The 72,089-nt window shown below is 37.1% G+C and overlaps 1 protein-coding gene and 1 non-coding gene across 4 annotated transcripts; both read left to right on the top strand.

Annotated features, from left to right (window-relative positions):
* The first annotated feature begins 10,952 nt into the window (after positions 1-10,952).
* Positions 10,953-17,954, top strand: LOC130936055 (phosphatidylinositol 4-phosphate 5-kinase 9-like). Of its 3 annotated transcripts, none has more exons than XM_057866030.1 (9): positions 10,953-11,160; positions 11,611-12,927; positions 13,620-13,787; positions 14,074-14,239; positions 14,726-14,836; positions 15,087-15,274; positions 15,621-15,778; positions 16,326-16,491; positions 16,715-17,954. In XM_057866030.1, exons 2-9 carry the CDS (start codon positions 11,711-11,713, stop codon positions 16,989-16,991), a joined length of 2,451 nt encoding a protein of 816 aa, XP_057722013.1. In that variant the 5' UTR covers positions 10,953-11,160; positions 11,611-11,710; the 3' UTR covers positions 16,992-17,954. The 3 variants fall into 3 exon arrangements, with proteins under 3 accessions (XP_057722013.1, XP_057722015.1, XP_057722014.1); XM_057866032.1 differs by having other exon boundaries at positions 11,067-11,084; XM_057866031.1 differs by lacking the exon at positions 10,953-11,160 and adding an exon at positions 11,185-11,272.
* A 33,491-nt stretch (positions 17,955-51,445) lies between these two features.
* Positions 51,446-51,553, top strand: LOC130937070 (small nucleolar RNA R71). Its single transcript, XR_009068305.1, has one exon. It is a non-coding gene; the product is annotated as a small nucleolar RNA R71 (small nucleolar RNA).
* The last annotated feature ends 20,536 nt before the right edge of the window (positions 51,554-72,089 follow it).

Below are 72,089 nucleotides of genomic sequence, written 5' to 3'. Positions count from 1 at the left end.
CACATGTACAGATTAAGATTTTGAGTCCTGTAAGTGGAGATCTACATGCAACAATTTCAAGTTCTAGTGATTTGGATCTTCAGTCTGATGTTGTTAGTTTGCATTTATTTGCAAAAGCAAATCTGAAGCTATCTACAAGGTATATAAATCACTGCTTTTTGACAATTTAAGTTTGTCTTTCATTCTTGCATGTATTGTATTTTGGTTGTGCTCAATATAAGGGTAATAGTCTCATTGATTTTTTCCCCCTACTGAATAATTAATTGATATTGGCCTTGTTTTATGAAACTGTGAACGGAGAAGACCCTACACGAGACTTAAGTCACATATTTAGGTTGCTTTGTGGATTTATATCCCTCTTCCATGTAATCCTGCTTGCTGGTCGTTAGATTATAAATTATTATTAGTGGGCTATTAGCCCAAATAATTTATAAAAGGTTAGGGTTGGGTTTTGTATCACATCTTTCTTTTAAAAGTATATTCAGGGGTTATTTCTTTATTAAATCAAAACCAGACACTTGAAATGAGTCTAACCTGTTGTCCTGCACTGGTGTGGTTATTCTGTATATTTCCTTGTAACTCACATCCTTTTTTACATGGTCACATTTGCATAATTTAGTGTTTGCTGCAATGGTGTCCTATTGATGTTGATGGGATTTTGCAAGCTAATAGTTAGTTATCTCTCATGCACACAATTCATTCTCTAATTTTCAAGTTGCATTAAGCTCTAGAATTGTGTGCGTACATGTGTATTTATGTATGTGTGCCAATTTGTTTTTTTTCTTTCTTTATCTTTTCTCTCTTTGCGCACGCCATTTTACTTTTCTCTGTAATAATTATCTATATTTTATTTTTATGAACACAGGGTCAACAACCTAGCCTTGCCAATTCAGTTAGATGGCTTCAAATTTAGACATCCACTGCCACTGTATGCTCTCCCTCACTTCCTGTTTATATTTGGTGTTGTATGAAATGTATACAATAAGCCTTTATCATGTGTATTTTTTTTCTCTATGAATGGAATTACTGCTATATTTCCTAGCATTGTTATATTGGTACAGTTGGTCTTTGGGGGGAATTTTGATATTAATCGTGATATTTTCTAGCATGGTCCCATGTGAGACACTATTGGTTCCTATGTATAAATAATATATTATATATGTATATATACAAAGTCTTCTTTTTCATCATATAATAAACAAATTTAAGGCAAAAATAATTGATATGGAGAACATGGAGTAGTTTTCCTTTCATCAGGTACGTATCATGTAAATTTTGATGTACTTGCATTGCTACTTGCATAAATAAATTAAGGGAGGAGCCAAGATAATTAATACTAAAAAATTTAGATTACTTTAATTTATCTAAAGAGAGGTCGATATAATATATAGAAAAAAATTATTTATCATAGTTATAAGTCCTAATAAAATATATAAAAGATTAATTAATTCACTAACAAAATATAGTAATCCATGAAGATACACGCATGAACTAATAAAAAGCACTAGCCCTTAGCATAAGTTTAATATAGAAATAGAAACTTGGAATATTACTTCATCAGTGTGTGGCATAACGGTGAATCTTTTCATGAATGAAGTGAATTATATATATAGTTAGAGGGATACTGCTTTTACAAGATGCTATTCCGGGACTTTCAACTGTAGATAACTTACCCTTCCTAATATCTAGTTTATGAACTTTCAACTGTAGTGACATATACCCTAGTAGGGAAACTAGGGAAAAAAATATTTGGATGAATATAAACATGATGAGGTTAATCATGTTTGTGCAGAGTGAGCTCCATGGTTTAGCTGCTTTGCAGTGGTCAATTTGTCAAGACTCTCTTAATAGGTATGTTCAGAAATTCTGAAATATGTAAATATTTGAAACTGAAATTACTGCTATATTCCATGTCAAGACTCTCTATGAATGGAATTACTGCTATATTTCCTAGCATTCTTAATTTAGTTATCTTATTATTCTAGTTGACCACATGCATACTGATTATTTTAAATTTTGATAACAGAGGATTTATTGTGCAAAAGTGCAGTTTTCTTTTTTGATTGAATAAATTTATATTAATAGTTTCAGATTCAATTTTATATCTTTTTTTATTGTACTCATAATTATATTTTTGTTGTAGGGATTGGATCAAGAGAGTGAGATTCCATCACCAAGAGAGTTAGGAAGTAGGTCTTCTAGAGCGAGCAACAAAGAAGCATGATCTTGTATGATAAAGATTTTATGTATTAAGTATTATAGATATATGTTAAGACAAATTATTGAAAAATGTTATCTTTGATACTTTGTTTTTGGATTATGATTTTTTATTTTCGGAGATTGTGTATGAATTAAAAATCTTGTTATGATGTTTGATTTAAGGTTATGCTTTTTGGTTATGAGATTTTAAAGTTTGAGTTCTAAAAATGTCACTTTAAATATATAGTTTCAATCTCATTTTAAAAAGTATAAAATTGTAATTAGGTAAAAACGACGGCTAACAACGCCATTTTAAACAAAAATGGTGCCATTATATCCTGGTAAAAACGGCGTTTAAAAAATGCCATTTTAATCGAAAAGGATGCCATTAAACCCTGGTAAAAATGGCGATTATAAACGCCATTTTAATCGAAAAGGATGCCATTAAACCCTGGTAAAAACGGCGGTTATAAACGCCATTTTAAACGAAAAGGATGCCATTAAATACAGGTAAAAACGGCGGTTATAAACGCCATTTTAAATGAAGAGAATGCCATTAAACCCAGGTAAAAACAGCGGTTATAAACGCCATTTTAAACGAGGAAGATGCCATTAAACCCAGGTAAAAACGGCGGTTACAAACCGCCATTTTAAACAACAACAAAACTGCCGTTTTATCTGGTTAAAATGGCGGTTAAAAACCGCCATTTTAACCGCCAAAAAACCGCCGTATTATCCACTGGTTATTATGGCGGTTTTCAAAAAACCGCCGTAATAACCAGATTGGCGCCCAGAATTCCGGCGTTTCTTGGAAGCGCCGTTTTCAGTAATAATGGCGGTTACAACCGCCGTAATTACCTTAAAAAACCGCTATTTTAACCCTTTTTTTTGTAGTGGGCCCCCACCAGCGTCAGCCACCACCAACAGTGTTCAAAGACTACGTTGATTCCTTGACAATACAACTGATGAGCGGATAATTTATACGCTTTTTGGCATTGTTTTTAGTATGTTTTAGTTAGTTTTTATTATATTTTTATTAATTTTTAGTTAAAATTCACTTTTCTGGACTTTACTATGAGTTTGTGTGTTTTTCTATGATTTCAGGTATTTTCTGGCTGAAATTGGGAGACCTGAGCAAAAATCTGATTCAGAGGCTGAAAAGGACTGCAGATGCTGTTGGATTCTGACCTCACTGCACTCGAAGTAGATTTTATGGAGCTACAGAAGCTCAATTGGCGCGCTCTTAATTGCGTTGGAAATTAGACATCCTGGGCTTTCCAGCAATGTATAATAGTCCATACTTTGCCCGAGATTTGATGGCCCAAACCGGCGTTCTAAATCAGCTCAAAACTGCCCGGCGTTAAACGCCGGAACTGGCACAAGAATGGGAGTTAAATGCCCAAACTGGCACAAAAGCTGGCGTTTAACTCCAAGAAAAGTCTCTACACATGAAAGCTTCAATGCTCAGCCCAAGCACACACCAAGTGGGCCCGGAAGTGGATTTTTATGTCATTTACTCATTTCTGTAAACCCTAGGCTACCAGTTCTCTATAAGTAGGACCTTTTCCTATTGTATTTTCATCTTTAGATCTTTTGATCATGTTTTTATGATTGAACCCTCTTTGGGAGGCTGGCCATTCGGCCATGCCTTGACCTTGTTCTTATGTATTTTCAACGGTGGAGTTTCTACACACCATAGATTAAGGTGTGGAGCTCTGCTGTACCTCGAGTATTAATGCAATTACTATTGTTCTTCTATTCAATTCAGCTTATTCTTGTTCTAAGATATTCATTCGCACCCAAGAACTTGATGAATGTGATGATTATGTGACGCTCATCATCATTCCCACTTATGAACGCGTGCCTGACAACCACTTCTGTTCTACAAGCAAACAAGGCTTGAATGTTTGTCTCTTGGATTCCTTAATCAGAATCTTCGTGGTATAAGCTAGAATTGATGGCGGCATTCAAGAGAATCCGGAAGGTCTAAACCTTGTCTGTGGTATTCTGAGTAGGATTCAATGATTGAATGACTGTGACGAGCTTCAAACTCCTGAAGGCTAGGCGTTAGTGACAGACGCAAAAGAATCACTGGATTCTATTCCAACGTGATTGAGAACCGACAGATGATTAGCCGTGCTGTGACAGAGCGCGTTGAACATTTTCACTGAGAGGACGGGATTGTAGCCACTGACAACGGTGATGCCCAACATACAGCTTGCCATGGAAAGGAGTAAGAAGGATTGGATGAAGATAGTAGGAAAGCAGAGAGACAGAAGGGACAAGGCATCTCTATACGCTTATCTGAAATTCTCACCAACGAATTACATAAGTATCCCTATCTTTATCTTTATGTTTTATTCATATATCATCCATAACCATTTGAATCTGCCTGACTGAGATTTACAAGGTGACCATAGCTTGCTTCATACCAACAATCTCCGTGGGATCGACTCTTACTCGCGTAAGGTTTATTACTTGGACGACCCAGTGCACTTGCTGGTTAGTTGTGCGAAGTTGTGAAATTATGTTTAGACCATGGTATTGAGCACCAAGTTTTTGGAGCCATTACCGGGGACTGTTTGAGTTGTGAAAAGAATGAATCACAATTTCGTGCACCAACAACCCGAGGTTTAAATACTTTGATTACTTAATATTAGGGTTGGACTTGTGACAACCAAAACTACTTTTAAACTTTGATCGAGAGTTATTAGTTGGTTTGGAACTATGCTTACAGCGAAATTCTTATTTCTATTGAGAAAATTCTAGACCGATAATAATTCTCTCTTTCAAGGTGCCACGAGCTTATTTGTGGCAGTTTTGTAGAACCCCCACGATAAAATTTTGTGGCGGTTCTTTGTCTACTTTGTGGGGGGAGTTTTGAGTTGAATTTTTTGGTTGTTTTTTTTTTTAAATTTCGGTGGCGGTTTAAAACCCCCCACAAAAACTGAATTTTCAAAAAAAAAAAGTTTGCATCAAACTAAACAGTTACAAACAATTTAAAATTGAAACTAAACATATTTGAAAGCTATAAACTACTATTATTGATTGAAAAAATTACATCAATCAAACTAAAGATTATTTAACTTTAAAAAAATTAGTAATTAGTATGAAATGACAGAAATTTAAACAAATTACATCAATCAAATTCGTATGAAATGAACAACTTAGATCAATCCAATTTTCATATTTAAATGAAAATTTTCACTATTTAATGAAAACAATGGCAGAAAACATATACCAAGCTGAAGCTGAAGTAATGATTGGCAAACAATTTTTTCTCAAATTCATTCTCGGTAACCGCATCCTGTCACAGGAAAACAATTATAATAGAGAATAATTATAGGCAATGTCATATTTTGAAAAAGTGACAATGCAAAACAAGTTGCACATGGTAATGTGGTAAAATGTATAAATTTGCAGCAGCTTGTCTTAAATTACCTTCAATGATTTCTTTAAGCTCTTGTTTTTATTTTAAATGCTGTGTAGAAAGTTCAGCCTGTAGTTAATATTGCAGCAATGAAGTGTAAAAAATGGGTTAAAAATTGAAGGAATTTGATATATTTCTCAATACTCTAAATTTTAGGGACGGCAGGATCAAAATGGAAAGAAGTCATGACACCTTTCTGCAGACAGCATAAGCTTAGAATCTTTGGTTGATGATTCAGACGAGTGCATAAGCTGGTAACTTATAGCCCAACAAATGATCTTTTTCACACCTAGTGAAAAGGAACAGTGGCATAAAATCAGTATTATGGCAGCAAATCTGAAATGAAAATTTAGATGCTACATTTGCTTCAAATAAAAATGGGGAGGAAAGGTTAAAAAGAATGCATACTTTCAGTTGTTAGGGCTTGATCTTTGATGCAAAGAATCTCCAGGTTAGGACATTCCAATCCAAATCTGCTGAGAACCAGAAATAAAAAAAATTCACATCTTAAGTATAAAAATTGTAACACATGAAATTATTTCTTGGGATTTAAAACAAGTCAAAGTATATAGACCTTAGTACACATTTTAAATATTGATTATTAACTCTGATCAATTGATGATCTAAATAATTTGAGTGCACCATAAGATTAGTTCGCTGATAAAATTGTCCCTCAACACTGTTTAATTTTATTGAAATGTTGTATGAGGCAAACCTTTGCAGTATTAAACACGATATTCTTGCAGTCTGGTAAGATGCTCACTGACCACCATGCTGGCAACCGATACGAGTTGCCGCTAAAATTCACAATCACATCAATTGTGGTATTGATGTTAGCAAGGAAAGCAGCACACACATTATCTGTTTTGTAAATAGCAACTTGAGAGCTCAAAGAGCAAAAACCATAAAGCATATAAAGATGATTTAATAAGACATTAGAAACATAATAAGCTTGAGGAAATTTAAGAAAATCTGATATAATTTTTAAAAAGTGCTATTCATATATACCTCTATAATTGATCAAGAGATGTAACTGCTAGATCAGTAGCAATCAATGCTTCTTCACAAAGCTTTATGGAATTATGAAAATCTTTAAGGTATCCCCACTTAGGCTGTCTAATGATTCCTGCATAAAATATATTGATTAAATTTGAGATTCTCTTTTGAACCAAAATAAGATAGATAAATAAATAAATATCATAGTATATTCGTCATTTGGTGCATCATAGTCATAACTAGTAGGAACAAAAGGTCCACCTGTGGTTCTACCAAAATTGGTTCCTCCATGATACTGTTTCACATAAAAGCTTTGTACTATCAACTCAATTCCTTTCTCATATACATATAATAACAAACTTAAAAGATATCATAGGTTTCAATACCATATAGTAGTTCATAAAAGTTCCACCAAGTTGAAGATTGTTTGAACTCAAATTTTCATCAGACAAATAATGGGATTTTAATTCCTAATGAATAAGATCGTTGGGATGGCACACAGCAATAAAAGCTTCTCTTAGGTCTCTAAACTAACCTTCCCATTCATATTACAACTCCATGGGAACTCGAAATTGATGAGCAATGAGTCGCTCCCATTAGGTATATTCACATAAAAATACGGATGAGACCTTGCTACCTACCAGCCTCAAGGAGAAGCGTTTTATGCATCCTTTCAGAGACATTCACTTTAGAGGATTAGCATCTTTCTTGCAAACCAATAAGGTCACAATTCATAACCAATGTAATTACATGTCTATTCCTATATGTACCATGAAAAATGTTGTGCCTCCACAGACAAGTACATATCGATTCAGTGTATGAAACCAAAGTAAGTACAAATAACACTTCTCATGTAACATGGCAAAAACAAACACAACTAAAGTATAATGTGCTCAAATTTCTATACAATATGTACTCTATATACTATATTAAACACAAACACTTTGCTGGTGTATCCTTCAAGAGAATTACACGAGTGGGAGCACATTTAGCTGGTTCACATGCATAGGAGCAGAATCTCTCAAATTACTTTCAAGAGCGTCAGATTGATGATGACCTGCTGAAGATGATTCATCAGGTGCCACTGCCCTCCTCTTGATTCAATTGAGCAAGACTTGTTCTCCTCCAATTTGATATCTCAGCAGAACAGAAGCTACAAACATCACAGCCCTAAAGCCAGTAAATGTGGCAAGAAAATTTGCTAGAACTCAAATTCATATAAATTCCATCAAAATAGAGAACTCAAACTCAATTTACCTTTCACACAAACACGAAGATTGTCTGAACAAATTTTGAACGGAAGTGAGTGAGAAAGTTTAAGTCCCGAACTAAACAAGAATAAATTAGGAAGAAATTCTCACCGCAATGACTTGGAACGACATGAGAATTAGTTCTACGAGATCCAATAGCTTCGAACACAGCTTTAATCGAAGCTTCCAGAGACTCCCGCTCGCTTGCCTTCCAGATATCCCCACCCAGTGCCACCGCGTCTGCGCTGAAACCTCGCTCTGAGTGCTTCAAGCCACTGTAGCAAAAGCAAAACCAAAACCAGCGATAGAACCCGCCATAGAAGACAATGCATAAGCAGAGGATCTAAGCATTACCTCAACAAAGGAGACAATGACGGCAATAGCGGCAAAGATATGAATGGCGGTGGCGGTGGTTATGACATTGAAATTTTAGGGTTTCAGAAAGATTTCACTCTCCGTCGTCCTCTCTCTCGAAGCCTTGTTATGATAATTTTTTTTGTATGGGTTGAGTAAATATTTGTTTGGGTTCAATTGTTTTATAATTGATTGGATTAAGAGTAGTGAGAGTTTTTGTTAATTATTTAAGGAGTTTTATAATTTATCACAAATAAAATATATTATGAAAGTTTTTAGTAACTCCCATTAAAAAAGTATCACAAACAAATAAAAATTATATATTAAATTTAAAACAAATTTTCAAAAAATTTAAAATTTAAGTTTACCGTTCGATTTATCGGGAGAAAACCGACGGAAAAAATTACCAATGAAAAATTTTCGACAGTAATTAGCGGCGACGAAAAAATCTGCCGGTAAATAATTACTGGCAAAATTTATTCCATCGGACTTATTTCGATGGTAAATATATTATTAGCTATTTTTTAGTAAATCCATCGATAAATTCGACGATAATTAGCATTTTTCTTATAGTGTATGCTACTTTAAAAAACTAATTAACATAAAAAATCTTGGAAATAATTTAATGAATTTTGATGATTTTAATAAATTTTAGAAAATTATTAATTGTTCCGTTTTAAATTTATATGTTTATAAACTCATATTTTTTTAAAAATTTTAACTAAAATATAAATTTTGAATTTCTATTGTTGTTGATATTGTTTAAATCTAATTGAGAGCTTTTTTACTACCGATTCCCTATATGTCCGTAGGCCAAGTTGATAAGTATTGTATTTTTGGGTAAGAATACATTTACCGATGACATGTGGAATATATGTTTCTTAGGATGTCATCTCTCAACAAAAATAAACAGGAGCGAATAGTCTAAGTGAAAATTTTTAGTTCGCGCAACGTTAGTAAAAATAGTCTCCTTTAAATATGCAACAAGAGATCAAACGACTTTTTTACTGGGTCTTTTTTTAAAAAAAAAAAAGACCCTTTAACTTTGTACAATTATAAAAATAAGTACAATTTATAACCAAAGGCAAACACTATCCTAAATTTTTTTATTTTAAACTAAAATGAAAGATACCCAATCAATTTTAAAACCTAATATTTCTACTATTAATTCCATAATAAAAGATTTGTAAACAAAACCTAAAATCAAATTGATCTAATTTTAATTTTAAAATAAAAATAAAAGATTAGTCAGGAGAACCTAAAACCTAATTTTTTAATTTAAATTTAAATAAAGTATTAATTCTAAACTCTAAATTCTAATTTTATTATATATTCCTTATCTATATTCAAATAATACAACATATTTATGATTAAAAATATATTTATTAACCAAGTTAGGTTGATCTAGTGGATAACTCACTAATTGATCACTTAGATAAAGACATTTAAAACATCTATTTTTTAAAGATGTTTTATAGTAATTAAAATTCAATATATATAATTGATTAAATCGTGTTATTTTTGTCAAAATTAGATCAGACAAATTGATTTGACCAAAAATAAATGAACTAAATCTTACACCGGTCTAAATTACGATTTTTTTTAATAAAAAATAACTATAATATCCTTATTATAAAAAATGACAAAATACTCTTATTATATATATTAATTTTAAGAACCTAAATCCTAACCCTTCTCTTTTCTCTAAGCCATCAAGGGGTTAAGATTTAGGGTTTTCAATATATATATATATATATATATATATATATATATATATATATATATATATATAATACAGTTTAATTAATTACATAGGTTAAATTTTAATTATTAAAAAATATCTTTAAAAAAATATTTTAAACGTCTTTATCTTAGTAGCTCCTTTTGTATAAATAAGTATGGAAAATTCGAATTTAACCTTATACTTACAATAATTTATTGGCCAATAACAAATTTTTAAATGAAATTCCAATTCACAATAAACTATCATCATTCAAATGTTCTGGTTATATATTTGTTCTTATTCAATTAATTAATGTTAATACTGTGCATTATTAGTTCATTCTTACTCCTTTTCTTTCCTTTTCTTTTCTTTTCTTTTCTTTGTCTTTTTACTTTTTTATCCTTTCAGCTACTTTCACTTTCTACTCAAGTAAAATATTTACCAAACATAAAAATAACAATACTGTTAAATAGCTTTTGAGACTTTCTTCCACTATTTCTCATGCAGCACATGCAAAATTGCTTTCTTCTTTGATTTCGCAGTCAAGAACAACGAATTTGTTACGTACTAGGCAAAAATGTAAATACTAATACATTTATTTAAATAATTTAATTTTGATGTACTATCACATGATAAAATAATTTTATACAAATATCTAATTATATAATATCACCTCATCAAAAGTAATTACTATTTTTATTGAATGGTCATCTAAAAGAACAGATGTGATTGTATCACTGTATAAAATATTTTACACGTATCAAATATTTAAAATGAAACTCTATTCAAAATAGTCTCCCTTCTTCACCTAAAACCCTCAAGAGTTCGAGTCTCACTCCTTAACTTTGAAAAAATAAATTTATTTATTTATTTATTTAAGAAAGCCCAAAAAATTTAGTTTGGAGTATATATTTAAGAAAGAAAATTTAAATTTTGTCATTTCTTTTTATTGTACAAAAGCTTAATAACAACAATAATGTTGTCGCCATAAAAATGTTGGTGTTGGTGTAATAATCTTCCTTCTTAATAAACAAAGATATAAATGAAAAGAAAGAGGAGATAGATTAAGATTAGTAATTAAGCTCTTAATCTTTGGGTGTTTATGGTTGTGAACAAAGGCCACAATTTCACGGTTGAAAGTTGAAACTTTTTCGCAATCTTCAACATCAATTTTAACGTTTTTCATTCTCATTCATTCAAGTTTCAGGGTTCTCTTCTCTCTTCTCTCTTGCTTCCTCCACTGTGTTGAACTTTTTCTTTTCCATTTATGGCTACCATTTCCGTTCACGAATCATGTTTGACTATGTTATGATCAATTATGTAACCGCCTTTTTCTTATTTCAACTTTCTAAATATTCCAATACAAAATCTGTCTTTTCTGATATATACTGCTTTATTTGTCCTTTCCATTTTCTGAATGAACAAAATGCAGACCTTCCATTATGAGAAAATCCGTTCTAACTTTCTTTCTTATATAATATGTTATGTATTCTTTGGAGTTGTGGTCTGTCCTTTATTTTTCTTTTAAAACTTTGTTTTTATAAAATCTAACAAGCTATTGGATTTCTAGGCAATCTCTGTGTCTTCTTAGTTGAGTAGTAAAATATTTTTAATTACTTGATGTAATTTTTTTTCTGGCTCCTCTTCTTCTGTTTCAGACTTTCAAGGCAAGTTATGCAACTATTCTTATATTTTAGCTGTTGAGGTATTGGGATACTTTTAATTTCTGCAAGGAAATCTTCCTTTCGGTCATTATGCATGTCTGGCCCTGTGGCCATAGTTGCTGATCATTTGGATGGAGGAGCAGTTTCTTCTGCTGACAGAACCAAATCTCTTGATGCCATTTCCGAATCGGATCACTTATCTATATGGACGAATGGTGAAGCTGATCATTCCTCTGAAATCGTTGGGTTTCGAGTTGGAGAACTCTTGCTTCCTAATGGAGAAACATATTGTGGTTCACTTCTTGGCAATATGCCCGAGGGCCATGGTGTGTATGTCTGGTCCGATGGATGCGTCTACGAGGGCGAATGGAGACGGGGTATGAGAAATGGTATTGGGAAAATTAGATGGCCTTCTGGAGCAGTGTATGAGGGTGAATTCTCTGGTGGATATGTCCATGGTACCGGAACATATATTGGTTCGGATAAGTTGACCTATAAAGGGCGGTGGAGATTGAATCTTAAGCACGGTCTTGGTTACCAAGTTTATCCGGATGGAGATATCTTTGAAGGCTCTTGGATAAGAGGAACACCAGAGGGGCCTGGGAAGTATACATGGGCAAATGGGAATGTATATTTGGGGAATATGAAAGGCGGGACGATGTTGGGGAAAGGTACTCTAACTTGGATAACCGGGGATTCATTTGAAGGAAATTGGTTGAATGGCATGATGCATGGGTTTGGAGTATACACCTGGAGTGATGGAGGCTGCTATGTTGGGACTTGGTCACTCGGTCTAAAAGATGGTAAAGGAACTTTTTATCCTAAAGGCAGCGGTCTTCCATCCGTACAAGAAATCTACCTCAAAGCTTTGCGGAAAAGAGGGCTTTTGCCGGATTTGAGAAAGCAGAGCCAGGTTGGAGATGTCAAGCTTCGTGAGAATCAGAGATCCAGTCGTGTTTCGTCTCATAAACTTGCAAAGGGAAACCTGTTAAATCTGGACCAGTCTAGTAGAACAAATGTTTCTCTTGAAAGGCGTTGGAGTCTTGAGGTATCAATTGAGAAAGTGATTGGACATGATTCTGCATTCGATATAAACAAAGAGGTTAATTCGAAGATCCCAATCTTGGAACGAGAGTACATGCAAGGCGTATTAATAAGTGAAGTAGTGTTGAATGATATGTTTACATCCATGTCTAGAAGGGCTAGGCGTCGACAAAGAAAGCTTGCAAGAGAGATAAAAAGACCTGGTGAAGCAATCATCAAAGGTCACAGGAGTTATGATCTGATGCTCAGTCTGCAACTTGGAATAAGGTATAACTAACCATTTTAACTTTTAGCAAACTCAATCTTCTTTATTAGTTATCATTTGTTGCAAGTGATAATTCTATTGGATCAAGCTCCTCTAAAATTTGGAGATTGGTAAAGTGAGAAAATAAGTGTCTAATCAAATTAAGATAGTAAGTCTCACAAATGATTGAAGTTATAAATTCAATACTGATTAACCCCCCTTACTTTACCACTTTATCAATTTCTTCACTTTACAAGATCTTTTTCCAATTCTATTGTTCTTTCTTTTCTCCGCTCGGATCTGTGTGCTTTTATTTCTATATTGTAATGGACATGGTAACATTTTCTAGAGGAAACCACCTTCAAAGGCCATAATAAAGTTATAGAGTTAGGATTATGACATGATTGATGGTTCTAATAATTAAGGACATTTATGTTCCTTGTTCCCTTATTTGAAATTCCTTTTGTTCTTCTTTGGATCACATATTAGAGCATAGAGGTCTAACGTGTATGGCACCAATAGTCATATGAGAGGAATTACATGACTGCTATAAGATGTTTCATCTTCAATGAACAAATGCCTCGTGATTTTATTTCATAAATTTTACAGTGGGACTAAGATAACTTGTTTCTTAATGCACCTGAAGTTTGAAGTTAAATATACTTCTGCATATATTTTCCTTAATATTTTTAAGCAAATTTTTCAATATGGCTAGGTATACTGTGGGCAAGATTACGCCTGTAAAGAGTAGAGAAGTGCGAGCATCGGATTTTGGTAGCAAAGCAAGCTTTTGGATGAATTTCCCAAAAGAAGGTTCTCAATTAACCCCTCCGCATCAGTCAGATGATTTTAGATGGAAAGATTACTGCCCAATGGTGTTTAGGTTAGTGATTTATGCTCATTTTGGTATCAATTTCTTTCATATGGTCTGTGTTCATATGTTGACTTGTGATGCATGTAAATGTATCCTAGTTGTTTCAAGTTTCTCTGGCTCTATAATTAAGTAGTTGTTTCTGGTTTCTTGTATATCCAGAAAACTATAAGATATAGTATTCATTGCTTGAGTAAATCGTCCCTTGTTATGGATAATTGAGTACATCAATCATTTATGTACCGTAGTCCTTCCATTTTCATTTGGCATTCCTCTATCTTGTTTCCAATTTTCACAGAAATTTAAGAGAGTTGTTCAAGATTGATGCTGCTGATTACATGATGTCCATCTGTGGAAATGATGCTCTGAGGGAACTATCTTCTCCGGGGAAAAGTGGTAGTGTCTTTTTCCTATCTCAGGATGATCGTTTCATGATCAAGACGCTGCGGAGATCTGAAGTCAAGGTGCGTTCGTATACTTGTTTCGATTTTGACGTAGAGTCGCTGACTGATGCTTATGTATGCGTCTAATTGTAGATTCAGTGGAATTGCATAAAAATGAAGCCAACAACTCCTTTATAGATAGATATTCAGGATGCAATTTTACTACAATAATAATAATAAAGATAACTAATTTTAATTAACTTTTCTTCTCTCTGATAATGGTTTTACACCAGAGACTTTATTTCCTTCAATATTGGTCAAAGGATGTTTTTTATTTCATCATATAAGACTTAGAAGCGCATTAGAAGCAAGGATTTTGAAAGCAATTGCTAGTTAGTATAGCCACGGACTCTAAAAGCGAAATATCTATTGGTATGCCGAACCTTACAATAACAGAGATTAACAAAATAAATAAATAGAATTCTCTCTATTCACAAAATATTAGGAAATTCTGGTATTTTTCTTATACTTGAACAACTTGATGTATAAATGTTTATTGACATGTAGGTTCTTCTAAGAATGCTTCCAGACTATCATCATCATGTGAAGTCATATGAAAATACACTCATTACAAAATTTTTTGGCCTGCACAGAATTAAACCTTCAAGTGGTCAAAAGGTAATGCGCATATTATATTACTACATGTTTCTGTGATTTAATATTTTTCTGTTTCAATCAAGGAAGGCTTGGATTGCACCTTAATTCTCAATTCGAAATATCAAGTGCGAGAAACTAAGAATTTTCACTAAGCAAATTTATAAAATATTTGAGTCTTTTCATAGCTTAGATCTTTCATACAGAATGACTTAATAGCATTGCTTTCTCTAAAGTGGCGGCTAATGTTAGCATATAATTTGGTGTCTTGCAGTTTCGCTTTGTTGTAATGGGAAATATGTTCTGCACAGAATTAAGGATTCATAGGAGATTTGATTTGAAAGGTTCTTCCCTTGGACGGTCATCAGACAAGATAGAAATTGATGAGAATACCACTCTTAAAGATTTAGATTTGAACTACTGCTTCTACTTGGAACCATCTTGGAGGGAGTCTTTACTAAAGTAAGTGATAGTAATGTTTTGATGAGCTTTGTGGGAGACCCGATATTTTATAATTCATAGTTCTGTATGCTAACAGAATCGGCATGATATTCCTGCTTATTAAGTACCCTTTTTCTCGGGTAATGCTATAGTAAAAAGTGAAATCTTGTGAAGAGTAAAGATTTCTTTTTTTAGTAAAAAAGACAACCAAAAATAATTGTCATATACAATGTATATGTTTTTTCTAAATTTAGTAAAAATCTTCACTTTTCACCCAATTCTACTACTGTTCACCAAAGAAATTTCCCCTTTTTCTCTAAAGCACTGCAAATATTGAATTTTTCCTTTTACTTGTACATTTGTGCAGGCAGATTGAAATAGACAGCAGGTTTTTGGAAGCACAGCACATTATGGATTACAGCCTCCTTCTAGGGGTTCATTATCGAGCTCCCGAGCAGCTGCGCCCACTCACGTCATACAGCCACCGGATGAGTGTGGACGGATTGGCAATGCTTGCGGAGGAAGGTAGGCAGTGGATTTTGCTTGGTAAAGCTATTATTGGTTTGTAGTTGGGCGAGATATGTGATTGATGCTTTTTTCTGCCAACCTTGTGTGCATGCATGCAACTCATTACTCGGACTATATAGACAAGAAGATACTATTCATACACCAAACATTCTTGATACCCATATAAAAATACAGTTGTTCAGATTAATTGTGTATTTAAACTATTTTTTAATTAACAAAACAATGAACACGGTTTGGTTGTTAAGAAAATACCGGTGTCCAGGGTGTAGACGTAGCGGGATTGGATAGATAATATCACCCCCCCTGCTCAAACCAGATCAGCAAATTATATAGGTCCTGCAATTTAGGTTGTCAACTAGTCAAGAAACTTGAGTCTGAGAAATAAGACAGTGAACCTTTACCTCAAGTAGTGATACAAGTATACAGTTTTTATACATTGAATTACTTATATATTTCTCCTATCTTACTTATGTTATCCCCTTTTCTAGTAGAACTATAAAAATGGAACTGATTAATTTAAAACTTGGCGACAATCCTCTGTCAGACGCTTTGGAGGACGAAGTATATAACTATCCACAAGGCCTTGTTCTTGTTCCTCGAGGATCAGATCATGACAGCGTCGTTGTAGGCTCGCACATTAGAGGTAGCAGGTTAAGAGCTTCATCTGCTAATGATGAGGAGGTAGATCTTCTTCTACCTGGTACAGCAAGGTACACATTTTCTTAACGATTTTTATTATCGGATCAATTATTTATAAGCTAAAGTCGATCAAAGTGCCCATGATGATGCATGAAATAATTGCATGTATGAACTTGACTGAATTCTTGTAATTCTCTTCCAAATCCAGTCTTATGAGTTATTACTGTTACTCCCTTTACACCATAATCCCGCATACTGAGGCTTTTTACTTTGTTATAACTTCTTGTTAAGCAGGCTCCAAATCCAGCTTGGTGTGAACATGCCCTCGAGGGCAGAGCAGATTCCAGGAAAACAGGACAAACAAATGTTCCATGAGGTATATGACGTTGTACTGTACCTCGGTATCATCGACATACTGCAAGACTACAACATGACTAAGAAGATTGAACATGCCTATAAATCTCTTCAGTTTGATTCATTATCTATCTCGGCCGTCGACCCTACATTCTACTCGCGTCGCTTCCTGGAATTTATTCAGAAAGTGTTCCCGCAAAACTCGGTTTCAGGTTAAAAGCTTTTGAGATTAAACTCAAATTCAGAAGTCTGAACATTATCACCCTTTATTCAGTAGGTGGCAAGTAAGTGTCATCATAATCTGGTATTGTAATCTGTATATGATCTAAGGTAGACTACGTCAAATCATTGCTTTTGGATGTTTAATCATTAAAGGTGGGTGATATAAAGTTAGAGAAATGTTAGAGGACCATTAAAATATGGAAAAGTATAAGGAACCAAAAGTTTATCAGCCAAAAACTAAATGAAATTACATTAATTTATATTAATAATTAATTAATTTTAAATCTTTTAAATTCAAAATTTAAAAAATTTTAAATTGATTAAGAAAACCTAATTAAAACCTATAAAAACTTTCATCTTTTTCCTCACATTAACCTACCCACCTCCAACAATCACACACATAGACCCCTCTCTCTCGCCGTCAGACCCTCTCCGTCTCTCCACCGTGATCCACTCCTCTTCTATCACCGACATCTGGCTCGTCGAATTCGCCACCGTAAGGAGATGTTGTGGAACGTAAGGAATGGATAATCATGGTAGAAGAGTGTGATTTTCAAATATATCATATGACGTGGCATGGATACTATTGATGGTTATTGCTGAAGGGAGACTGTGGTGTTCAAGGTTTTATGTGAAGCATTACATGTTTGGTGATAAGTAGAATGCAATGCGACTTCAAGTGAGAAGGGGCTGGAATCCATGTGTACTGGGTTTTATTTTTATTAGGGTCTAGGGATAGTTATTATATTAGTAGTTAAAGGATATGGATGTTGACAATGATGTGGGAGGTTGTATTCATATTTCTTTTGGTTCTTTATGTTCTTCTAGGAGTTTCTTGACTGTTATGATCTAGTTCTCTTCATTGAATGCGTCCCTTTTGTGTTTGGACACACTCTTTTCTGGGATTTCATCACATTGTATGAAGAGATTCTACCTTGTACACAATTGTTTTGGGATATTAGGTGTCGTTTTGATAAACTACATACTTGATCTTAGCTAAAAGAAGTCATTGAACAATTACAGAAATATTAAAAAAACATTCATTTAATATGAAAAAAACATCATAATACTTAACAAAAGAAACATCTAATTATACTTTAACAAAAATAATTAAATATCTATAAAATTTAAAAAAAAATATAAAATTCTTAAAGAAATAGAGACATTCATATTTGCAATACAAAAAAAAATTCGAAAAATATATAAAAGAATATCCATTTAATATGAAAAAGAAACATTTTGATACTTAGTAGAAGAAACATTCATATATATTAACTCGTAGAGATTTTGAATTCATCCAAAGATATTTGGCTGGGTTTTGGCTGATATGCTTTTGGTTCCCTAGCTTTACTCTTAAAATATATAGTTTTTGGTCATCAGTTATTCATTAATATTTAAAAGTGTGAACTAAAAATATATTGAATTACTAGACTAAAAAAATTGAATTCATAATTAAAAATGATGGCAAAAATTAATAAATTATGATGGTTCTTGAGCATTTTTCATAAAGATATTCATCTCTTGCTGAGGTCGCATGGTTTTATGCCATATGGTCTCAAAAGTGAAATACAACTGCAGCTATAGACAGCATTAATTACATTATCATTATGTATGTAATATGGTAGAAACATTAGCAATGGCAATGCTCACCGTAAACACAAAACAAAACAAAGATATGGAAAGGGAAATGTCTAAACTAATTCTGATTTTCAAAGTTAATTAGCTTGTTTGCCTTGATGCTCAAAGCTATCTATAGTTGCTACGGTACCTAATAAACTTTAACTAAAATTCAGTCCCATTTTTTTAAATTTTGATAATATTTTTTATTTTTATATTTCAAATTAAAAAGTATTGTTACATAATTAAAAAAAAAATTATTTAAGTGTTGTTAAAATTCTATATTTATCATATCTATTTTAAGTATTGACATTATAATACATCCACATATACAGATATACAGTGTCAAAACTTATTTAATAAAATTTTATATTTTATCCAATAATTAAAAGATGAGTAAAATACCAATTTAGTGATGTCTTTTTTTTTTTAGAATGATAATGCAATTTCGGACTAAAATAAATATTCATTTCAATTTCTGATCCTGATTTTTATGAGACAATGTGGTCTTTCTTTCTATCAGTACTACTGTCAATCTATCATATATTAGCGAAAGTTATTAACATATCACATTAACATATTGAATTGGACATTAAGTACCAATATAGAATAAATAGGGACTAATTTGTTTCTCAACCCATATTAGTCACAGGTTTATTTGTCCCTATTTATTCAAACAAAACCACGACAATTTGAATTCAGAGTCAGGACCTATTTGTTAAAGACCATTTTATCCTAAAAGAAATTCATACAATTTTTTTCCAAATTAAATTTTTATTGTTATAATGTTTATTATATTAATATTTTTTTTCAATCAATTCTTAAATTTATGGGTACAACAAATATAAACTAATTAATAATTAATTTAATAGTATTAGTAATTCTACATGACTAAAAAATATTATTAGTTTAGACTAGTATTTAGCCGGCCGTAATTTACACTCACATTTACAAGAGTTTACATACATGAAACACATAGTTTGCATATATATTTACTAAAGTTTACACACATAAGTTAATAGAGCTTGCACTTATATTTATAAAATTTTGTACACATAAATTAATAAAATTTATTTGTTGAAGATAATTTGATGTTTGTGCTAGCCAAATGCGGGCCAAAATTGTTAAAAACTGCTGGCCTCCAAAATTTTCTATACTAGTATTATGGAATTGTAATTAGAATTTAGAGTCTCTTATAATCGTTTGCAATAATTACATAATAATAACTGATACATTGTTAGACATTAAACAAGTATATTCTTAATTAATCTTTATCTATTTTTTATTACTATCCGTTCTGAGGGTTACTTGAAACGTTAATTCGGGCCTGAACATGAGGTCCAGATCCCTTTATATGGCAGCGTCTGACTTGTTGATGCTGAGGTGTCACCTGTTCGAGTTCCTCGTGAGATGGTGGAGGGTGGTACCTACAAGAGACTCCGATGCTTAAGTTAGCAAGGACTTTGGACAGGTTTTTAGTAGATCAGAACGCAAATTTTACCTGAAGGGTGATAAACCACAATTTTATGGTAAATTTTGGATTGAAAAGAGTAGATTTTATCAACTTATCTTGTATATTCGCTGAAATATCATAGATTTGTCAATTTCTCCTAATTGTGCTTAATAATTAAAAAACATGCTTTTTAGGATCATAAATTACTAAATTTAATTCACTTCTATTCCATTCAATGCCTTGATGTGTTTGTTAAGTGATTGCAGGTTTAGAAGGTAAGGATGGCTTGGAAGGATGAAGAAAAAGTATGCAAAAAAGTGGAGAATTCATGAACAAGGGAAGGATTTATAGAGATGTCAGTCCTGACCTCTTCGTACGAAAGTGATCATAACTTGAGATATAGAGCTCCGAATGAGGTTTCAGGGGCATTAGAAAGCTAATATTCGGGGCTTTAAAATGATATGCAATTGTGTATAGTGAACGATGAGTTAAGACGTCCGCATACGCAGCCAAAGTATCGCATACGTAGAACACAAAAAATGTGACTCACTTAAGGCAACATGTGATCAGCGATTTCTGGAGCATTTGGGGCTCAATACAACCCATTTCTGATGCTATTGAGCCAAGGATTAAAGGAGAATGAACTAAGTAGTCATAATTGTGTTTTAGCCATGTTTTAGGTTAGATTTCTAGAGAGAGAAGCTCTAACTTCTCTCTAAAATTTAGGATAGTTTAGGTCAAATTTTCTTAGATTTAACTTTTAATTCTCATTTTTAGTTCAACTCTCTTTATATTTCCTTGCTCTATTGTCTTAATTCTCTTAGTTTTACATGTTAATCTCTTTTTTTTTTGTTAATTTTAGTTTTTTGAACAATATTGTTAATTTTCTTTTCTTTATTACAATTTAATGTTTTTGTTTTCTTCTAGTTTAATTTAGTTGTTGTTATTGATTTCTTGCAATTAGTAGTCTTAGAGTTTATTATTCTTGTAATTTACCATGCTCTTACTTTATGCACACCAAGTATTTGATAAAATTCTTTGCTTAGTTTTATGGTAGATTTTTAGCACTCTTGGTTTGATATTGAGGACTTAGGTACCTTGATGTCATTGATGTCCAATGTGATTGGCAATTTAGGGTTGTTAGTTGGTTTTTGGATCAATTATGTCCATTTGATTTCTCCCTCCAGCGTTAGAAGAAAGCTAAGTGGAATTAACTCTTAATAATTTCCATGTTGTGATTAATAATCTTGATAGGAAACCTTAACTCTTAATCCTTGCCAGGAGTGTCTTTTATTATTTATATTATCTTAGTTGTTAGCTTTACTTTCTTACAATTTATATTTTCCGTTCATCATTCCAAAACCCCAAAAATATCTCATAACCAATAATATGCACACCTCCCTGTAATTCCTTTGAGAGATGACTCGAGATCTAATACTCTCGGTATTTTTATTGGTTTGACTTAAGTGACAAACAAATTAAACTTTGATTGAGAGTTATCTGTTGGTTTGGAACTATACTTGCAACGTGATTATTTCGTGAAAATTCCAAACCGATGATTTCACTTCGTTAAGTTTTTGGTGCCGTTGCTGGAGAATTGCAAATGTGCCCTTGTTATTGGTTATTGTTAATATGTTGATATTGTGAATATCTTGTTTTTTGGTTTGTTTGCTAGTTCTTACTAGTTATAGTCTTTTGTTCTCTTTGTTCTTATTAGCTTTTGCTTTTGTTTTCTCTTGTTATCATGAATTCTCACCATTTTGGCTGAGTTTGGTTCTAACTATGTTGTACGAAGTGAGAATTTCAATGAGAATATGCATTAAGGATGGAAAAATTAAAGGTGAGAGGAACCTTAAGCATATGAACAATCTTTATGGCAACTACCTCCTCCCGTATACTATGAGCATGATCCAACCCATGATGCACACTAATCCAATGGTTATGGTGAGTCATATGAACCATATGAACCATACTTAGAAAGACCACAATTCTAACATTAATACTCTCAATAACCACTACCTCTATATACACCACTGATGAGCGGATATTTTATACGCTTTTTGGCATCATTTTCATATAGTTTTTAGTATGTTTTGTTTAGTTTTTATTAAGTTTTTATAGGTTTTAGTGTTAAATTCACATTTTTAGATTATACTATAAGTTTTTGTGTTTTTGTACAATTTCAGGTAATTTCTGGCTGAAATTGAGGAGCTGGAGCAAAAGTCTGATTCAGAGACAGAGAAAGCACTGCAGATGCTGTTCGGATCTGACCTTCTTGCACTCGAAAGAGCTTTTCTGGAGCTACAAAAGTCCAAATGGAGCGTTATCAACGGTTATGAAAAATCTGACTTCCAGAGCTTTTCATCAATATATAATATTTCATACTTTTCTTTGGATTAGAAGGCCCAAAACTCACGTCGAACGCCAGCTTCCTACCCCATCCCAGGTGTCCAGTGCCCACAGAGCAGAGACCAATGTCCAAACGCCTAGAGAGGACCAGCGTTCAACACCCTAGGGGTCTCATAGCACGTGGATCTCATCAAAGCTCAGTCCAAACACTCACTAAGAGGGCCCCAAAAGTGGCTTTTAGCACTAGAAAGACTATTTTACCCTTACTAGTCATCTGTTTAGTATTTAAAGTGTATTTTACATTCTCCATAAGGAGGACGCACACCATAGACATTTTTACCATTGTATTTTCCTTTCAGTATGAGTTTTTAAACCTCCTAGGTTGAGGGGAGGAGCCCTGCTGAGTCCTTTGAATTAATAAAAGTATTACTGTTTCTCTTCGATCTGTGTTTGATTAATTCTAAGATGTATACTGGTTCTTCAACATGGTGAATAGGATGATCAGTGACAATAAGCTCCGTTCATCATACTAAGATGAACGTGCCTCACAAACACCCGCATCAACATGGGTTCATGTGAACATGTGGCCGGAAACCGCAAACCAACAGCTTTGTTTATACATCTCTCAGATGGCTAATCCACGACTTCGTTGGGGACTTCTCGAGACACCAGTTCAGATGGATTTCCAGGGAGATTAGGGTCTCTGTAGTATAGGCTAGAATCCAAAAAAGCAGCATTCTTTGATCTGGAAGATTTGACATTGTTTGTCGCGTTTTGAGTAGGATCGCCAAGAGAATGAACTGCTATAGCTTCACGCTTCGTCAGATTGGATGACCACGGGCAATGGCATTTGATCTGGAGCAGAGGAGATTAATGACCACGGGCAAAATCTTTGATTACATATAGCTTGCCATAGAAGAGATCATTTACAAGCAGAGAAGATAGTAACACCAGAGTTAATTCAGAAAGACAAAGCAACTCCAATCTTCAACTATATTCCTATCTCTGTATGTATATTAGACCGTTTTCACTCTATCAATCAAACAACCTTCTAGTTTCGCCTGACTAAGACCTGCAAGATAACCACAGCTTGATTCAAACCACAATCCTCGTGGAATCGACCCTGACTCGCTCAGGTATTAGTTGGACGACCCAGTGCACTTGCTGGTACAGCTATACAAAAGTGTAGGAATTCGTGCACCAAGTTTTAGGCGCCGTTGACGGGGATTGTTGAGTTTGGACAAACTGATAAATTGTCTTTCTCCCTAGATTAGGTATTTTATTTTATTTTATTTGAGTCTTTTATTTTTATTTTCTTCTTCTTCAATTTTCGAAAAAAATCAAATATTTTTTCAAAACATATTTTTCTTTTCTTTGTTTAATCTTCGTTCTTAGTTTGAGTCTTTTTGTTTTTGTTCTTGGTAAATTTTTCATTTCTTTGAGTCTTTGGTATCGTCCTTTCAAAAATTTTTCAAAAATAGTTTTTCTTTAGTTAAATCTTGTGTCAAATCTTTAAGTTTGGTGTCTTCTTGTTATTTTTCTTTTAATTTTTGAAAATTTGTGTTTGTTTTTCTAAAAATTTTAAATTTGGTGTTCTTTACATGTTCTTGTGTTCTTTGAGTCTTTGAATCTTGTTCTTTGTGTTCTTGTTAGTCTTTAAAGTGTTCTTGTGTTTTCTTTGTGTTTTGATCTTAAAATTTTTAAGTTTGGTGTCCTTTCGTGTTTCCCTCCAAAATTTTCGAAAATTAGGGGCATTAGATTTAAAAATTTTAAGTCTTGTGTCTTTTACCTGATTTTCTCTTTCATCATTAAATTCAAAAGTAAAAAAAATTATCTTTTCTATTTTTATTTAACCATTTTTTTCGAAATTTTAAAGTAAAAATTCAGATTTCAATTACAAAATTTTTATCTTATCTTATCTTAGTCTTCAAGTTTTCAAAAATCAAATCTTTTCAAAATTAAAAATCTTTTCTTTTTCAAAAATCTAAACTTTTTCAAAATCAAATGTTAAAAGCTCATCTTTTTCAAATATTTTTTTGTTTCTTATCTTATCTTTTCTAATCTCACATTTTAAAATTAAATCCTTTCAAATATTTTTAATTTCGCATCTTATCTTCTCTTATCTTTTTAATTTCAAATTTAAATATTTTCTTATCTTATCTCTTATTTTATTCTAAATTCAAATCTTTCTTAATTAATTACATAATTTTTCTCTCTTCTTTTTCAAAACTTCCTAACTAACTGTTCTCTCTCTTAATTTTTGAAAATTCTCGTCTATTTCACTCTTCTCTTTTTCGAAAATTCATTAACTAATTTTCAATTCTTTTTAAATTCTTAACTTAATTTTCATATTTAATTAATTAATAAAATAAAAATAAAAATATTTTAATTCTTATTTATCTCTTTATTCTCTTTTCTATTTATATTATTCGAACTCTTCTTGCCTCCCATCCTCCATCTTCACTCTTCTTCTTCTTTCTTTACATCTCACTAGAAGCTCTTTGGTCCATGTTGCACAAAAGCTTCCTTCCTTTCTTTTTTTTCTTCTTTTCTTGTTTATGACTAGGAACAGGGATAAAGAACCCCCTCTTGTCTCCTGATCCTAAACCTGAAAAGACTCTAAGGAGGCATTTACAACAAGCTAAAATACAACTCTCTGGAAGAGACATTTCAGAAAGTTTTGAACAAGAACTAGGAGACATGGCCAAACCCAAAGAGGAAGCAAGAAAGGTTCTTGGTGAGTTCATCATGCCTACCTCTGACTTTTATGGCAGAAGTATCTCTGTACCTACCATTGGAGCTAAAAATTTTGAGCTTAAGCCTCAGTTAGTCTCTCTTCTGCAGCAGAACTGCGAATTCCATGGACTTCCAATGAAAGATCCACATCATTTTTTAGCTGAGTTTTTACAGATCTGTAATACTGTAAAGACTAATGGAATTAATCTTAAAGATTACAAGCTCATGCTCTTTTCCTTTGCTATAAGAGAAAAAGCTAAGCCCCAACCAAAAGAGAGCTTAGACTCTTGGGAAAAGCTGGTTAATACTTTTTGGCTAAGTTTTTTTCCCCTCAAAAGATGAGTAAAATTAGAGTGGACGTTCAAACCTTCAGACAAAGAGAAGGTGAATCCCTCTATGAAGCTTGGGAAAGAGACAAGCAATTGATCAGGAGATGTCCTCCTGACATGCTTTTATAATGGTCTATCATAGACGTGTTCTATGATAGTCTGTCTGAGATGTCCAAAATCTCATTGGACAGTTCTGCAGGTGAATCCCTCCACTTGAAGAAAATACCTGCAGAAGTTAGAGAACTCATTGAGATAGTTGCAAACAACCAATTCATGTACACCTCTGAAAGAAATCCTATAAACCATGGAATCTCTCAGAAGAAGGGAGTTCATGAAGTTGATACTCTGAATGCCATACTGCTCAGAACAGGATCTTAGCCCAACAGGTCATTATGATCTCCCATCATCTGACTGGAATGCAAACTGTAGCTGGCAGTACTCAGGAAGCTTCTCCTAAAGTAGAAGCTTATGATCCTGATCAACCCACCATGGAGGAGGCAAATTACATAGAAGAACCCTATGGAAACACCTACAACCCTTCATAGAAGAACCATCTTAACCTTTCATGGAAGGATCAACAGAAACCTCAGGAAGGTTTCAACAACAATCAAGGTGGAAGGAACCAGAATAGGTTCAACAACAGACCACCATTCCCATCTTCTCTAGGGAATATGGAAACCTCTAAACAGAGCCTTTATGACTTAGTTACTCTGGATTCTAGCCTCTCTAAAACCACTCATAGTTTCATAAATAAAACAAGGTCCTTTATTAAAAATTTGGAGGTACAAGTTAGTCAACTGAGCAAGCGGATTGATGAATGGATTTTTGACGGTTTAGAATTTCACAAATGAATTCTCGTTGCAAGTATAGTATCTAAACCAATCACTAATCCTTTCATACAAAAAGTTGTTTGTCACTAAAACAAACCCCTAAAATTAATAAACCGAAGTATTCAAACCTCGGGTCGTTCTCCCTAGGAATTACAATAAAGTGTCTTGTTATTGGTTAGAAATGTGTTTTGGGGTTTTGGATAAGAAGCATGAAAGTAAATGGCAATGAAAATAAACTAACAACTATAAAAGGCTCTTGACAAGGTATAAAAATTAGAAGTCCTATCCTAGTTATCCTTCTCAATTGTGATGAGAATTGTTCATTGCTACCACTTAGTTAACCCTTACTAAATAAAGGAAAGTCAAGTGGATGAATTGACTTAAGCCACAAGTCCTAGCCAACTCCCAAGGAAAGACTAGCTTTAGTGCACTCTAAACCAATTAGCAATCTCTCCAATTACCAATCAACAAAGGAATTAGATAACTCAAGTGTCACTAATTACTCTCCCTAGGCCAAGAGGAACGAAATCTATACTATATCTAGAAGAGGCATTTCAACAAACACATAAAAGGCAATAAAAGTAAACAACATAAATTGCAAGAATTAAAGAGAGATCTAACTACAAAGGCAAGAGATCAACAATAGAAAAGCAAAGAAGAACAATTATTATGAATTACCTCTTATTGAATTGAAAGAAAATGGAAGGAACAATAGTAGATCTACAACAAAGTATAAGAACAACATAAAGGAAATTACAATAAAAGAATGGAAGAAGAATGAATGTAACAACAAAGAATTGAAAGGTAGAAGTAGAAGAAAGCAAAGATTAAAACCTAGATCTAAGAACTAAACTTAATCCTAATCCTAATTCTAGAGAGAAGTGAGAGCTTCTCTCTCTAGAAACTACTTCTAAAACTAAACTATGACTAATGGTAACTAACTTGTGTTTCCCTCTTCATTCCTTGGGTTAAATAGCATCAGAAATGAGTTGGATTGGGCCCACAAGGCTTTAGAATTCGCTGGCCACGTTTTGCTTTAAGTGAACCAGGTGGCAGCAACGGCGCGTGCGCGTACTATGCGCGTGCGCGCCACCATACATGTAGCAACTATGATTGTTTCGAAGCCCCGGATGTTAGCTTTCTAACCCAACTGGAACCGCATCATTTGGACTTCTGTAGCTCAAGTTATGGTCGTTTAAGTGCGAAGAGGTCGGCTTGACAGCTTTCCGGTTCTTTCATTTCTTCATGAGTTCTCCAACTTTTCATGCTTCTTTCTTCATTCCCTTGATCCAATCTTTGCCTCCTAAACCTTAAATCACTTAACAAACATATCAAGCCATCTAATGGAACCAAGGAGGATTAAGTTTAGCTATTTTAAGACCTAGAAAGCATGTTTTCACTCTTAAGCACAATTAAAGGAGAAGTTATAAAACCATGCTATTTCAATGGATAAATGTGGGTAAAAGATGATAAAATCCCCTAAATCAAGCACAAGATAAACCCTACAAATGGGGTTTATCACGGATCCCTGAGACTCCTCTTGAAAGTCTTCGTAGTAACACAGAGGTGAATCCAGGAGAAGAGTGCAAGCCCATAACCATGGAGGTAGAGGCCGAATCTGAGGAGAATGGTAAGGCATTGAGCACCAGTGAAGAAGGTTTAACTGGGTGTTCAACGCCCAATCTGGCAGCAAGCCTGACGCTAAACGCCAGTGAGGAATCCCTCACTGGCGTTCAACACCGATCTGGGCAGCAGAGCTGCCATTGAACGCCAGCCAGGAAGCACTGGCTGGGCGTTTAATGCCCAAACAAGCAGTCATCTTGGCATTCAACGCTATCCAGGGAGAGCTGGATGGGCGTTCAATGCCCAAACAGGCAGGCTTTCTGGCGCTGAACGCTACTGAGAAACCCCTCATTGGGCGTTCGACGCCCAACTAGCCTGGGAAGTTGGCATTGAATGCTAGGAAGGACATCCCTGCTGGGCGTTCTATGCCCCAAAGCATAGAGGGACTGGCGTTTAACGCTAGTAAGGGTGGACAACAAGGGGGTTCAATGCCCAGAAAGCTATCAGAGCTGGCGTTGAACACCAGTAAAAGCACACCCTCTGAGTGCTCAAAACCCACTCAAGAACCCTCTATCCCAGAACCAAAAGAAACCATAAAGACCTTGAGGTTCCTTTGCATGCACTTTTGCAGTGCTTGAGTTATGATGACTACTCATCCTCTGATGAGGATGAGGACACTAGGGAAGAGCAAGTTTCTCGATACCTAAGAGCTCTTATGAAGCTGAATGCCATGTTATTTGGTACAAAGCCTCTAGAGGAAGAACCTCCACTGCTCAGTAAAGAACTCCATGCTTTGGTTCAGCAAAGGCTACCTCATAAGCTTGCAGATCCTGGACGCTTTTTGATCCCTTGTACCATAGGCACTATGACCTTTGACAAGGCTCTGTGTGACCTAAGGTCAAGTATCAACCTCATGCCACTCTCTGTAATGGAGAAGTCAGGGATCCTTGAGGTGCAAGCTACAAACATCTCATTAGAAGACCTTTCCTAGACACTGCCAATGCTATCATTAATGTGGCTAAGAGAGAACTGACCCTACAATTAGGGGAGGACCACATCTTATTCATCATGTCTCATCCCAATTCTCCCTCAAAAGAAAGAGAGATAACTGTGCAACACCTAGTGTTCCAACCTTCTCTTTCTGTGCTGAGCTTTATAGAGCCCCCAAACATTAATTCTAAGTTTGGTGTTGGACAGTGAAGATCGGATTTCCTATTGGTAAAGAAATATAAAAATATGATCGTGTTGTAAATATAGCTTCTAAACAAACAGAAAATCCTTTCTTACAAATGTTTGGTTGTCACAAGTAACAAACCAAATAAAATTTATAAACCGAAGTATTCAAACCTCGGGTCGTCTTCTCAAGAAATTGCAGGGAAGTATGATTTATTATTGGTTATGGAAAACAGTGTTTTTGGGTTTTTAAAAGGGTTTGAATAAGAGAAAATAGATTGCAGGAATTAATAAATCAATAGCAAAGAAAAACTCTTGGCGAAGTATGAAAACTGGAAGTCCTATCCTAGTTATCCTTATCAATGGTGATAAGAATTATATTTTTGCTCCCACTCAGTCAACCTCTAACTATGAAGGTAAGTCAAGTGGCTAAATTAATTTAACACCTAAAGTCCTAGTCAACTCCTGAGGAAAGACTAGAGTTATAGGAATCTAAATCAATCAGCAAAGATATCAATTATCAATCACGATGAGTTTCAAAACTCAAGAGTTTCTAATTAATCAACCAAAGCCAATGGTAAAAAATCTAAATTATAAATAAGGAAAAGCAATCATGAGTCTGAAATACCTCGAATTATATTATTTAAGAAAATCCGAACATGAAAAGTTCATAAACAAATAAAAGAGAAAAATAACTAAAAAGAACATTGAACCTAAGATGAAGAAGAAATATTCTTAATCCTAATAAAAATCCTAATCCTAATCCTAAGAGAGAGGAGAGAACCTCTCTCTCTAAAAACTACATCTAAAATTATGAAAAGTATATTGTATCCTCTCCCTGATGAATGAATGGATTCTCCCACTTTATAGCCTCTAATCTGTGCTTTCTGGGCCAAAAACTGGGTCAGAAATAGCCCAAAAATTGCCCCCAGCATTTTCTGGTACGTACAGGTCACAGAAAAGTGACGCGGAAGCGTCGTCCACGCGTTTGCGTGGATTGAAATTTTGCAGATGCGACGCGGGCGTGTCATTCACACGTTCGCGTCATCTAACTTTGGGGAAACTAGAACCATCTTATTTGGACCTCTATAGCTCAAGTTATGACAATTTGAGTGCGAAGAGGTCAGGCTGGACAGCTTAGCAATTTCTTCAACTTCTTGTATTCCTTCCACTTTTGCATGCTTCCTTTCCATCCTCTCAGCATTCCTGCCCTGTAATCTCTGAAAACACTTAACACACATATCACGACATCGGATGGTAATAAGAGAGGATTAAACATAGCAAATTTAAAGCCCAAAGAAGCATATTTTCAATCATAGCATAAAATTTGGAAGGAAAAAGTAAAACATGCGAATAGTATGAATAAGTGGGTAAAGAGTTGGTAAAAACCACTCAATTGAGCACAAGATAAACCATGAAATAGTAGTTTATCAACCTCCCCACACTTAAACATTAGCATGTTCTCATGCTAAGCTGAAGAGAAGCTATCAAGGAGTGAAGAGGAATGATAGAGAGTATGCAAGGCAACCTATCTATGCGGGTGCAACTACATGCAAAATGTTTCTACCTACTTGGCTAAAAGCAAATAAGTTCTCCAAGACAAATATGAATCAAATTCCACTAATTCAAATCACACAATAAAAGACAAGTAAACTTGTAAGAAGATAGCTAATGAAAGCAGGGAACATAGAATCAAGCATTGAACCCTCACTGGTAGTGTATATCACTTTAACTCTCAAGTGTATAGGGTAATTCACTCTACTCTTCTCTAATCATGGTTTCTAAACTTTATTCTTCATCTAACCAATCAACAAATATTTAGCATACCAATGCAAACATCATGAGGGCTTTTCAGGGTTGTAATGGGGCTGAGGTAAAGGTAAGGATGTATATATAAGGCTAAGTGAGCTAACAAAGTGAATCATTGATTAGTCTAAGATCTCACCTAACATACACACTTTATATAATTTCAAAGTTCTTTACCTAGCTACCCAAATTTTCCCACTTTTGTATTACATGCTCATGTATCAAACTTATTTTTGAATTTTGCCCCATGTGCATTGATTCTTTTTATTTTGCATTTGGGATAATATTTTTTTTGTATCCCCTTATTTAATTACTTAATAATAATTTTTTTATCAATGCACATGGTGATTTAATTATTTTGATTTCACATGAGCATGCTTCCCAAACCTTGAAATAACTTATTCAATTTAATTCTCTTTTTTCCTATAATCCCTTGTTCCCATAAAATTCCCCATACTTAAATTATACACAATATCTATCTTAAGCTAACCAAGGATTCAACTTGGGATTTTTAATTTGTTTTTCTGCTTAAGGCTAGTAATGTGGTTATAAAATAGAAGAGGGGATTAAAAAGCTCAAAGTGGCTAACAAGGGTGACATAAAAGAGTAGGCTTATTTGGGATAAGTGAGCAGAAATACAAATAATGGCCTCAATCATATGCAAGCATGTAAATATACTAAACAATGGACATATAGACTGGAACAAAATCTAGATTGCAGTTATAGAGAAGGAAACACACAAGAATAAAAATTTATGGTTAAATAATGTAACCATGTATTTAGGCTCAAAGTTTTCACGGGTTGTGTGTTCTTTAGCTCAAAAACCATGTTTCAATTACAACTTCCAAACAAATTTAACACATAGAAAATTTTAATTTTTTTTAATTTAAATTAGTAAAAATTTTTCAAAAATAGGGTCTTAAAAAAAAACTCATTACTTTAACCAAGCAGTAGCTAAATGCATAAAATCAAACAAATATGTAATGCAACATGCAAATGCAACAATGAACTAACAAAGAAAATGAAACAATGGTGTTGAAAAGAAGAAAATAGCTAACCCATGGAGATCGGTATCGACCTCCCCACACTTAAAGATTGCACCGTCCTTGGTGCATGCTGAGATGTGCAGGTGGACGGGTACTGTTAAGACCAATGGAGTTGATCTCGAGGTATATAAGCTTATGCTTTTCCCTTTTGCTGTAAGAGATAGAGCTAGAATATGGTTGGACTCTCAAGCTAGAGATAGCCTGAACTCTTGGGATAAGCTGGTCACGGCTTTCTTAGCCAAATTCTTTCCTCCTCAAAAGCTAAGCAAGCTTAGAGTGGATGTTCAAACCTTCAGGCAGAAATAAGGTGAATCCCTCTATGAATCTTGGGAAAGATACAAGCAACTGACCAAGAAATGTCCTTCTGACATGCTCTCAAAATGGACCATCCTGGATATATTCTATGATGGTCTGTCTGAATTGTCTAAGATGTCATTGGACCATTCTGCAGGTGGATCTATTCACCTGAAGAAAAGGCCTGCAGAAGCTCAGGAACTCATTAAAATGGTTGCAAATAACTAGTTCATGTACACCTCTGAAAGGAATCCTGTGAATAATGGGACGCCTCAAAGGAAGGGAGTTCTTGAAATTGATGCTCTGAATGCCATATTGGCTAAGAACAAAATATTGACTCAGCAAGCCAATATGATTTCTTAGAGTCTGAATGGTTTGCAAAATACATCCAACAGTACTAAAGAAGCATCTTTTGAAGAAGAAGCTTATAATCCTGAGAACCCTGCAATGGCAGAGGTAAATTACATGGGTGAAGCCTATGGAAACACCTATAATCCATCATGGAGAAATTATCCAAAATTCTCATGGAAGGATCAACAAAAGCCTCAACAAGGCTTTAATAATGGTGGAAGAAACAGGTTTAGCAATAGCAAGTGATGAGCGGATAATTTATATGCTTTTTGGCATTGTTTTTAGGTAGTTTTTAGTAGGATTTAGTTAGTTTTTAGTAAATAATTATTAGTTTTTAAGAAAAATTCACATTTTTGGACTTCACTATGAGTTTGTGTATTTTTCCATGATTTCAGGTATTTTCTGGCTAAAATTGAGGGACCTGAGTAAAAATATGATTCAGAGGCTGAAAAAGGACTGCAGATGATGTTGGATTCTGACCTCCCTACACTCGAAATAGAATTTTTGGAGCTGCAAGAGTCTAAATGGCGCGCTCTCAATTGTGTTGGAAAGTAGACATCCAAGGCTTTCCAGCAATATATAATAGTCTATACTTTGCTCGAGTTTTGACGACGCAAACGGGCGTTCAATGCCAGCTTTTTGCCCTATTCAAAAACAGGTTGCAAACTGGCGTTTAACTCCAAGAAAAGCCTATGCACGTGAAAGCTTCATTGCTCAGCCCAAACACACACCAAGTGGGCCCCAGAAGTGGATTTCTGCACTATCTATCTTAGCTTACTCATTTTTTGTAAATCTAGATTACTAGTTGAGTATAAAAACTACTTTTAGAGATTTATTTTGTATCTCATGACATTTTACATCTGAATTTGTACCTTTGATGGCATGAGTCTCTAAACCCCATGGTTGGAGGTGAGGAGCTCTGATGTGTCTCGATGAACTAATGCAATTATTTCTGTTTTCTATTCAATCATGCTTGTTTCTATTCTAAGATATTCATTCGCACTTCAACATGATGAATGTGATGATCCGTGACACTCATCACCATTCTCAACCTATGAACGCGTGCCTGACAACCACTCCCGTTCTACCTTAGATTAAATGTATGTCTCTTGGGTTCCTGGTTCACGAGTTTGACCGCCTCTCCTGACAATAGAGCATTCAAATTCGTGAGATCAGAGTCTTCGTGGTATAAGCTAGAATCACTTGGCAGCATTTCTGAGATCCAGAAAGTCTAAACCTTGTCTGTGGTATTCCGAGTAGGATCTGGGAAGGGATGACTATGACGAGCTTCAAACTCATGAATGCTGGGCGCAGTGACAGTGTGCAAAAGGATCAATAGATCCTATTCCAACATTAGTGAGAACTAATAGATGATTAGCCATGTACAAGGACCCTTTTCACTGAGAGGACGGCTGGTATCCATTGACAACGGTGATCCACCAACATACAGCTTGCCATGGAAGGAAACCTGCGTGCGTGAAGAAGAAGATAGTAGGAAAGCAGAAATTCAGAAGACAGAGCATCTCCAAAACTTCAACCTGTTCTCCATTACTGCATAACAAGTATCATTTAATTCATGCTCTTCTACTTTTCACAATTAAAACTAAGAACCACTATTGATATCCTGACTAAGAATAATAAGATAACCATAGCCTGCTTCAAGCTGGCAATTTCCGTGGGATCGACCCTTACTCACGTAAGGTATTACTTGGGCGACCCAGTGCACTTGCTGGTTAGTTGTGTGAAATTACAAAGTGTGATTGTAATTTTCGTGCACCAAGTTTTTGGCGCCGTTGCCAGGGATTGTTTGAGTTTGAACAACTGACGGTTTATTTTGTTACTTAGATTAGGAAAAAATTGTCTTTTTGGTTTAGAGTATTTTACTTTCTTTTCAAAATTTTTTTTTCAAAAATATTATTTTTCTTTATTAATTGTTAGCTTTTCATTGAGTCTAGTTGCATGTTTTAAGTTTGGTGTCCTTTGTGTTTTTGTCATCTAAAAAAAATATAATAATTAAAACCTTTTTTAAAAAATAGTTTTTCTCTATTCAATCCTTGCATTTGTTGAATGTGTATCTTGGGAATACTTGCTCCTTTGAGTCTTCCTTTCTAAAATCTTTTTGAAAATAATTTCTCTTTGTTTAAATCTTGCTTCAATTTTTAAGTTTAAGTGTTTCCTTGTTTTTCTTGTGATTTTCGAAATGTTCAAAAAGATTTTTCAAGAAAATACTTTTTCTTTCATAACTCAGTTGGTTAGAGCGCTGCCTAATGTTTTTGGTATCTTCTTTTTAAAAATAATTTTTCTTTGATTAAATCTTGTGTCAAATTTTAAGTTTGGTGTTCTCTTGTTAATTTTTCTTTAGTTTTCGAAAATTTTATTTTGGTTTTCTAAAAATTTTAAGTTTGGTGTTCTTTCATTTTATATTCTTGAGTTCTTTGAGTCTTTAACTTTTATTCTTCGTGTTCTTGTGAATCTTCAAAGTGTTCTTGAGTCTTGTATGTGTTTTGATCTTAAAATTTTTAAGTTTGGTGTTCCTTGGTGTTTTCCCTCCAAATTTTTGAAAACAAAGAGCATTAGATCTAAAGATTTTAAGTCTTGTGTCCTTTGTGTGTTTTTCTCTCTCTTCATATAATTCAAAAATATCTTTTCTCTTTATTTTAATTGAATTCTCAGATTTTACTTTTAAAAATTCAGATTTTTATTTTAAAATTTTTATTCTATCTTATCTTAGTTTTTAAAATTTCAAAATTCAAATCTTTTTCAAAAATCATATATTTTTCAAAACCTTATCTTATCTTTTCTAATCTCAAATTTTAAAATCATATCTTTTTCAAATCTTTTATTTTATTTTATTTTATTTTATCTTCTTACAGGTATCTCTAATTTTAAGACCTCTTTTTCAAAACTTCCTAACCACTTTCTCTCTCCTTAATTTTTGAAAATCATATCCAAAATTTTTCAAATCTTTTTAATTAATTAATTATTCTAGTTTTCAATTTTCTTTTATTTATTTTTCCAATTTTTGAATTTATATTTAATTTTTTATTTATTTTACTTTAAATTCGGTATAAAAAAAGAGAGAGAATAGAATTTTTATTTACAATTCACATCATCTCTCTTTCTCCATCATGGACCTAAGTGGAAATGAACAGTTCAGAAGGACTCTGGGGTCATATGCTAACCCTACTACTGTTTCATATGGAAGAAGTATCTGTATACCCTCCATCAGAGCTAGTAGTTTTGAGTTAAATCCTCAACCCATTATCATAGTGTAGCGAAATGGCCAATATTTCGGTCTTCCACAGGAAGAACCTACTGAGTTTCTAGCAGAATTCTTACAAATTACTGACACAGTACGTGATAAGGAAGTAGATCAGGATGTCTACAGACTATTACTATTTCCATTTGTTGTGAAAGATCAAGCTAAGAGGTGGTTAAATAACCAACCCACAGTGGTGCACGAAATTGTGATCATCAATGGCGCCATCAACATGGTACGCTCAATTGCAATCTCAACTCTTTATCACAACTTCGCACAACTAACTAGCAAGTGCACTGGGTCGTCCAAGTAATAAACCTTATGCGAGTAAGGGTCGATCCCACGGAGATTGTTGGTATGAAGCAAGCTATGGTCATCTTATAAATCTCAGTCAGGCAGATTTAAATGGTTATGGATGATTTATGAATAAAGCATAAAATAAAGATAGAGATACTTATGTAATTCATTGGTGAGAATTTCAGATAAGCGTATGGAGATGCTTTGTCCCTTCCGTCTCTCTACTTTCCTACTGTCTTCATCCAATCCTTCTTACTCCTTTCCATGGCAAGCTGTATGTTGGGCATCACCATTGTCAATGGCTACAGTCCCTTCCTCTCAGTGAAAATGTTCAACGCGCTCTGTCACAGCACGGCTAATCATCTGTCGGTTCTCAATCAGGTTGGAATAGAATCCAGTGATTCTTTTGCGTCTGTCACTAACGTCCAGCCTTCAGGAGTTTGAAACTTGTCACAGTCATTCAATCATTGAATCCTACTCAGAATACCACAGACAAGGTTTAGACCTTCCGGATTCTTTTGAATGCCGCCATCAATTCTAGCTTATACCACGAAGATTCTGATTAAGGAATCCAAGAGATAAACATTCAAGCCTTGTTTGCTTGTAGAATGGGGTTGGTTGTCAGGCACGCGTTCATAGGTGAGAATGATGATGAGCGTCACATAATCATCACATTCATCATGTTCTTGGGTGCGAATGAGTATCTTAGAACAAGAATAAGCTGAATTGAATAGAAGAACAATAGTAATTGCATTAATACTCGAGGTACAGCAGAGCTCCACACCTTAATCTATGGTGTGTAGAAACTCCACCGTTGAAAATACATAAGAACAAGGTCTAGGCATGGCCGAATGGCCAACCTCCCAATGATCTAAGAACTAGATGTCCAAAGATGATCCTAAGATCTAAAGTGATCAAAAGATTCAAAGATCTAAAGATGATCCTCAGATCTAAAATGATCAAAAGATGAAAATACAATAGCACAAGGTCCTATTTGTAGAGAACTAGTAGCCTAGGGTTTACAGAAATGAGTAAATGACATAAAAATCCACTTCCGGGCCCACTTGGTGTGTGCTTGGGCTGAGCATTGAAGCTTTCATGTGTAGAGACATTTCTTGGAGTTAAACGCCAGCTTTTGTGCCAGTTTGGGCGTTTAACTCCCATTCTTCTGCCAGTTCCGGCGTTTAACGCCGGACAGTTTTGAGCTGATTTGGAACGCCGGTTTGGGACATCAAATCTCGGGTAAAGTATAAACTATTATACATTGCTGGAAAGCCCAGGATGGCTACTTTTCAACGCAATTGAGAGCGCGCCAATTGGGCTTCTGTAACTCCAGAAAATCCACTTCGAGTGCAGGGAGGTCAGAATCCAACAGCATCTGCAGTCCTTTTCAGCCTCTGAATCAGATATTTGCTCAGGTCCCTCAATTTCAGCCAAAAAATACCTGAAATCACAGAAAAACACACAAACTCATAGTAAAGTCCAGAAAAGTGAATTTTAACTAAAAACTAATAAAAATATAATAAAACTAACTAAAACATACTAAAAACATACTAGAAACAATGCCAAAAAGCGTATAAATTATCCGCTCATCATAACACCAAACTTAAATTGTTGCTTGTCCCCAAGCAACTGAAAATCAAATAAGATAAAAAGAAGAGAATATGCAGTGAATTCTAAAAACATCTATGAAGATCAGTATTAATTAGATGAGCGGGGCTTTTAGCTTTTTGCCTCTGAATAGTTTTAGCATCTCACTCTATCCTTTGAAATTCAAAATGATTGGCTTCTATAGGAACTCAGAATCCAGATAGTGTTATTGATTCTCCTAGTTAAGTATGATGATTCTTGAACATAGCTACTTTATGAGTCTTGGCCGTGGACCAAAGCACTCTGTCTTCCAGTATTACCAGCGGATACATACATGCCACAGACACATAATTGGGTGAACCTTTTCAAATTGTGACTCAGCTTTGCTAGAGTCCCCAATTAGAGGTGTCCAGGGTTCTTAAGCACACTCTTTTTGCCTTGGATCACAACTTTATTTTTTTCTTTTTCTTTTTCCTCCTTTTTTTTTCGTTTTTCTCTCTTTTTTTTGTATTCACTGCTTTTTCTTGCTTCAAGAATCATTTTTATGATTTTTTAGATCCTCAGTAACATGTCTCCTTTTTCATCATTCTTTCAAGAGCCAACATTCATGAACAACAAATTCAAAAGGCATATGCACTGTTCAAGCATACATTCAGAAGTCAAAGGCATTGCCACCACATCAAAATAATTAATCTGTTATAAAATTTAAAATTCATGCAATTCTTCTCTTTTTCAATTAAGAACATTTTTCATTTAAGAAAGGTGATGGATTCATAGGACATTCATAACTTTAAGGCATAGATACTAAGACACTAATGATCATAAGACACAAACATAGATAAACATAAGCATGATTTTTCGAAAAAAGAAAAATAAAGAACAAGGAGATTAAAGAACGGGTCCACCTTAGTGATGGCGGCTTGTTCTTCCTCTTGAAGATCTTATGGAGTGCTTGAGCTCCTCAATGTCTCTTCCTTGCCTTTGTTGCTCCTCTCTCATGATTCTTTGATCTTCTCTAATTTCATGGAGGAGGATGGAATGTTCTTGGTGCTCCACCCTTAGTTGTCCCATGTTGGAACTCAATTCTCCTAGGGAGGTGTTGATTTGCTCCCAATAGTTTAGTGGAGGAAAGTGCATCCCTTGATGTATCTCAGGGATTTCATGATGAATGGGATCTCTTGTTTGCTCCATCCTTTTCTTAGTGATGGGCTTGTCCTCATCAATGAGGATGTCTCCTTCTATGTCAATTCCAACTGAATAACAGAGGTGACAAATGAGATGAGGAAAGGCTAACCTTGCCAAGGTAGAAGACTTGTCCGCCACCTTATAAAATTCTTGGGCTATAACCTCATGAACTTCTACTTCCTCTCCAATCATGATGCTATGAATCATGATAGCCTGGTCTATAGTAACATCAGACCGGTTGCTAGTGGGAATGATTGAGCGTTGGATAAACTCCAACCATCCCCTAGCCACGGGCTTGAGGTCATGCCTTCTTAGTTGAACCGGCTTCCCTCTTGAATCTCTCTTCCATTGAGCGCCCTCTTCACAAATGTCTATGAGGACTTGGTCTAACCTTTGATCAAAGTTGACCCTTCTAGTGTAAGGGTGTTCATCTCTTTGCATTATAGGCAAGTTGAATGCCAACCTTACATTTTCCGGACTAAAATCTAAGCATTTCCCCCGGACCATTGTAAGCCAATTCTTTGGGTTCGGGTTCACACTTTGATCATGGTTCTTGGTGATCCATGCATTGGCATAGAACTCTTGAACCATTAAGATTCCGACTTGTTGAATGGGGTTGGTAAGAACTTCCCAACCTCTTCTTCGGATCTCATGTCGGATCTCTGGATATTCACTCTTTTTGAGTTTGAAAGGGACCTCGGGGATCACCTTCTTCATGGCCACAACTTCATAGAAGTGGTCTTGATGCACCCTTGAGATGAATCTCTCCATCTCCCATGACTCGGAGGTGGAAGCTTTTGCCTTCCCTTTCCTCTTTCTAGAGGTTTCTCCGGCCTTAGGTGCCATAAATGGTTATGGAAAAATAAAAAGCAATGCTTTTACCACACCAAACTTAGAAGATTTGCTCGTCCTCGAGCAAAAGAAGAAAGAAGATAGTAGAAGAAGAAGAAATAGAGGAGATGGAGGGGTCTTTGTGGTTCGGCCAAGTGGGAGAAATAGTGTATAGGTTGTGTGAAAATGAAGGAGTGAAGAGGGGTTTATATAGGAGTGGAGAGGGGGTGTATGGTTCGGCCATGTGTGGGTGGGTTTGGGAGGGAAAGTGGTTTGAATTTGAATGGTAGGGTAGGTGGGGTTTTATGAAGGATGGATGTGAGTGGTGAAGAGAATGGTAGGATTTGATAGGTGAGGGATTTTTGGGGAAGAGGTGTTGAGGTGATTGGTGAAGAAGAGAGAGAGTGGTGGGGTAGGTGGGGATCCTGTGGGGTCCACAGATCCTGAGGTGTCAAGGATAGTTCATCCCTGCACCAAGTGGCCAGCAAAATTGCTCTTTATGCCAATTCTGGCGTTAAACGCCGGGCTGGTGCCCATTTCTGGCGTTTAACGCCAGCTTCTAGCCCTTTCCTGGCATTTAACGCCAGTCTGGTGCCCCTTTCTGGCGTTAACCGCCCAAAATGGTGCCAGACTGGGCGTTAAACGCCCATTTGCTGCCCTTACTGGCGTTTAAACGCCAGCAAGGTTTTCCTCCAGGGTGTGCTATTTTTTTTTCTATTTTTCATTCTGTTTTTGCTTTTTTAATTGATTTTGTGACTTTCCATGATCATCAACCTACAGAAAACATAAAATAACAAAGGAAAATAGATAAATATAACATTGGGTTGCCTCCCAACAAGCGCTTCTTTAACGTCAGTAGCTTGACAGTGGGCTCTCATGGAGCCTCACAGATGTTTAGAGCAATGTTGGAACCTCCCAACACCAAACTTAGAGTTTGAATGTGGGGGTTCAACACCAAACTTAGAAGTTGGTTGTGGCCTCCCAACACCAAACTTAGAGTTTGACTGTGGGGACTCTGTTTGACTCTGTTTTGAGAGAAGCTCTTCATGCTTCCTCTCCATGGTTACAGAGGGATATCCTTGAGCCTTAAACACAAAGGATTCTTCATTCACTTGAATGATCAATTCTCCTCTGTCCACATCAATCATAGCCTTTGCTGTGGCTAGGAAGGGTCTGCCAAGGATGATGGATTCATCCATGCACTTCCCAGTCTCTAGGACTATGAAATCAGCAGGGATGTAATGGTCTTCAACTTTCACCAAAACATCCTCTACAAGTCCATAAGCTTGTTTTCTTGAATTGTCTGCCATCTCTAGTGAGATTCTTGCAACTTGCACCTCAAAGATCCCCAGCTTCTCCATTACAGAGAGAGAGGCATGAGGTTTATGCTTGACCCTAAGTCACACAGAGCCTTCTCAAAGGTTATGGTGCCTATGGTACAAGGTATTGAGAACTTCCCAGGGTCCTGTTTCTTTTTAAGGTAATTTCTGCCTAGACAAGTCATCCAGTTCTTTGGTGAGCAAAGGGGGTTCATCCTCCCAAGTCTCATTACCAAATAACTTGTCATTTAGCTTCATGATTGCTCCAAGGTATTTAGCAACTTGCTCTTCAGTGACATCTTCATCCTCTTCAGAGGAAGAATACTCATCAGAGATCATGAATGGCAGAAGTAAATCCAATGGGATCTCTATGGTCTCATTATGAGCCTCAGATTCCCATGGTTCCTCATTAGGGAACTCATTGGAGCCCAGTGGGCATCCATTGAGGTCTTCCTCAGTGGCGATCACTGCCTCTTCCTCCTCTCCAAGTTCGGCCATGTGGGTCATGTTAATGGCCTTGCATTCTCCTTTTGGATTCTCTTCTGTATTGCTTGGAAGAGTACTAGGAGGGAGTTCAGTAATTTTCTTGCTCAGCTGTCCCACTTGTGCCTCCAAATTCCTAATGGATGACCTTGTTTCAGTTATGAAACTTTGAGTTGTTTTGATTAGATCAGAGACCATGGTTGCTAAGTCAGAGTGGTTTTGCTTAGAATTCTCTGTCTGTTGCTGAGAAGATGATGGAAAAGGCTTGCCATTGCTAAACCTGTTTCTTCCACCATTATTGTTGTTGAAACCTAGTTGAGGTCTCTGTTGATCTTTCCATGAGAGATTTGGATGATTTCTCCATGAAGGATTATAAGTGTTTCCATAGGGTTCTCCCATGTAATTCACCTCTTATATTGAAGGCTTCTCAGGATCATAAGCTTCTTCTTCAGATGAAGCATCCTTAGTACTGCATGGTGCAGCTTGCATTCCAGACAGACTTTGAGAAATCAAATTGACTTGCTGAGTCAATATTTTGTTCTGAGCCAATATGGCATTCAGAGTATCAATCTCAAGAACTCCTTTCTTCTGATTCGTCCTATTGTTCACAGGATTCCATTCAGAAGTTTACATGAATTGGTTATTTGCAACCATTTCAATGAGCTCTTGAGCTTCTGCAGGCGTATTCTTCAGATGAAGAGATCCTTCAGTAGAGCTGTCCAATGACATCTTGGACAGTTCAGACAGACCATCTGATGAGCGGATAATTTATACGCTTTTTGGCATTGTTTTTAGGTAGTTTTTAGTAAGTTCAAGCTACTTTTAGGGATGTTTTCATTAGTTTTTATGTTAAATTCATATTTCTAGACTTTACTATGAGTTTGTGTGTTTTTTTGTGATTTCAGGTAATTTCTGGCTGAAATTGAGGGACTTGAGCAAAACTCTGAAAAAAGGCTGACAAAAGGACTGCTGATGCTGTTGGAATCTGACCTCCCTGCACTCAAAATGGAATTCTGGAGCTACCGAACTCCAAATGACGCGCTCTCAATGGTGTTGGAAAGTAGACATCCAGAGCTTTCCAGCAATATATAATAGTCCATACTTCATTCGGAAATTGACGACGTAACTTGGCGTTGAACGCCAAGTACATGCTGCTGTCTGGAGTTAAACGCCAGAAAAACGTCATGATCCGGAGTTGAACGCCCAAAACACGTCATAACTTGAAGTTCAACTCCAATAAAAGCCTCAGCTCGTGGATAGATCAAGCTCAGCCCAAACATACACCAAGTGGGCCCCGGAAGTGGATTTATGCATCAATTACTTACTCATGTAAACCCTAGGAGCTAGTTTATTATAAATAGAACTTTTTACTATCATAATCTCATCCTGGATTGTAATTTGAATTCTGGGATCACGTTTTGGGGGCTGGCCATTCGGCCATGCTTGAACCTTTCACTTATGTATTTTCAACAGTGGAGTTTCTGCACACCATAGATTAAGGGTGTGGAGCTCTGCTGTACCTCAAGTTTCAATACAATTACTATTACTTTCTATTCAATTCTCTTTTATTCTTATTCCAAGATATACGTTGCACTTAACTTTGACGAATGTGATGATCCGTGACACTCATCATCATTCTCACCTATGAACGCGCGTGACTGACAACCACTTCCGTTCTACCTTAGGCCGGGCGCATATCTCTTAGATTCCCCAACAGAATCTTCGTGGTATAAGCTAGATAGATGGCAGCATTCATGGGGATCCAAAAAGTCTAACCTTGTCTGTGGTATTCCGAGTAGGATCCCGGGAATCCGGAAAGTCTAACCTTGTCTGTGGTATTCCGAGTAGGATTCTGGTATTGAATGACTGTGACGAGCTTCAAACTCCTGAAGGCTGGGCGTTAGTGACAGACGCAAAAGAATCAATGGATTCTACTCCAACCTGATTGAGAACCGACAGATGATTAGCCGTGCTGTGACAGAGCATTTGGACCATTTTCACTGAGAGGATGGGATGTAGCTATCAACAAGGGTGATGCCTCCAGACGATTAGCCGTGCAGTGACAGCGCATAGGACCATTTTCCCGAGAGGATTAAAAGTAGCCATTGATGACGGTGATGCCCTACATACAGCTTGCCATGGAAAGGAGTAAGAAGGATTGGAAGAGTGAGTAGTGAAGTAGAGTTTCAAGAGGAGCACAGCATCTCCATACACTTATCTGAAATTCCCACTATTAATTTACATAAGTATTTCTATCCCTTTTTATTTTCCATTTACTATTAATTTTCGAAATCCATAAACCAATTTAATCTGCCTAACTGAGATTTACAAGGTGACCATAGCTTGCTTCATACCAACAATCTCTGTGGGATCGACCCTTACTCGCGTAAGGTTTATTACTTGGACGACCCAGTATACTTGCTGGTTAGTTGAACGGAGTTGTGAATTCAAATAGAGCCAATTATTAAATTTCATACAAGTACAAAAAGCATGTGATCACAATTTCGTCGACCATGTTTTTGGCGCCGTTGCCGGGGATTGTTCTAGTATGGACAACTGACGGTTCATCTTGTTGCTCAGATTAGGTAATTTTCTTTTCAAAAATATTTTTCAAAATTTTTCTTTTTTTTCGTTTTTTTAAAATATTTTCGAAAAAATTAATAAAAATACAAAAAAATCATAAAATCATAAAAACCAAAAATATTTTGTGTTCTTGTTTGAGTCTTGAGTCAATTTTTAAGTTTGGTGTCAATTGCATGCTTTAAAAATTTTTCTTGCATTTTTCGAAAATTCTATGCATTCATAGTGTTCTTCATGATCTTCAAGTTGTTCTTGACAAATCTTCTTGTTTGATCTTGATGTTTTCTTGTTTTGTGTCTTATATTGTTTTTCATGTGCATCTTTGCATTCATATTTTCCATGCATTAAATATGTTCTTGATGTTCATCATGATCTTCAAAGTGTTCTTGGTGTTCATCTTGACATTCATAGCATTCTTGCATGCATTCATTGTTTTGATCTAAAAATTTCATGCATTGAGTATTTTTGTTGTTTTTCTCTCTCATAATTAAAAATTCAAAATATCTTTTTCTTAAAACTTTTATCTTATCTTTTTATCTTATCCTTCACAAAATTTTATCTTTTTCAAAATTTGATTTCAAAATATCTTATCTAACTTCTTATCTTCTTATCTTTTTCAAATTTGATTTTAATATCTTTTTCAACTAACTATTTGACTTTTTGTTTGTTTCTTATCTTTTTCAAAACCACCTAACTACTTTTCCCTCTTCAATTTTCGAAAATACCTCTCTCTTTTTCAAAAATTCTTTTTAATCAATTAATTGCTTTAATTTTAATTCTATCTTATTTTTTTATTTTCGAAAATACTAACCCCTTTTTTCAAAATTATTTTCGAAATTCTCTTTCTCTTTTCTTATTCTATTTAATTATTTAATTACTAACACTGCTCTTCACCTCTCTTCAGCTAAAAAATCTGAACCCATTCTTCTTCACTCTTCTCCCCTTTCTTTTTCTACTAACATAAAGGAATCTCTATACTGTGACATAGAGGATTCCTCTTTCCTTTCTTGTTTTCTTCTCTTTCATATGAGCAGGAACAGGGAAAAAGGCACTCTTGTTGAAATTGATCCTGAACCTGAAAGGACTCTGAAAAGGAAACTAAGAGAAACTAAATTACAACAATCCAGAAACAACCTTTCAGAAATTTTTGAACAAGAGAAGGAGATGGCAGCCGAAAATAATAATAATGCAAGGAGAATGCTTGGTGACTTCACAAAGCCAACGTCCAAATTTGATGGAAGAAGCATCTCCAATCCTGCCATTGGAGCCAATAATTTTGAGCTTAAGCCTCAACTAGTTGCCTTAATGCAACAAAACTGCAAGTTTTATGGATTTCCATCTGAAGATCCTTATCATTTTTTAACTGAGTTCTTGCAGATCTGTGAGACTGTAAAGACGAATGGAGTTGACCCTGAAGTCTACAGACTCATGCTTTTCCCTTTTGCTGTAAGAGACAGAGCTAGAATATGGTTGGATTCACAACCTAAGGATAGCCTGGACTCCTGGGATAAGCTGGTCACAGCCTTCTTGGATAAATTCTTTCCTCCTCAAAAGCTGAGCAAGCTGAGAGTGGATGTTCAAACCTTCAAACAAAAAGATGGTGAATCCCTCTATGAAGCTTGGGAAAGATACAAGCAGCTGACCAAAAGATGTCCATCTGACATGTTTTCAGAATGGACCATATTAGATATATTCTATTATGGTCTCTCTGAATTTTCGAAAATATCATTGGACCATTCTGCAGGTGGATCTATTCACCTGAAGAAAACGCCTGAAGAGGCTCAAGAACTCATTGACATGGTTGCAAATAACCAGATCATGTACACTTCTGAGAGGAATTCCGTTAATAATGGGACACCTCAGAGGAAAGGAGTTCTTGAAATTGATGCTCTGAATGCTATAATGGCTCAGAACAAAGTGTTGACTCAACAGGTCAACATGATCTCTCAAAATATGAATGGATGGCAACATGCATCCAACAGTACTAAAGAGGCAGCTTCTGAAGAAGCCTATGATCCTGAGAACCCTGCCATGGCAGAGGTTAATTACATGGGTGAACCTTATGGAAACACCTATAACCCATCATGGAGAAATCATCCAAATTTCTCCTGGAAGGATCAACAAAAGCCTCAACAAGGCTTTAACAATGGTGGACGCAATAGGTTGGGCAATAGCAAGCCATATCCATCATCTTCTCAGCAACAGACAGAGAATTCTGAACAAAATACTTCTAATTTAGCCAATATAGTCTCTGATTTGTCAAAGGCCACTTTCAGTTTCATGAATGAAACAAGATCCTCCATTAGAAATTTGGAGGCACAAGTGGGCCAGCTGAGTAAGAAAGTCATTGAAACTCCTCCCAGTATTCTCCCAAGCAATACAGAAGAAAATCCAAAAGGAGAGTGCAAGGCCATTGATGTAATCAACATGGCCGAATGCACAAGGGAGGAGGAGGACGAAAATCCTAGTGAGGAAGACCTCCTGGGACGTCCCTCAAGCAAGAAGGAGTCTCCTATTAAGGATCCAAAGGAATCTGAGGCTCATATAGAGACCATAAAGATTCCATTAAATCTCCTTCTGCCATTCATGAGCTCTGAAGACTATTCTTCCTCTGAAGAGGATGAAGACGTAACTGGAGAGCAAGTTGCTCAATATTTAGGAGCTATCATGAAGCTGAATGCCAAGTTGTTTGGTAATGAGACTTGGGAAAGTGAACCTCCCTTGCTCATTAGTGAACTAGATTCTTGGATTCAGAAAACTCTACCTCAAAAGAAACAAGATCCTGGCAAGTTCTTAATACCTTGTACCATAGGCACCATGACCTTTGCAAAAGCTCTGTGTGATCTAGGGTCAGGGATAAATCTTATGCCACTCTCTGCAATGGAGAAGCTGGGGATCATTGAGGTACAACCTGCCTTGTTCTCATTGTAATTGGCAGATAAGTCATTGAGACAAGCTTATGGAATAGTAGAGGATGTGTTAGTAAAGGTTGAAGGCAAACTTTACATCCCTGCTGATTTCATAATCTTAGACACTAGGAAGGAAGATGATGAATGCATCATCCTTGGAAGACCTTTCCTAGCCACAGTAGAAGCTATGATAGATGTCAACAGAGGTGAATTAGCCCTTCAATTGAATGGGGACTACCTTGTGTTTAAGGCACATGGCCATCCCTCTGTGACAAAAGAGGGTAAGCATGAAGAGCTTCTCTCAGTTCAGAGTCAAGAAGAGCCCCCACAGTCAAACTCTAAGTTTGGTGTTGGGAGGCCACAACCAAACTCTAAGTTTGGTGTCAAGACCCCATATCCAAACTCTAAGTTTGGTGTTGGGACTATACAACATTGACCTGATCACCTTATGCCTCCATGAGAGCCACTGTCAAGCTATTGACATTAAAGAAGCGCTTGTTGGGAGGCAACCCAATTTTATTTATCTAATTTTTATTTTATTGTTATTTTGTGTTTTATTAGGTACATGATCATGAGGAGTCACGAAAAATCATAAAAATTAAAAACAGAATCAAAACAGCAGAAGAAAAAAATCACACCCTGGAGGACGCACAGGCTGGCGTTCAACGCCAGTAAGATGCATCTGGCCGGCATTCAACGCCAGAACAGAGCACCATTCTGGCGCTGAACGCCAGAAACAAGCAACATTCTGGCGCTGAACGCCAGGAATGTGCCTGGAGAAGAAAACTGGCGCTGAATGCCAGTAACAAGCCTGAAACTGGCGTTTAACGCCAGAAACATGCTTTACATGGGTGTTGAACGTCCAGAATGTGCACCACACGGCGTTTAAACGCCAGAATGGTGTGCAAAGGAATTTTACATGCCTATTTGGTGTAGGGATGGAATTTCTTGACACCTCAGGATCTGTGGACCTCACAGGATCCCCACCTACCTCGCCCTCTCTCTCTCCATTCATGTTCATCCCTTCTGTTTTTCATTCACCACTCACTTCTATCCACTCTTCCCCATAAACCCCACCCACCTTCAAAATTCAAAACTCTTTCCCACCCAAACCCACCCATATAGCCGAATACACACATCCCTCCATCTCCTCCATATCTTTTTGATCTTCTTCATCTTTTTTTCTTCTCTTGCTCGAGGGCGAGAAATTTTCTAAGTTTAGTTTGGTAAAAGTATAGCTTTTTGCTTTTCCATAACCATTAATGGCACCTAAGGCCAGAGACATCCAAAAAAAAAGGAAGACAAAAGCTTCCACCTCTGAGTCATGGGAGATGGAAAGACTCATGTAAAGGGTTTATAGCTCAGTGGTAGAACATGTGGCTGCAAATCAAGAGATCCCTGAGATACCTCAGGGATAAATTATCCTCCACAAATATTGGAAGCAACTAGGGTAGGAACACCAAAATTACTAGGAATCATTCAACAGAATCAAGGAAGAGACATAGAGGAGCTCAAAGAGCACCAGTGGACCTTCAAGAAGGCGCCACCCTCACTCAGGTGGATTCATTCCTTGTTCTTATTTCTTTCTGCTTTTCGGTTTTTATGCTGTGTTTATCTATGTTTTGTGTCTCTACTTCATGATCATTAGTAGTTAGTAACTATGTCTTAAAGCTATGAATAAATTCCATTAATCCTTCACCTCTCTTAAAAGAAAAATGTTTTAATTCAAAAGAACAAGAAGTACATGAATTTCGAATTTATCCTTGAATTTAGTTTAATTATATTGATGTGGTGACAATACTTTTGTTTTCTGAATGAATGCTTGAACAGTGCATATGTCTTTTGATCTTGTTGTTTATGAATGTTAAAATTGTTGGCTCTTGAAAGAATGATGAACAAAGAGAAATGTTATTGATGATCTAAAAAAATCATGAAATTGATTCTTGAAGCAAGAAAAAGCAGTGAAAAAGCAAAGGCTTGCGAAAAAAAAATGGCAAAAAAAATAGAAAGAAAAAGAAAAGCAAGCAGAAAAAGCCAATAGCCCTTAAAACCAAAAGGCAAGGGTAAAAAGGATCCAAGGCTTTGAGCATCAATAGATAGGAGGGCCCAAGGAAATTAAATCCAGGCCTAAGCGGCTAAATCAAGCTGTCCCTAACCATGTGCTTGTGTCATGAAGGTCCAAGTGAAAAGCTTGAGACTGAGTGGTTAAAGTCGTGATCCAAAGCAAAAAGAGTGTGCTTAAGAGCTCTAGACACCACTAACTGGGGACTCTAGCAAAGCTGAGTCACAATCTGAAAAGGTTCACCCAGTTATGTGTTTGTGGCATTTATGTATCCGGTGGTAATACTGGAAAACAAAGTGCTTAAGGCCACGGCCAAGACTCATAAGTAGCTGTGTTCAAGAATCAACATGCTTAACTAGGAAATTCAATAACACTATCCGAAATTCTAAGTTCCTAGAGAAGCCAATCATTCTAAACTTCAAAGGAAAAAGTGAGACGCCAAAACTGTTCAGAAGCAAAAAGCTACAAGTCCCGCTCATCTAATTATAATTAATATTCATTGATATTCTGAAATTTATAGTATATTCTCTTCTTTTTATCCTAATTGATTTTCAGTTGCTTGGGGACAAGCAACAATTTAAGTTTGGTGTTGTGATGAGCGGATAATTTATACACTTTTTGGCATTGTTTTTAGGTAGTTTTTAGTAAGTTCAAGCTACTTTTAGGGATGTTTTCATTAGTTTTTATGTTAAATTCACATTTCTGGACTTTACTATGAGTTTGTGTGTTTTTCTGTGATTTCAGGTAATTTCTGGCTGAAATTGAGGGACTTGAGCAAAACTCTGAAAAAGGTTGACAAAAGGACTGCTGATGCTGTTGGAATCTGACCTCCCAGCACTCAAAACGGATTTTCTGGAGCTATAGAACTCCAAATGGCGCGCTCTCAACGGCGTCGGAAATTAGACATCCAGAGCTTTCCAGAAATATATAATAGTCCATACTTCATTTAGAAATTGATGACGTAACTTGGCGTTGAACGCCAAGTACATGCTGCTGTCTGGAGTTAAACGCCAGAAAAACGTCATGATCCGGAGTTGAACGCCCAAAACACGTCATAACTTGAAGTTCAACTCCAATAAAAGCCTCAGCTCGTGGATAGATCAAGCTCAGCCCAAACATACACCAAGTGGGCCCCGGAAGTAGATTTATGCATCAATTACTTACTCATGTAAACCCTAGGAGCTAGTTTATTATAAATAGAACTTTTTACTATCATAATCTCATCCTGGATTGTAATTTGAATCCTGTGATCACGTTTTGGGGGCTGGCCATTCGGCCATGCCTGAACCTTTCACTTATGTATTTTCAACAGTGGAGTTTCTGCACACCATAGATTAAGGGTGTGGAGCTCTGCTGTACCTTAAGTTTCAATACAATTACTATTACTTTCTATTCAATTCTCTTTTATACTTATTCCAAGATATACGTTGCACGTAACTTTGATGAATGTGATGATCCATGACACTCATCATCATTCTCACCTATGAACGCGCGTGACTGACAACCACTTCCGTTCTACCTTAGGCCGGGCGCATATCTCTTAGATTCCCCAACAGAATCTTCGTGGTATAAGCTAGATAGATGGCGGCATTCATGGGGATCCGGAAAGTCTAACCTTGTCTGTGGTATTCCGAGTAGGATCCCGGGAATCCGGAAAGTCTAACCTTGTCTATGGTATTCCGAGTAGGATTCCGGTATTGAATGACTGTGACGAGCTTCAAACTCCTGAAGGCTGGGCGTTAGTGACAGACGCAAAAGAATCAATGGATTCTACTCCAACCTGATTGAGAACCGACAGATGATTAGCCATGCTGTGACAGAGCATTTGGACCATTTTCACTGAGAGGATGGGATGTAGCTATCAACAAGGGTGATGCCTCCAGACGATTAGCCGTGCAGTGACAGCGTATAGGACCATTTTCCCGAGAGGATTAAAAGTAGCCATTGATGATGGTGATGCCCTACATACAGCTTGCCATGGAAAGGAGTAAGAAGGATTGGAAGAGTGAGTAGTGAAGTAGAGTTTCAAGAGGAGCACAGCATCTCCATACACTTATCTGAAATTCCCACTATTAATTTACATAAGTATTTCTATCCCTTTTTATTTTCCATTTACTATTAATTTTCGAAATCCATAAACCAATTTAATCTGCCTAACTGAGATTTACAAGGTGACCATAGCTTGCTTCATACCAACAATCTCTGTGGGATCGACCCTTACTCGCGTAAGGTTTATTACTTGGACGACCCAGTACACTTGCTGGTTAGTTGAACGGAGTTGTGAATTCAAATAGAGCCAGTTATTAAATTTCATATAAGTACAAAGAGCATGTGATCACAATTTCGTCGACCACTATCATAGAAGATACCTATGATGCTCCACTCAGAAAGCATGTCAGAGGACATTTTCTGATCAATTGTTTGTATCTTTCCCAAGCTTCATAGAGGGATTCACCTTCCTTCTGTCTGAAGGTTTGGACTTCCACTCTAACCTTACTCAATTTTTGAGGTGGAAAGAACTTTGCCAAGAAGGCATTGACTAGCTTTTCCCAAGAGTTCAGGCTTTCTTTAGGTTGTGAGTCCAACCATATCCTAGCTCTGTCTCTTACAGCAAAAGAGAATAGCATAAGTCTGTAGACCTCAGGGTCAACTCCATTAGTCTTGACAGTGTCACAGATTTGCAAGAATTCAGCTAAAAACTGATGAGGATCTTCCAATGGAAGTCCATGGAACTTGCAATTCTGTTGCATTAGAGAAACTAATTGAGGCTTAAGCTCAAAGTTGTTTGCTCCAATGGCAGGGATAGAGATGCTTCTCCCATAAAAGTCGGGAGTAGGTGCCGCAAAGTCACCCAGCACCTTCCTTGCATTGTTGGCATTGTTGTTATTTTCGGCTGCCATGTCTTCTTCTTGTTTGAAGATTTCTGTTAGGTCCTCTACAGAGAGTTGTGCTTTAGCTTCTCTTAGCTTTCGCTTCAAGGTCCTTTCAGGTTCAGGGTCAGCCTCAACAAGAATGCTTTTGTCTTTGCTCCTGCTCATATGAAAGAGAAGAGAACAAGAAAATATAGAATCCTCTATGTCACAGTATAGAGATTCCTTGAGGTGTTAGAGGAATAGAAAAATAGAAGGAAGAGGTAGAAGAATTCGAACTTATCAAGAAAGATGGAGTTCGAATTGTGCATTGAGGAGGAGTGTTAGTCCATAAATAGAAGGATGTGAGAAGAGGGGAAGAAATTTTTGAAAATTAGAGTGAATTAAAAAAGTAATTGATTTTTGAAAACTAAGATTGGAAAAAAAATAATTTTTCAAAAAGATTTTGAAATTAGAAATCAAAAAGATATGATTGAAAACTGTTCCGAGGGTTTGCCTGAAACGTGTAGCTCGGTCGTCTGGAGAGGCCCGAGGTGGGGGGTTCAGTGACCCGAGCTTGATATGCAGAATGGTTGGTGGTGGTACCTGCAATGACACTCCGATGCTTAAGTTAGCATGGGTCCAAGCAGATATGTGTAGACTTGGAATGAATGCCATACCTGGGTGCTCCAGTGTATTTATAGTAGTTGGCGGTGATCTCCCCTGGATAAGATATTCTTATCTTATCTTATCTTTGGGAGTTTTATCTCTATCTTTGTGGAACCGCCTTTCCTAGGCCTTTTCGGCCTTTAGGTTTTGGGCTTCGTTCCTTTTTGATGGACCTTCCTTGTTTATTGTCCGAGGTCCGACCTTTAGGTGTGAGTTTTAGGACAAGGTCGGACCTCTTATGGATTTGCCGGGTTGGAGGACCTCGGTCAAGGTATGAACAGTGCCCCTGCCCGAGTTCGTCCTTTTTTGGGAGGTCGTGCTCGGGCATAGTAGTTTTTTCAAAATTTCAAAAAATGGCCGTTTCTGCATTTATTGCATTTTACCGTTTTTCCTCGATTTCCGTTCGGGCTCTGTGAAGGCTTTATTTATTTGCTCCCTTTCCTCTTTTCTGCGTTTTGTCTTTCTTATGTTTTTGCGAGCACTGCTTCTTCTTTCTCTTTGTTCTGCTTTCCCGAATCTTTCTGTGTGTCTTTCCGGGGTTTCCTCTGTGCCGTCGTTTCGTTCTCCTTGCTTCGGAGCTCTTCGTCTTCGTTTCTTCTTCCAGGTTTGTTCCCATGTTTCTCTTTTCTTGTGATCATATACTTCTGTTCTTTGTGTGGCTCTTGTTTGTTTCTTTTTCTTTATGCCTGGGTTGCCCCAAAAAGAGGCGCCGCCATTGCTGTTGTTTTGATATGGGGGGGGCTCTTTTTGTTCTCTGGTGTTTTTGTTCCTTGCTTTGCTGAATGGGTTTTCGCTGTCTTCTTTATGTGATTTTTGCTTGCTGTTGTATTCTTCTTTGTAGGTAAGAATTTTATGTCTCGAAAGGTTCTTCAAGCGATGTCGACTAAAATTCCATGTGGTCTTGATTGGGTAGACCCTCTTCCTCTAAGAGTCCCTTCTGTGGTAGATTCTGAGTATTTAGCTAGGTTCCGTAGGCATTGTAGCATATGTGAAAATAGAGAGTCTGAGAGGGATTATGAACTAGTAGCCCCAGATTCCGAGGAGAGAGTGTGCTTCCCGCCCCTAGATAGTTCCGAGAAGCTCTTCTTTTATGCTTATGATTGTTTTTTTCTCTAAGCTGAGTGTCCGACTTCCCTTTACCGATCTGGAGTCCGAGGTGTTATGGTCTTGTAATCTAGCTCCTACGCAGCTCCATCCAAATTCTTGGGCATTTTTAAAGCTGTTTCAACTTTTGTGTCAATTTTTGGGCGTTGCTCCCTCTATTTCTCTTTTTTCCTATTTGTTTGTGTTGACGAAGCCGGGGTCGAGTGGAGGAAAGGTATCTTGGGTCTCTTTTAGGGCTAACCAGGGGAGGAAGTTTTGTACCCTGTATGATGAGTCTTTTCATGATTTTAAGAACTTTTATTTCAAGGTCCGGGCTACTGGAGACGTCCGACCTTTCTTTCTAGATGAGAGTGGGGAGCCTTCTTTTCCTCTTTGTTGGCAGGAGAATGTAGTGTCTACTAAGTATACCTTTGAGAGTCTAGATGAGGTAGAGCAGGATTTTGTGGGTGTGGTAAACAGTTTATGGGGTCGGGCACCTCACTTGGACACGAAGAAAATGTTGGGAGATCCAAGCCTTCTCCGTTCCGAGTTAGGTAGTTCCCGACCTCTCCGAGATTCATCTTTTTTAGTATTTTGGCTTTGCTTGTTTTGGTGGAATTTCTGTTGTGGTAATCCTCTTCTTTTATTTCTGCAGAGATGTCTTCTCAGGCGGATTCCATGAAGTACCTTCGTCGGACGAAGAAGTCCGTGGCTGCTCGAAATATCGAGGGTGGGGAGGCTTCTGCCCAATCTTCTCCAAAGAAGACTACTGTGGGTGTCACTACTCGGTCGAAGACTATTCCGACTCCCCAGTTTCGTCCTATAAATCAGGATCCTCCGACCTCTGGACCCGGTAACTCTTCCCCTCCTTCGTCCTCGGGTCCTCCTCCCAAGAAGCAGAAGACCTCTCAAGAGCTTGCGGGTTTTAATGATAAGGATTTTGATGCTCTTGGTTGGGTTGAACAGCATATTCTCCCTCAGACTTTTATTTCTACTGATGATGTGTCTATGGAGCACCATTTTCAGTATATGGCGCGGAGCTGTGTCCGGATGGCTAGTCTTCATGCCGCTATTGCCCGGGAGTTCAAGAAATCCCCCATTGGTGCGACCAGTTCCCGACTTGAGAAGGCTCAGTCTGAGTTCAAGAGGATTAGTGAACTGAAGGCTGCTAGGATTTCTGAGCTGGAAGCATCTTTGGAGAAGGAGAAAGCTAAAGCTACCGCGGCTGTGGCGGCAGCGAATGCATCTGAGGAGATGGCGAAGGCGGCGAAGGAGAGTTATACTCGAACATATGCCGAGCTTGTGGAGACAAAGGAGAGGTTGCAATCCGCTCAGGATGATTTTACGAGTTAGAAGGACACGTGGCTAAGGGTATGGATGCTATGTTTGAGAATTTGAAGGCTCAGGTCCGGGTTCTTGCTCCTGACCTGGATCTGAGTTTATTCAGTACAGATAATGTTGTTGTGGAGGGAAAGATTGTTCCTGCTCCCAACGAGGATGAGGTTCCGGTGTCTGACCCCAAAGTTCCGGTTGCGAACCCGGCTTTACCTTTGGCCGAGGAGGAATCTGGTGTGGAGGTTTTGAACCGAGATGACGGTGCTGTTAAGGCTGTCCCGATTTCTATGGTTCTTCCTCCGCAACCTTCTACCGACGTGGAGTCCGGAAAGGATCTTGATTCCCTGTAATCCTTTTGTCTTTGGTTTTTTGCCCGGCCTGTGGGCTCTTTTTTGGATGGTTCCTGTTGAATGCTTTGAACACCTTTTGCTATTAGCTACTTGTAGTAACTTTTTAGCTTATTATGCGGTGTTTGTTCGCGTTTTGACTTTTAGCTCCGCTTTATGCTTTTTAGTTGTTTTTGGATAACAACCTTTTAGCTAGCGCTTTTTCTGTGAAACTTTGTTTTTTCCTTTTGATTTCGTTTTTTCGCTTGTACTTTTTAGTTGTTTTTGTATAGCAACTTTTTAGTAAGCGTTTTCGAAATCTTTGTTTTCGCCGTTTTAAGGCTTCTTCTCGGATCCGAGCTCTTTCTCGGACCTCGGGTGGGGCGGTCGAGTACTTCCCTTTGTTGGGTCCGACCTTGTCGTTGGTCGGCCTTTTAAGTTATTTTTGTAATCTCTTTTTATTTGGCTCTTTGAGCCTTTTCAGAGTTGCTTTATAACTTCTCACATTAATTTGAACCTCGTCGCTTTATCTTTGCCGACCTTGTGTGGTCTTTTGGCAATGATTTTTTGCATTTTGCCGAGCATAAATTAATGCGCCTTGAAGGGGTACTTTTCAGGATTTGTTTCATCACGAGGAAGAAGAAAAGAAAATAGAAAAAATTTGATTAGTATTTAAAAAAGAAAGAATATTTACAGAGTGTTTACCCTCGACTAGGTCGGGTGCCTTACTTGACCGGGTGTCTCATTAAAAAACCCTTGTAGGGAAAAAGAGTACACCTCGGGTTATCTTTTTTCTAGCTGTAGTATCGTCTTAGATTACAGGCGTGCCAGGCCCTGGGCAACTCATTGCCTTCTAGGTCAGATATTTTGTAATAGCCTGTTCCTAAGACTTCTGTTACCTTGTAGGGCCCTTTCCAATTTGCAGCTAGCTTTCCTTCTCCCGACTTTTGTGTTCCGATGTCATTTCGGATTAGAATCAGGTCGTGAATGGAGAAGCTTCGTTTTATTACTTTCTGATTGTATCTGAGGGCCGTTCGTCGTTTTAAGGCTTCTTCTCGGATCCGAGCTCTTTCTCGGACCTCGGGGAGGAGGTTGATGGGAAATTTTTGGTTGAGGAATGAATCTCTCCCAAAAACAACACCAATCTAACCGGCAAGTGCACCGGGTCGCATCAAGTAATAAAAACTCACGGGTGTGAGGTCGATCCCACAGGGATTGAAGGATTGAGCAATTTTAGTTTAGTGGTTGAATTAGTCAAGCGAATCAAGATTTGGTTGATTGATTGATGATTTGCAGAATTTAAATTGCTTTGAAAGTAAAGGGAATGGGGAATTGGCATGAAATTAAAGGAAATAGAAATTAAAGTGATGAATCTTAAGAAGCAAGAAATTAAATGGCAGAAACTTAAAGAGCAAGTAATGTAAATTGCAAAAATCTTAAATGGCAAGAATTGTAAATGACTTGAAATGTAAAGGGGATTGGGACTTGGATTTGCAAAAATTAAACAAAGAGAATTTAAATTGCATTAAACAGAAGAGTAACTGGGGAATGGGTGAAACAGATTCGAAACAGGAAATTAAATGAACAATTAAAGCAAGAAGCAGAGAATTGAAATGGGAAATTGGATCTCAGGTCTCAGAGACTAGAAAACTGAGTCTAGATCTCAATGCCTTCCTAGATCCAACAAGAACAATATCACAGGAATTGTAAATTGCAAGAGAATTAAATGAGAAAGCAAGTAGCAGAAAATTGAAAGAGGAAATTCAATAACAGTGAAAATCAAAAGAGAGATCCAAGGTGAGATTGAAACAGAATTCCTTCAATTCTCCAACCCAAGATCCAAGACAAGTATAATTGAAATTGAAAGCAATTAAACTAAGAAATTCAAAGCACTCAAGCTCCCAAAACAGAAAAGAAAGCTATCTAAAACTTTCTAAAAAGAAGCCCTCCGAATAAATTGAATCTAAGCCTATTTATACACTTTCTTCAATTGATCTTCAAGCCTTGAATTTGGGCTTTTGCTCTTGGTGGATTTGGGTTGAAAGAGGCCTTGGTTGATTGCTCTTGAAGTTTGGAGAAGAACCCAAGTGAACCAATTGAACCGGAATTGAGTTTTGCAAATTTAGATTCAAAGTTAGCCTCAAAGTTAGGGGGCTAACTTCAAAGCTAACTTTTTCTAGCAGCAAAACCAATTTGCTGCACTTCACGTTGGGGCCAATGTTAGGGGGCTAACTTTGACCCTAACGTTGGCCTTGCTTTGAGTTGGAGTGGCGCCAACGTTAGCCTCCAAGTTAGGGGGCTAACGTTGGCGCAAACGTTGGCCACCCTGGAGGGAATTACTCATGCCAACGTTAGCCTCCAAGTTAGGGGGCTAACGTTGGCGCTAACGTGAAGCACCCTGGGGGAGAGATCTCATGCCAACGTTAGCCTCCAAGTTAGGGGGCTAACGTTGGCGCAAACGTGGCACACTCCTGGGAGCAATTTCTCATGCCAACGTTAGCCTCCAAGTTAGGGGGCTAACGTTGGCGCAAACGTGGCACACCCTGGGAGAAATTTTTAGCTTCCAACGTTAGCCTCCAAGTTAGGGGGCTAACGTTGAGGCTAACTTCAAGTCCAAAAGTTTGTGCCAACGTTTGGGGGCTAACTTCAACTCCAACTTCATTTGTTCCTGGTTCAATTTCACTTGATTCATTGTCTTCTCTTAGCTTCTAGTCATTCCTTCTCACTTCAATCCTTTTCCAAGCTTTCTTCACCTATCATAAATCAACCAAACACATCAAAGCTTTGCTTGAAATCATGAGATGATCATTCTATCTTAATATGCATCAATTATGTCATCAAATCTCATGAAAAAGCATTAATTCACATATGGTTGATTCAATCAAAGGAAGCATGAAAATCTACCTAAATTGGCTTGCTTAAGCCTCAAGAAAGTGCATAATTCAAGTGAAAACAAAAGAAAAAGACTAGTGAAACTAGGCTAAGATGACTTGTCATCACAACACCAAACTTAAAGCTTGCTTGTCCCCAAGCAAGAAATGAATTATTAGGAAGAAAGAGTGAATTGGAAAGAGATGTTCATGCTAGCAGAAAGTTATTGGTAGTTCATGGGGTTTTGTGTGGATATGCAATACTCACTTCTTATTGATTCTTAGGCCTAGAAAGTCTCCTTCAAGCTTCAAGTAACCTACTGCTATGACCTCTCATTATTCCTTTATCCTTGGCTATTACTTTGTTCAAAGCTTTATTTGAGTGTCATGTGTAGCAAGTTCATTTTCTTTTCTGTATACTTGACACATTATTCACCATGGACACTTGGCTCACCTTTCCTCTTAAACATTGATGCCCAGCACCTTTTTGGTTACTAAATGCCTTGTAGTTAGGTTGCTCTTGATAGTGGATTTTCAGCTGATGATCCCGGATTAGTTAATCCAAGTCACCGAGTGTTGAAGCACTCCAAAGAGCTTAGTAGTCCAAGCAGATCCTAATACACAGACACCACAGGCATATATTTTTGGAGGTTCAAGCTATTGGTGTCCAGCTTTGTTTCTTTTTTTTTTGTTTTCTTTGGTTCTGCCATCTTTTGGCTATTTCTTTTCTTTCTTTCTTTTTATTTTTCTTTTGAACCAAGGATTTTCTTTATTGAGATTCATAGACAGTAAGTTACTCTATACTTAGAAAAAGACATCCTAGCCCTTTATTCACTAAAAGTGAGTTTTTATACAATCACACACATACCACCACTTACTATTATTCTACTTCTTTCTAACAGAGAACTATCTCATTTCACAATCAAACATTTCTTTTATTGAATTAAAGATGCAGGGGAACAGAACATGCTCTTAGTTAAGTGAAAGTAAACACACAAGCATACACTTAGACTAGCTTACTTATTGTAGAGACCAATTCCTCTTGTATTAAAAGAACACATTAGCAAGACATACTAGAACTCCTAAATTAAAACATTTCTCAATAGCAAGAAGCAAGTGTAAATACAACCTGTTAGTTTGCAGCTTGTTTGTTCTTCCTTCTGTTGTGCCCCTTTTTAGTCATAATGCACAATGTCTTCAAATGGTGGCTAATTTCCTGCATACTCATCAAAAGTTGCTTGCTTCTCAAGCCTTTAGGTAGCTGGTTAGTATGCAAAGATTGGTTATGGCCTCTTGAACTTACTTTGGTGTGCGAACACCAAACTTAGTCCCTTGCCACTATTTCCCATGCATCAGATTAACCATATGTGGAATCCTTTTTTGTCTTTGCCAAAAAGTGGTAAAACTAAAGACTAGAAAACAAACAATGGCTGAATAGTTTATCTGATTGCTCGGAGCTAGCAAATCTTTATGCAGGGAGTTAGAATGTGCTTTTAAATGAGATTTTGGTGGGACACCAAACTTAAAATCTTTCATTCTCACTTAAATTGTTTTGGTGTGCAACACCAAACTTAGCTCCTTGCACTACATATAAAACTACTCAACCTTTTTTATTGAAATAGTTAGGAAAGAAAACTACCTCAGGTTGGGTTGCCTCCCAACAAGCGCTCTTTTATTGTCATTAGCTTGACATCTTCTGTTCTTGCTTCAAGGAGGATTTAGGCTCTGAACCTCTGCTTCTTTGTTCCATTGCCCTCCTAGGTATAGCTTTGCTCTATGTCCATTTGCTGTAAACCGATTCTTTGTTGCTTCATCTAGCAATTCATACTCCCATAAGGAAAGACCTTAGTCACCAAGTATGGGCCTGTCCATTTAGACTTAAGCTTGCCAGGGAATATCTTGAGCCGTGAGTTATACAAGAGAACTTGTTGTCCAGGTTTGAACTCTTTCTTCAAAATTTTCCTGTCATGCCATCTTTTAGCTTTTTCTTTGTATATCTTGGCATTTTCATAGGCTTCTAGCCTAAACTCATCCAGCTCATTCAGCTGCAACAATCTTTTTTCTCCTGCTGCTACAGAATCCAGATTTAGAAGTTTGGTGGCCCAAAAGGCTTTGTGCTCAAGCTCTACAGGGAGATGACAAGATTTGCCATATAGCAATTGGAATGGGGATTTCCCAATGGGAGTTTTGAAGGCTGTTCGGTATGCCCAAAGTGCATCCTCCAACTTCCTAGCCCAATCCTTTCTTGTGCTACCAACTGTCTTTTCTAGGATTTTCTTCAGTTCCCTGTTTGCTAATTCTGCCTGTCCATTAGTTTGAGGATGATATGGTGTGGCTACCTTATGAATAACTTCATATTTGTGGAGAAGTTTCTCCATTTGTCTATTGCAAAAATGACCACCACCATCACTGATGAGACCCTTAGGTACTCCAAATCTAGTAAAGATGTGCTTCTTTAGGAATTGAAGAACGATTTGTGCATCACAGGTAGTTGTGGCTATGGCTTCCACCCATTTTGAAACATATTCCACTGCTACCAAGATATATTTGAATGAATAAGAAGGGGGAAAGGGTCCCATGAAATCAATGCCCCATAGATCAAACAATTCTACCTCCAGAATGAAGTTCTGTGGCATCTCATTCCTTTTTGTTAATCCTCCTGCTCTTTGGTATTCATTACATTGGTGGACAAACTCCCTGGCATCTTTGAAGATGGTTGGCCAATAGAACCCACTTTGTAGTATCTTTGCTGCTGTTCTTTCCGGACCAAAGTGTCCGCCGTATGTAGAGCCATGGCAATGCCATAATATGTCTTGCATTTCACCCTCAGGGACACATCTTCTAATTATTCCATCAGAACATCTTTTGAACAAATAAGGTTCATCCCACAAGAATTTCCTTGCTTCATTGATCAGCTTCTTCACTTGTTGCTTAGTGAATTCTTGAGGTATCTTCCTTCCCACTTTGTAGTTAGCTATATCGGCAAACCATGGTGTTTGTTGGATCAGCATAAGATGTTCATCTGGGAAGCTTTCATTCACAGGTAATGAAGCCTTTTGGATTGTTTCTGGTGGCAGCCTTGACAAATGGTCGGCAACTAGATTTTCGGTGCCTTTCCTGTCCCTTACCTCAATGTCAAATTCTTGTAAGAGTAGGATCCATCTGATGAGTCTTGGTTTGGCATCCTGTTTTGACATCAAATACTTGAGAGCAGCATGATCAGTATAAACCACAATTTTAGATCCTATCAAGTATGATCTAAACTTATCAAATGCATAGACTACAGCCAACAATTCCTTCTCTGTTGTAGTGTAATTTTTTGAGCTTTATTCAATACTTTACTTGCATAATATATGACATGATGCAAGTTTCCCTTCTTCTGTCCAAGTACAGCACCAATGGCAATCTCACTTGCATCACACATGAGTTCAAATGGCAAATTCCAATCCGGAGGTGTGATGATTGGTGCTGTTGTGAGTTTCTGTTTTAAAGTTTCAAAAGCATGCTGGCACTCTTTATCAAAAACAAAAGGTTGATCAATCATCAAAAGGTTGCTCAAAGGTTTGGCTATTTTAGAAAAATCTTTGATAAACCTTCTATAAAATCCTGCATGCCCCAAGAAACTTCTAACAGATTTCACATTAATTGGTGGAGGGAGTTTTTCTATTATCTCAACCTTTGCCTTATCAACCTCTATCCCTTTTCTTGAAACTTTATGACCAAGAACAATCCCCTCAGGTACCATGAAATGGCACTTCTCCCAGTTTAAAACCAAATTAGTTTCTTGGCATCGTTTCAAGACAAGAGTTAGATGGTTTAAGCAAGTATTGAAACTATCACCAAAGACAGAGAAGTCATCCATGAAAACCTCTAAAAATTTTTCAACCATATCTGAGAAAATGGAAAGCATACACCTTTGAAAAGTGGCTGGAGCATTGCATAATCCGAATGGCATTCTTCTATAAGCAAAGACTCCAACAGGGCATGTGAATGAAGTCTTCTCTTGGTCTTTTGGATCCACCACTATCTGATTATACCCAGAATAGCCATCAAGGAAGCAATAATAAGCATGGCCGGCCAACCTTTCAAGCATTTGATCAATGAAGGGAAGTGGGAAGTGATCTTTGCGTGTGGCATCATTCAACCTCCTATAGTCAATACACATTCTCCACCCTGTCACAGTTCTGGTGGGAATGAGTTCACTCTTCTCATTAATGATGACTGTCATCCCACCTTTCTTTGGTACCACTTGAACTGGGCTTATCCATGGGCTATCAGAGATGGGATATATGATTCCTGCATTCCATAGTTTCATTACTTCCTTCTGGACAACTTCCTTCATTGCAGGATTGAGTCTTCTTTGAGGTTGGATTACTGCTTTGGAATTGTCTTCCAAAAGAATCTTATGCATGCATACTGTGGGCTGATGCCTTTCAGGTCATCAATAGTCCATCCCAAGGCATCCTTGTGAGCTCTGAGAACATCAAGAAGCTCTCCTTCTTCTTTCTTTGTCAAAGCCGAATTGATGATTACCGGGAGGCTCTCTGAAGTGCCAAGAAATGCATATTTGAGATGAGAAGGTAATGGCTTCAGCTCTTGCTTTTGCACCTCTTCTTTCTTGCTTGGTTCCACTTCTTTGTTTATGAAAGCCTCAGCCACTTGTTCTTCTATTGTATTTTGATCCCCTTCTTGCTCTTGAGAACTTTCTTCCAGCATTTCTTCCACCAAACTCTCTATCATATCTACTTTTACATAATCCTCTTGCTCAGGGCTATTTTGCATTGACTTGAAAACATTTATGATCATTTGTTCATTATGAACCCTGAAGACCATTTCTCCTTTTTCTACATCGATGATGGCTCTTGCTGTGTGTAAGAATGGCCTCCCCAAAATGATTGAGTCACTTCCTTCCTCTTCAGTATCCAAAATCACAAAATCTGCTGGGAAAATAAATTCCCCAATCTTCACCAACAGATTTTCCACAATTCCATTGGGTGTCTTAATGGACCTGTCAGCCATAACTAATGACATCCTGGTGGGTTTAAGCTCTTCTATATCAAGTTTTCTCATCATTGAGAGAGGCATTAAATTGATGCTAGCACCAAGGTCACAGAGAGCTTTGTTGAGAATTGTTTTTCCAATGGTGCATGACACTACAAAACCCCCCGGATCTTTGAGTTTTGGGGGAATACCCCGCTGAATTACAGCACTGCATTCCTCTGTCAGTAATATGGTTTCCTTCTCAAGCCAACTTCTCTTCTTATTGATAAGGTCCTTCAAAAACTTGGCATATAAAGGCATTTGCTCAAGTGCTTCAGCTAGAGGGATATTGATTTCCAGCCTCTTGAAGGTTTCAAGGAATTTGTGGAAATGTTGGTCCTTAACTTCTTTGTTGAATCTCTGAGGATATGGCAATGGAGGTGTGATGCTCTTGTTGATCTGCTGCTGTCCTTGAGTATTTTCCTTTGAGCTATGTGGCTGGTTCTCCTGTTCTTTGAGTCTCTCAGTGCTTTTGGTTGGCACCACAACTTGCTCCTTAGCTTGATCTGCTTTTGTTTGCTCCTCATCCTCTGTTGGTTCTTTGATGCTCTCTTTTTGTTTCTTTGCAGTGTCATTGTTGCTCATCAATATTCTCCCACTTCTCAATTGGATTGCCTTGCATTCCTCCTTGGGATTTGGGATTGTGTCACTGGGCAGTGAGCTTGAAGGTCTCTCAACAGACATTTGCTTAGAGATTTGCCCGATCTGCCTTTCTAGGTTCTTATGGAGGCCTCATGGTTTTTGTTGGTCATTTCTTGGAGTTTCATCATTTTTTCTATCATGGTTTCCAAGTTGGTGATTCTTTGGGGTTCAGGTGGTGCTTGTGGTGGGTTATGAGCTGTGGTCGGTGGATGATAGGAATTTTGATTAGTGGATTGGTATTGGTTGTGAGTGGGGTAATTGTTTTGAGGTTTTCTATAGGTATTTGGTTTGTTTGCTGCTGGTTGAAATTTTGATTGTGTCTTGGGTTGTTTTGGTTTGTGTTTCTCTGCCATGGTTGTTGGTGGTTTTGAGTGTCTCCCCATCTGAGATTGGGGTGATTCTTCCATGAGGAGTTGTATGTATCACCATAGACTTCATTTGGATTAGAGTGCATGTACTGAACTTGTTCTTGCTGTGGCTCTTCTTGGACTTCTTCATTTTGTCCCCATGTGACTGATGGTTGGCTAGTGTTGACTGCTGCAACTTGAAGGTTGTCAATCCTCTTGGTCATTTGCTCAAATTGTTGTTGAATTTGCTGCTGCATTAATTTGTTTTGAGCCAGGATTGAATCTACTCCTTCTAGCTCCATTACTCCTCTTCTCTGTGATGGTTGGCGACTTCTTTGATGAGCAAAGAAGTATTGGTTGTTGGCCACCATATCAATAAGTTCTTGAGCCTCCTCTGCAGTTTTCATGAGTTGCAAGGAACCTCCAGCTGAGTGATCCAAGGATTCTTGAGACTTCAGTGTTAAGCCTTCATAGAAGTTTTGCAGCTTCTCCCATTCATTGAACATGTTAGAAGGGCATTTTCTGACTAGAGCTTTGTATCTCTCCCATGCCTCATAGATGGGTTCATTCTCCATTTGTGTGAATGTTTGTACCTCGGCCTTCAACCTTATTACCCTCTGTGGTGGATAAAACTTGGCAAGGAACTTGGTTACCAAATCATCCCAATTGTTGATGCTGTCTCTTGGAAATGATTCCAACCATTGGGTAGCCTTATCCCTGAGAGAAAATGGGAATAGCATCAATTTGTAGCTGTCAGGAGGTACTCCATTAGTTTTGACAGTGTTGCATATCCTCAGGAAGGTGGATAAGTGTTGATGTGGGTCTTCAAGTGATCCTCCACAAAAGAGCAATTATTCTGAACCAAAGTGATGAGTTGTGGCTTAAGTTCAAAATTGTTTGCATTGACATTTGGAGCCAAGATGCTGCTTCCACAATGTCTAGGATTGGCAAAGGTATAGGAAGCCAAACTCTCCTCTGAGGTGGATTGCCATTGTTGTTCTCTCTCCTCCTGGTGGATTAGTTGAATGTTCCTCCATCTCATGAAATTCTTCTTCTGATTCCTCTTCTCCAACAATATTTTTCCCTCTTTCAGCTCTCCTTAACCTCCTGAGGGTCCTCTCATCTTGTTCATGAAGGTTTAGTATGGTTCTTCGTGTACCTGACATACAGCATATCATAAGAAATGTACACACCAATGATACTTCAATCTACTGCTAAATTGAAGGTTTAGTTAGTTTAAGCAAAAAGTCAACAGTTAGTGGGTTAATCAAAAATTAAGAAAAAGTGCTTAATCTAAACTTCCACCTCACTTAATCATTGTCAATCTAATCAATCCCCGGCAACGGCGCCAAAAACTTGATGGGATTTATTTTGGTTGAGAAATGAATCTCTCCCAAAACAACACCAATCTAACCGGCAAGTGCACCGGGTCGCATCAATATAAAAACTCACGGGTGTGAGGTCGATCCCACAGGGATTGAAGGATTGAGCAATTTTAGTTTAGTGGTTGAATTTAGTCAAGCGAATCAAGATTTGGTGTTGATTGATGATTTGCAGAATTTTAATTGCTTGAAAGTAAAGGGAATGGGGAATTGGCATGAAATTAAAGGAAACAAAATTAAAGTGATGAATCTTAAGAAGCAAGAAATTAAATGGCAGAAACTTAAAGAGCAAGTAATGTAAATTGCAAAAATCTTAAATGGCAAGAATTGTAAATGACTTGAAATGTAAAGGGGATTGGGACTTGGATTTGCAAAAATTAAACAAGAGAATTTAAATTGCATTAAACAGAAGAGTAACTGGGGAATGGGTGAAACAGATTCGAAACAGGAAATTAAATGAACAATTAAAGCAAGAAGCAGAGAATTGAAATGGGAAATTGGATCTCAGGTCTCAGAGACTAGAAACTGAGTCTAGATCTCAATGCCTTCCTAGATCCAATTTGAACAAGAGCAAGGAATTGTAAATTGCAAGGAAATTAAATGAGAAAGTAAGTAGCAGAAGAGGGAAATTCAATAACAGTGAAAATCAAAAGAGAGATCCAAGGTGAGATTGAAACAGAATTCCTTCAATTCTCCAACCCAAGATCCAAGACAAGTATAATTGAAATTGAAAGCAATTAAACTAAGAAATTCAAAAGCACTCCAGCTCCCAAAACAGAAAAGAAAGCTATCTAAAACTTTCTAAAAGGAAGCTCTCCGAATAAATTGAATCTAAGCCTATTTATACACTTTCTTCAATTGATCTTCAAGCCTTGAATTTGGGCTTTGCTCTGGTGGATTTGGGTTGAAAGAGGCCTTGGTTGATTGCTCTTGAAGTTTGGAGAAGAACCCAAGTGAACCAATTGAACCGGAATTGAGTTTGCAAATTTAGATTCAAAGTTAGCCTCAAAGTTAGGGGGCTAACTTCAAAGCTAAACTTTTTCTAGCAGCAAACCAATTTGCTGCACTTCACGTTGGGCCAACGTTAGGGGGCTAACTTTGACCCTAACGTTGGCCTTGCTTTGAGTTGGAGTGGCGCCAACGTTAGCCTCCAAGTTAGGGGGCTAACGTTGGCGCAAACGTTGGCCACCCTGGAGGGAATTACTCGCCAACGTTAGCCTCCAAGTTAGGGGGCTAACGTTGGCGCTAACGTGAAGCACCCTGGGGAGAGATCTCATGCCAACGTTAGCCTCCAAGTTAGGGGGCTAACGTTGGCGCAAACGTGGCACACTCCTGGGAGCAATTTCTCATGCCAACGTTAGCCTCCAAGTTAGGGGGCTAACGTTGGCGCAAACGTGGCACACCCTGGGAGAAATTTTTAGCTTCCAACGTTAGCCTCCAAGTTAGGGGGCTAACGTTGAGACTAACTTCAAGTCCAAAAGTTTGTGCCAACGTTGGGGGCTAACTTCAACTCCAACTTCATTTGTTCCTGTTCAATTTCACTTGATTCATTGTCTTCTCTTAGCTTCTAGTCATTCCTTCTCACTTCAATCCTTTTCCAAGCTTTCTTCACCTATCATAAATCAACCAAACACATCAAAGCTTTGCTTGAATCATGAGATGATCATTCTATCTTAATATGCATCAATTATGTCATCAAATCTCATGAAAAGCATTAATTCACATATGGTTGATTCAATCAAGGAAGCATGAAAATCTACCTAAATTGGCTTGCTTAAGCCTCAAGAAAGTGCATAATTCAAGTGAAAACAAAAGAAAAAGACTAGTGAAACTAGGCTAAGATGACTTGTCATCACAACACCAAACTTAAAGCTTGCTTGTCCCCAAGCAAGAAATGATTATTAGGAAGAAAGAGTGAATTGGAAAGAGATGTTCATGCTAGCAGAAGTTATTGGTAATTCATGGGGTTTTGTGTGGATATGCAATACTCACTTCTTATTGATTCTTAGGCCTAGAAAGTCTCCTTCAAGCTTCAAGTAACCTACTGCTATGACCTCTCATTATTCCTTTATCCTTGGCTATTACTTTGTTCAAAGCTTTATTTGAGTGTCATGTAGCAAGTTCATTTTCTTTTCTGTATACTTGACACATTATTCACCATGGACACTTGGCTCACCTTTCCTCTTAAACATTGATGCCCAGCACCTTTTTGGTTACTAAATGCCTTGTAGTTAGGTTGCTCTTGATAGTGGATTTTCAGCTGATGATCCCGGATTAGTTAATCCAAGTCACCGAGTGTTGAAGCACTCCAAAGAGCTTAGTAGTCCAAGCAGATCCTAATACACAGACACCACAGGCATATATTTTTGGAGGTTCAAGCTATTGGTGCCAGCTTTGTTTCTTTTTTTTTGTTTCTTTGGTTCTGCCATCTTTTGGCTATTTCTTTTTCTTTCTTTTTATTTTTCTTTTGAACCAAGGATTTTCTTATTGAGATTCATAGACAGTAGATCACTCTATTCTTAGAAAAAGATATCCTAGCCCTTTATTCACTAAAAGTGAGTTTTTATACAATCACACACATACCACCACTTACTATTATTCTACTTCTTTCTAACAGAGAACTATCTCATTTCACAATCAAACATTTCTTTTATTGATTTAATGATGCAGGGGACAAACATGCTCTTAGTCAAGTGAAAGTAAACACACAAGCACAACTTAAACTAGCTTACTTATTTTAAGATAATGCAAAGACTATTAAATGACAACTTAAAGATGCAAGACACTTCAAACAGATAGAATGCATGCTTTTTCTTTGTAGTGATGAATAAGGAACAAGTCCACCTTTATTGTCATGCTTCTTCTTTCTTCTTTCATATACTTGGTTGTTGGAGTTCCCTGTGTCCATGTTTGTTGTTTGTTGACCCCTCCAAAACCCAGCTTTGTTCATCGTCTCCTCTACTCTATCTTCAAGCATCATGGCTTTATTTGCTTCTATTTCACTTTTCTTTTTGAAGAACTCTTCATATGTTGGAAATGCCGATCCATGTTGTGCAGATGTTCTCCAATATAGTTCAGTTTGATTTGACTATTAATGTTGTAATCGGCTTGGACTTCATATCTTGCATCTTGGAGAGTCGTAAACTCATTGAGAGCTCTCATGGTTTCGGCCTGCATTTGTGCTAACTTCCCAAATGCCTCATGAGATTGGAAGGCATGCTCCTCTTGCATTGCAACGAATTTTGACTCAAACTCATTTTGTTGGTTCATCATTTTCAGCTGCCATTCTTGTTGTTCTTGGTGATGCTTCAAGTATTGTGAATGGTACTCTTGTTGCCTTTCTTGAATTCTTGTGTATTGGTGTGACAGTCTTCCAATTGCTTCTTGCATTTGGGTCATATCCATATTGCCATGTGGGGAAAGTGCGGCTGTTCCTCCTCTTCTTGGTCTTCTTCTTGGTGTAACTCATCTTCTTCCATTGGTTCTTCTCTTTGCCTTCTTGGTCTTCGGCCATGATGTGCTTCGGGAGTTATTGTCATTCTTTCAATGGTTATGGGCAAGCCTTGGCCTAACCACTTTGGATTCTCATCTTCCAGTGGTACTTTAGCCTTCACACATAATCTCCAAATGGTACTTGGATAGTACAACCAAGATCGGCCGCATTCTTCTCAGCAATCCATTGGATATCTTTTGCAAGAATCTCATGGACTTTGATCTCTCCTCCTACCATGATGCAATGCAACATCACAGCTCTCTCCTTGTTAACTTCTGATGTGTTTACTGTACCCAGAATTGATCTTTTCATCAGCTCATACCATCCTTTGGCTTCCGGGGTGAGGTCACATCTCTTCAAATACTTATATCGGTTCTTGCCATCTCCTTCCCATTCGGAGTTCTCTAAACAAATGTCTCTAGCAATCTCATCATAATCCTGATCCTCATTCAACCTTTGTTGGTATCCTGGTTCATTAAAGCGGACTGACTTAGCCCCAAGACTTTCTTGATTGCATTCGAGCTAAAATCTACTTCCACTCCCCGCACATAGCTCTTGTGTGGTGGCTCACGCATGTCAAGCCTCGGGATGTTGGCATAAAACTCTCTTATAATGTTGGCATTGATTCGGGTATCTGGTGATGTAAGCTCCTCCCACCTCCTCTTTGAATTTTGTTCTTCATTCTTGACATCCATCATCCGGAAATAAGAATGGGATTTCTGGATAGATCTTCTTGTTGTTCATCCACTCCATTTGAAATTGATGGTATGAAGACTTGAACCTCCATCGGTCATATTCAGGGGTGCTCTCCTCCACCATAGGTTCTTTTCCTTTCTTCGTTTGGTTCTTGATGAGGAGGCCATGATCACTTAGTTGATGGAGTTTTGTAAGGTTAGAGGGGTGTGAAGAGTGTTGGAGAGTTTGATGTGAGTTTGGAGCACAAAGGGGTGAGACCGAATTGGTTGGGGTAAGAATTGATGAAGGGAGGTTTAGATTGTTGGAAGGAAGTGTAGCTTATGGTGAAGGATGAAAGAATTGAGGTTTCAAAGCCATAAGGATTCGGTTATGTGCATGGCTAAAAGGTGATGAGCTTTTTAAATGAGCAATGAAAGGCTAGGGTGCAATTGGACTTAAGGGAATCAACGGTATGTATGTAATGATGAATGAAGACAAAATGTGCTCATGCCTTGCCTTGCCGTGACCATCTTCTGAGGAATGGCAGATTCTCTTTTTGATGTGATGCTATTTTGTCCTCATGCTATGCTTTCCTTTGTCTTGTCTTTTCATTGAAGATTCTTTGACTACCTAATCATCACAACAAGACAACACACATTAGCTTATCCAACCGTAGCTAGAGTTGTCTTTTTATACAAAACATTAATGGAACCGTGACATTCTCTTAGGAGGACACCAAACTTAGTGTTTGGTCATGTATAAAGAAAATAAGTCTCCTCCTCCAATTAGTGTAATTCCAATGTCAAATGTTCATAAGAATTGTTTTTGTTACACTTTCTTTTTCTCTTTTTCATGAAGGATCAATTGTGTCTCTAAATTAGTACATCAAAGTTTGGTGGACACCAAACTTGTTTCTTGGCAAAAGGTGCTCACAATTGATGCCTTCATTACCGAGAAGGATTTTTCTATTTATGAGATTTTGGAAAATAACTTGTATGATTATTGATGCATGAATTCCTAACTTTCATGAAGTTAAGTGAACACCAAACTTAGTGTTTGGCTATATGCTTTATCAAGACACTTTAAGCATGTAAACGGAATATTGCTTGAAAGCATACCAACTTCAGACAATGCATGCAGTTAATGATCCTGTTCATGAAAGGAAGGGGGGTTCATGCTCAAATGATCATAGCTTATTGAATTTAAATGACATGAATTTTAAAGCATGGGTTGCCTCCCATGAAGCGCTCTTTTATTGTCATTAGCTTGACATTGAGGCTCTCTTTTATGGTGGTTGGTGCTTGTAGGGCCTCAATTTGTCTCCCTGACTGTGATCCTCTTCCTTGTTTTCTGATGTTCAATCTCAGCATGCTCTAAAGAGAGTATGTTACTGACAGTGTAGTAGTCATCAGTTTGTTGGTTTGCACCTGACTGTTGATATATCAGTTGCACTTTGTCACCTTTGGACAGCCCCTCTGTTGGGATCCTCCTGTTTTTCCAACCCCTTTTTGTCTTGTTCCTGCTTTTCATCCTTCCTTTTGTTGATCTTTCTTTTCTGGCCATGGGCTTCTCTTGGGGACCTCTCTTCTTTGTGGCTAATATTCCAATATCTTCTTGAGCTTCTTCATTAATTTGCACAATCCTTGTCTTTGGGGGTGTTGCTGTGACTTTCCTTGTCCTTTTCTCCCTTCAGCTGTGATCCTCCCTTATCATTTCCATAGAGTCTTTCTTCTTTTCACCAAACTGTGCCTCTGGTAAGACCTTCAGAATGACCCTCTGATCATGCATCCTGAGAGTTAACTCCCCTTTCTCTATGTCTATGATGCTCTAGCCGTGGCCAGGAATGGCCTTCCTAGTAGACAGAGTCACCATCATCCTCGTCTGACTCTAGAACCACAAAGTCAGCAGGGATATAAAGCTGTCCACCTTGACCAACAGATTTTCAACTACACCCCTAGGGTGCACCATTGACTTATCTACAAGCTCCAGTGACATTTGTACTGGTTTGACTTCTTCTATATGCAACTTTTTCACTAAGGAGGATGGTATTAAATTATACTTGCTCCGAGATCGCACATTGCTTTAGTGATGGTCACTTCCCCAATGGTGCAAGGTAACAAAAAACTCCCTGGGTCCTCAAGCTTAGGAGGCAGCCCTTTTGAATCAAGACTCTGCATTCCTCAGTGAGTGATACGATTTCCTTCTCATCCCAACTTCTTTCTATTGATAAGCTCCTTCATGAACTTGGCATACAAAGGCATTTGCTCAAGTGCTTCAGCTAGAGGGATATTGATTCCAGCTTCTTGAAGGTCTCAAGGAA

This window comes from Arachis stenosperma, chromosome 6 (assembly GCF_014773155.1).
Source record: "Arachis stenosperma cultivar V10309 chromosome 6, arast.V10309.gnm1.PFL2, whole genome shotgun sequence".
In the NCBI taxonomy this organism is placed as follows: domain Eukaryota; kingdom Viridiplantae; phylum Streptophyta; class Magnoliopsida; order Fabales; family Fabaceae; genus Arachis; species Arachis stenosperma.
The sequence above is the reverse complement of the archived record's forward strand: the minus strand, read 5'-3'. Positions and strand labels throughout refer to the sequence as shown.

Excerpts from the sequence above, each read along its gene's own strand:
- LOC130936055 (XM_057866030.1), top strand. The coding sequence starts at position 11,711 with ATGTCTGGCCCTGTGGCCATAGTTGCTGATCATTTGGATGGAGGAGCA. Across the intron at positions 13,788-14,073 it reads TACTGCCCAATGGTGTTTAG|AAATTTAAGAGAGTTGTTCA; the intron begins GTTAGTGATTTA and ends CAATTTTCACAG. Across the intron at positions 15,779-16,325 it reads GGCAATGCTTGCGGAGGAAG|ACGCTTTGGAGGACGAAGTA; the intron begins GTAGGCAGTGGA and ends ATCCTCTGTCAG.